The sequence below is a fragment of the Osmerus mordax genome, chromosome 12 (genome assembly GCF_038355195.1).
Source record: "Osmerus mordax isolate fOsmMor3 chromosome 12, fOsmMor3.pri, whole genome shotgun sequence".
NCBI lineage: Eukaryota > Metazoa > Chordata > Actinopteri > Osmeriformes > Osmeridae > Osmerus > Osmerus mordax.
In genome coordinates this window covers 5,027,360-5,077,940 of record NC_090061.1, presented here as the reverse complement: position 1 = coordinate 5,077,940, position 50,581 = coordinate 5,027,360, and the positions used below count along the sequence as shown (strand labels likewise).

At 38.8% G+C, this 50,581-nt stretch overlaps 4 protein-coding genes across 8 annotated transcripts; all 4 read left to right on the top strand.

The window, feature by feature from the left end:
• Positions 1–5,354: 5,354 nt before the first annotated feature.
• lman2 (lectin, mannose-binding 2) lies at positions 5,355–10,025 on the top strand. Of its 2 annotated transcripts, none has more exons than XM_067248002.1 (8): positions 5,355–5,555; positions 6,244–6,362; positions 6,588–6,705; positions 6,812–6,894; positions 7,526–7,687; positions 8,071–8,185; positions 8,326–8,445; positions 8,973–10,025. In XM_067248002.1, the coding sequence occupies exons 1-8, from the start codon at positions 5,363–5,365 to the stop codon at positions 9,131–9,133; spliced, it is 1,071 nt and encodes a 356-aa protein (XP_067104103.1). In that variant the 5' UTR covers positions 5,355–5,362; the 3' UTR covers positions 9,134–10,025. The 2 variants fall into 2 exon arrangements, with proteins under 2 accessions (XP_067104103.1, XP_067104104.1); XM_067248003.1 differs by lacking the exon at positions 6,812–6,894 and adding an exon at positions 6,943–7,022 and having other exon boundaries at positions 5,364–5,555.
• A 400-nt stretch (positions 10,026–10,425) lies between these two features.
• On the top strand, positions 10,426–12,979 carry tmed9 (transmembrane p24 trafficking protein 9). The gene is made up of 5 exons (XM_067248304.1): positions 10,426–10,595; positions 11,038–11,138; positions 11,296–11,421; positions 11,787–11,933; positions 12,626–12,979. Exons 1-5 carry the CDS (start codon positions 10,451–10,453, stop codon positions 12,773–12,775), a joined length of 669 nt encoding a protein of 222 aa, XP_067104405.1. The 5' UTR covers positions 10,426–10,450; the 3' UTR covers positions 12,776–12,979.
• A 1,649-nt stretch (positions 12,980–14,628) lies between these two features.
• b4galt7 (xylosylprotein beta 1,4-galactosyltransferase, polypeptide 7 (galactosyltransferase I)) lies at positions 14,629–18,606 on the top strand. Of its 4 annotated transcripts, none has more exons than XM_067247529.1 (6): positions 14,629–15,182; positions 15,924–16,253; positions 16,428–16,653; positions 17,042–17,125; positions 17,279–17,383; positions 17,507–18,606. In XM_067247529.1, exons 1-6 carry the CDS (start codon positions 15,130–15,132, stop codon positions 17,660–17,662), a joined length of 954 nt encoding a protein of 317 aa, XP_067103630.1. In that variant the 5' UTR covers positions 14,629–15,129; the 3' UTR covers positions 17,663–18,606. The 4 variants fall into 4 exon arrangements, with proteins under 4 accessions (XP_067103630.1, XP_067103631.1, XP_067103629.1 ...); XM_067247530.1 differs by lacking the exon at positions 14,629–15,182 and adding an exon at positions 15,189–15,390; XM_067247528.1 differs by lacking the exon at positions 14,629–15,182 and adding an exon at positions 15,399–15,761 and having other exon boundaries at positions 17,513–18,606.
• Positions 18,607–21,577: 2,971 nt separating this feature from the next.
• On the top strand, positions 21,578–27,832 carry emx3 (empty spiracles homeobox 3). The gene is made up of 3 exons (XM_067248220.1): positions 21,578–21,923; positions 26,865–27,049; positions 27,665–27,832. The coding sequence occupies exons 1-3, from the start codon at positions 21,578–21,580 to the stop codon at positions 27,830–27,832; spliced, it is 699 nt and encodes a 232-aa protein (XP_067104321.1).
• The last annotated feature ends 22,749 nt before the right edge of the window (positions 27,833–50,581 follow it).

Sequence of the window (50,581 nt, the reverse complement as noted above, 5' to 3'; positions counted from 1 at the left end):
CACACACACACGGTGTTGGTCCATAAAAAGATATTTATAGAAAGGTTTAGTACAAGAAATTATATATATTTTCCTACAATAGACAGAGAAATGTACTTGGAGTGCATCAATGCTCTTATTTTCACCTATATGAGATCCTTTCTTGTCGTTTCCACGTTACCTTACTTTCCAACTGTGACCTCTCATAACTGAAGCACGAGCACTTTTTTTACTTTGAAGATTAGTCCATGTCATTTTCAATACATAATGATGATTCTTTTCCCTTCTTTTCCATTTTTAGGATTACTTACTCAACATAGAATCATAAAAATATTCAGTATGATGCCATAAATCAATTTACCTTTTTAATTGTATGTGATTGTATTATTATTTATAGTACAATTACTTAATTCAGTTATGGATTTTAATGATTCGCACAGCTTCTTAGGCCTACATAAGCCATGCAAATTGACATGTTGTGGATGAAACTATCTTGAAACTGAATCAGTCTTTTGGTCTTTTTGGTGCATAAAATATATGTGACGCCTGTTCTCCTAGGATTATAAATCGTACACAATGGTATATTCTTCTGCAACGTTTTTGTAATATGAATCTGTGCCTCTTCAGTGGTCTTAAATGAATAGTTGTATAAACTAATTTATTTTCTTCTAATCTTTTGCCAGCATAACCCCTCCAGCAAAGTATCAAGATGAAGGATGAATGTTTATAAATGATTAAAAATGATAAGTTTCATACTGTAAAGTAGTTACCAGTGCTTCCCTTTCCATATTTATTCCCTTAACTTAGTAAACATACTTTTGCTAGACTTAGATCACACCACCGTGCAACAGTACACATTCCAACTGTCACCTTTACAGCACAATCAAATTTGTAGACAAAACATTTTTTTCAAAGGGTTAAAGTAAATTAGTAAAACTGAAGTTACATCATGTTGCACAAGCACTATACACTTGCAAAATACACACGATACAAAAGCACCTAATACAACACAGCAGCACAATCAACAGTGATTCTTAGAACTAGTTGGGGGGGATTTTCCAATTCTGCATAAACTTAAATCCATGGCATTTCATAGTGGTGAACTACTTGCTCAGTATAATACTGTACAGTACAGCATTCACAGTCTTTCAAGATTTCAGCAAAAATGAATGTTTAAGTTTGAATTCAGTCTAAACTTTGCCTCTTCGACCTTTTTAATAAATTGGATCCTATTGAGTTGTAGTCAGACCATACCTGTCGTTTTGACTTCACCTGGGCTGTCAACCCTGCATTGTTTAATTCTCCTGACACATGAGCTCAGTTTTCAGTGGAAATGTGTAACAATACACAGTATAAATCACAACCCAACAAACCGTTAAAAACGTTTGGGAACTCCTCAGTATTTACTGTATTCTAAAATGAGTAAGATATGCATGCATCTTGTCATGTAAAAAAATGCTTTTTATTCAGGGAGCCATGTGTATTACATTTTATGTTGCTATGTGACAGCTCTGACGAATGAATAAATATAAAGAAATATTTATATGCCTGAGTCTCAGCTTTACTTTGCTATAAACAAATATTTAAATAAAAAATATGTAATGAATCAAGATAGCCAAGTCATTCAAACATGCACAAAGGTTTACGATTCAGATCTTTCTTCTTTTTTTTTACACTTCATGGTCATTCAGTTTTAAAGGCAAAGTCAATTAACGGGAACCAACAAAAGCCAGCATCTCAAGGTCTTGTTGCATATCATTTGGCACACTGTGGCAAAACTTGAATTTTTTACTGTTGAGGTACAGTACAAAAATACTATGACTTGTGGTTACATACAAAAGGAACGGGTCCCACATGTGGAGACCCTCATACCCCCCTGTTCTTGTCGTCATGGTTCAACAATAATGCTGGTCATTGACTGAGACAGCAGGTACTAATTTATCCTCGTACCAACAGGTAAACTGTGTGCGTCACTTCTTAAACCTCTCCCAATTTTATTTACTGTAGACTTGCTCTAGACTTCACTTGAGTAACAGTGTAAACAAACCAGGATGTAGACTAAAGAACCTTCGCCTTACCACATTGTGTTATTTTATATGCTTACAACATTACTGTAGCATGATATAGCTATTCAGTCCATTTATATTCTTGAAGACCTTTGATTCAAGAAACATTATTTCTTACTGAATTCTGGCGACAATGACAGAATAGGCATGATAACAAAACACTAGACAGGATGAATACATTTCTAACCTAACACATTTATACATCATTACATCATAAATGTCCGATTTGATGACAATTCAAAAACAGCTCTCTCATGGAGGTCTTCATGGCACCAGCTGTGTTGTTGTGTGATGAGGGAACTAAATATGTTGACCATCTGGTTCAGTTATGTTGCTTGCAGACAGCTGTATGATAGATATGTTACCACACATCCTGACTCCCAGCTAGACCAAGGCATGACAGACATTATATGAGGGGTGGCCATGTTTAGCTTGAAGGGGACTCTGTGGTATGTTCAGTGACAACATGAAGGTTAAAAGCTTAACTGACTCAAAACACTGAAACAAATCACGACACACCATCTTGGATATTGTCCCTGGTAGATATGTTAACAGTCAGCTTGGGCATGATTAGATTCAGGATGGATCTGTTTCCAATAAGTAATTACCAGTTGGATATAGATTTTCACTAATGCTAGCACTAACACTGATTCTTTTGAACTTAAATGTTTACACTTAATAATTACTTCTGGTATTGATATGAACCCAAAGAGAAAGGGTCATGTATGTGTGATAGAGTAATACAATATATTCCCAAAGATTTCCCAGTTAGGTATGTTCATTCATGTGAGCTGACAGTCACACCTCTGGTTCAGACACAATTCACTCTGGTTACAAAAGCAGACTTCGTGGGACCTGAAATGGTCCTAAGCCTCATATGTAAAATGGGTTGGAAGTTGACATTTCAAGAGATTGTACAACTAAAATAGTCTACCTCTATGGCTCTTCTATTTAGTTCCCAGCTCTACTCTATAGTCCATAATGTCTGGACGTCCTTCCTGTTTCATGATTTAGATAGTCACTCCTTTCTTTGGATGTCCCACAGGGTCTCTCAGGCAGGGCCTGTCCTTCCTATAAGCGACATAGGCAGCCGCCTAGGGCGGCATGAAGAGGGGGGCGGCATTTTCCGAAGTGCATCCATTAATTAACCCTCCCGCACTACCAGCAAATAATGAGCACAGGGAGACTTCACTGTGTTACTCATTGATGTCAAGGTATCACATTCAATATTGGTTTTCAGAAAATTACTGGAATGCATGAACTGAAGAGTGAGAAAGCTCTGATATTGCTTTGACTTTCAGATTTAACTGACTCTCCCTTTGATGTCTCTTCAGAATGAGCACTTATTGTGGTCAACCCCTGAAAAAGCATTGGAAAGCGAGAACATGTTAGATTAAGGTTTAGGTTTTTCTTGTTGTTGATGTCTTCATGACGCAAAAATCATATTTTTTAGAACAATACTGACTATCACATCATTTTTGCAAAATGTCAGAGATCCCCATTTGCCTGCCAGTATAAGCTGACCCTTTCTTATTGTACTGTCTTCGTTTCCTAAATAATTCCACTGGTGTGTCTACTGGGAAATGGTTATAGCAGAGATGTCCTAAAATGTCCCCTGCTGATTTATATCCATGGATGTTTTTACTGATGTGTTCCTTCCCACCTCTATCCTGTTTTATAGACTGAGACAGCCAGAGGAGACAGAGAGGGCAAGGAAGAGAGCCAGAGCTCCAATGGGCTGCTGCTGATGACTGTCGCAGGCCTGAGCCCCAGGCGGTGTGAAACAAATCTGCCAAAGACTATCTGAATCCCTTCTAAAATGGCCACACTCAAACTGTTCGATTTACACAAACGTTCCACAGCACTTACGTGTACTGTGCAGTAAAAACTCAGTTTGGCGACAAGAAATATGTATGATAATAACATACTGAAATGCGTTCAGATTTGGCATAGTTACTGGTGGGGACAAATAGATGGGTTTTTGACATTTGGAGGGAAATGTCCTTACCATCCACCCCTAAATCTACGCCTGTGTAGGCAGCAACAATGAGAGTTGTCTAGACAATTCCAGTGACGATCAGATTAGGGGTATTGGTTGCACATATCATTTTTAAGTGGGTCCCCACCAATGTGGAATGCTGGGGATGCTCCTCTGATTTGGAACTCTGGATATCTGTGTCTATCATTCATTTGCATACTTTTATTTTGATCTCTACTCTTACTGCATAATTGTATTCCGCCTATGGTCTGCACCTCTCTGTGGCCCCGATCGTCTATGGAGGAGGGGATCCCTCACTGAATTGCTCTTCCCAAGGTTTCCTAGTCTTTAAGTGTCTTAGGTTGACTTAGGTGTAGTTCTGTGGGTAGATATTAAGCCATCTGTGACATTGCTTGTAAAAAAAAGGCTATACAAACACATTTATATTTTATTTAGAAGGTATTTATAAATCATATAAAATTAAGCACTATTCCCTTTATGCTTGTACAGTGATAAGAAATACAATAATTAATTGAATGACACCCTGCAGTTTATTCTCTGCATGTCAATAAACCTGTGAATAGTAGTCCATGTAATGCGATTAAATTAATTGATTATTTACAGACAGCATGGGGGTGGTATTATTAAGTACTCTTATAGTATACGTTACATACAACTCCTTAAAATAAAACAGACCGTATGGTACAGAGTTTAGGAAAAACAGTAATCGTGTAACGCCCCCTAGTGGACATTTATTATACTGCCAGAACGCAACATAAGAAACTTTCATTAACACACAGGATTACAAGTGTCACTTTCCAATAAGGGCAGCCGTAATTAAATAAGGAGATACAGTCCCTCATTCTACAATCTCCATTGTATTGTCCAGCAAGACAACAAGTGGCGGCAGAGGGCGAAATCACTTTGTGTCTCCACTCGAATCACCGAACTGTTTGACTGGTTGTCAGTCAAATCGAGTGGTCAACCCACACTTAGAGGGGCGGGTTATATATTAAATCAAATGTAGCCTAAAGACTTACAATATATAATAACAAGTAATATAATTAGTAACACATTTTAACATAAATAAATAATAAGGACTTTACTTAGGCTAACTATTCAACAACATTAATTAAATTATTAATATAGCAGCATCTATGGATGACATTTTATGGTTTGATTTTATCGACTACTCTTTGTCTTATGCCTAGAATATGAAATGAATGGAATGTCAAAATATGTCAAAGTCATACAGTATTATATGTGCCATACAAGACAGGAACTTATGTCAAGTGATTGATGTTTCATATCGGGGAGAAAAGAACGGGGACTTCGAAACATGGTGCTTGAAATGACAAGAATAGTTGAGTCCGCCACTTCTTTACAGAGTGCTTCTAAAATGAAAAGGTTGATAAAATTCCTAAGCACATGCCTACTTGTGTTACCTCATTTGACTTTAGTACATGGGGATATTACAGATGGCAACGCAGAACACTTAAAACGAGAACATTCTCTCATTAAACCGTACCAAGGTAAGCTAGTATAATGTTAGCTAGGCAAGCTAATTAGCTTGCTACAGTGTAATGTCTTGCACGTCCCATTCTCTGCCATATTTATTTCTAGGATGGCTCAAAATATGTTGATGCGTATGTTACTAATTGATAGAAGCTAAACCAAATAGAAAGCTAGAAGAGTATGACTGTGAACAAAACACCTACGAGTATGTGACTGCGACTAGCACTACGTCTCATAACCTTTTATACAGTATGGCATTGAATTAAACGTTCGGGGAATTTTTGTATGGTGTTGCATGAAAAGCTGCTTCACTCAGTGGCACTGGAAGTTTTAGTTTCACCTCATCCAAAGAGTATACGTTATTTGAATCATGTGCAGCTGATGTGTAGCCTGTCGGTACCCTATGTTCAATATGTGATATTCAACTTAGTCACCACCCGATCCGTCCTCCCGGAAGTAGCAAGGTCCTGTTCTGGCTGTCAACGAATGTAAATATTTACCTCGCGCATTTGTAACATATTGTTAAAACATGTGTTATTCTCTTACTCACGGATAAGTTAAAGAATGCGTATGAACAGTGGAAATGCAGTTAAATAAGTCCATGAGCGACATGATTACTGCCCCATAAGCACTGCCAATGCACACTCTTTTTGCTTCGCCATGGTGGGACAATGGAAGTGATTAGCCTATTCATATATTTTCCAGGTATTGGAACCAGCCCGTCCAGTCAGTGGGATTTCTGGGGTAGCACCTTGGTAACCAGCCAATATGTAAGATTAACACCTGATGAAAAAAGCAAACAAGGCTCCATTTGGAACACTGTGGTAAGAACAAACTTTTACAAGCTTTAACAAAAACTCTGGGCCTCAAACTAAACACATTTGCAGGAAGAACAGTTAACACCTAGCAGTTAACCATGTTTCATCTTTAATATTAGTCTGTGTCCCGAGAAACCAGCACCTACTGTTAAAATGCGAGGATGATTCAGAACATGTAAATGGCATTGAATGATCATGTTGTCAGTGTCAAGTCTTATTCTCGATATGCAGCCATGTTTTCAAAAAGACTGGGAAATGCACGTGCAGTTCAAAGTTCATGGTTCAGGGAAGAAGAATCTCCATGGTGATGGCATTGCCATCTGGTACACAAAAGAAAGACTGCATCCAGGTAATGTTGCTGGCAGATTTCACAAAATCTCATTTCATTCCATCCTGCATTGCTTTTTTTATTTTTATTTGTCATTCATGATGTCTTTGCCTCTGCCTCCATTCAGGCCCAGTCTTTGGAAACCAAGATCATTTTGTTGGCCTTGCTTTATTTTTGGATACCTTCCGCAATGACCTCCATGGAATGGATGTAAGTGACTGTGTTAGCTATGTGACTCATGTAATTTTTTTATTGCAGGGCCTGTGTTTAGCAGCAATTCTAATTTCCACGGGCTGGCCATATTTATAGACACATATCCTAATGATGAAGTCTCAGACGTGAGTTTATGGACTGTATCGATTTAATTTACAATCCAGCATGATGTTTTATGTTGTTTTGAACTTATATTGGTGTTTTTACCTTAATAGAAAACAGAATGTGGTTTTATACAGTACTGTGCAGAGGTCTTCGGCACCTAAGTGTTTTTTTACTCAAATATTATATATATATATAATATATTAAGTATTTCATTTTTTGCCTTCTGTATTTGTGCTGCAGTATAAAAGTGCAAGGTTGCTAACATTTGTGTTTAGTCTTAAAAAAAATTCTGCTTAACTTTTTTTGGTGTGCCTAAGACTGGCACAGGATTGTATAATGTTTTTGTCTTCTGTATTCAGCGGAAGTATTAAAGTTAAATATTTTCTTTCCATTTTTGATATACTTTTTAAACATATAAATGGACTTTTCCACAGTACTGTATATGGACGATAAGCTGTTTTGAGTCAACCAACAGTTGATTTACTTTGCCCCTTTTTCTTCTTTTTCTTCCCTTGTATTTCAGCGGTCTTTCCCTTACATCTCAGCAATGGTGAATAATGGTACCCAGCCATACGACCATGGAAAAGATGGACGTAACTCAGAGCTAGGAGGCTGCTCGGCTGAAATAAGGAACAAGGACCATGACACATATCTGGCCATCCGCTACTCCAAAGGCAGACTGACTGTAAGAAGAATTTTGTGGAGCTCAGCTGAACAATGTCTACAGTGATTCCAGACAGATATCTTTGACATGGATTTTACATGGAAAAAGCAGGTGTTCTTATGGTTTGGTACACTTAGTGTACATATTAGCTTTTAATTAAATCCAATGCACTGTTCATCAGTAGTAAGTTTTCAAATAATTTTATTACCATTGGCGTTATATGGCAGTAGTGGTTTGGAATATCTGTATCATACAACGTTGATGTGTATTTCATGGGTTAAAGATTGATCCTGCAACCGCTAATTTGTACTCATTATCTTATTGATGAGCTACAATATCATGTTAAATAAGTCATTGTATCTGACCTGAGTATCTGTGCTTTAATTCATTTGGCATTTTCCTAGGTGATGGTGGATGTTGATGACAAGAATGAGTGGAAAGAATGCATTGACATAGGAGGTGTCCGTCTGCCAACTGGGTATTACTTTGGGGCATCTGCTGCCACCGGGGATCTTTCAGGTAGGTTAAGAGTGACCAGGTTGAGGTTCACCTGGGTAATCCCTGAGGTTGTTTTACTTCAATTCTTTATTTCAAAGCGTATTAAATGAATATATGAAGGGTCCGGATATTGATACTTTGTGTGATATTTTCTCTATCAGACCATCATGACATAATCTCCATGAAGATGTATCAGCTTATGGTAGAACATACTACTGAGGAAGATAGTCTTGACTGGACAAAGATTGAACCCAGTGTGAGCCTGCTGAAGTCCCCCAAAGGTGAGGCAACATGGCACTAATGAACCAATAGAGTGCAGCAAGATCTTTGTCAAATTGTATTTCCATATTTCCACTGTGAATCATTGATTCTTGCATAAAGCCAACACATAGTGTTTAGAGGTTAAAGTAAATACTTTAACCCTTGTGCTGCCTTCGGGTCACATGACCCAAAGCTTCATAACGAACCATCGTTGTGTTTACCAAATTTTACCCAATACAAAAACAAATAAAAATAATTTTCTTTTAACCTTCGCAATGTGGGGGGTCTGAGACAGCCCAACAGTTAAAAGAAAATGCTTCACTTTGTTTTTGTATGCGGTAAAGTTTTCGCAATACGACGGTGGGTCACAATGATTGATGGGTCAGAATGACCCGAAGATAACACAAGGGTTAATACGTTTATGAAAGGAGTTTACTATTAATCTAATTTGTTGCAACTCTGCACATATTTGTAACCACATTAGAGATGAACCAATAGCATTCTTTTAGATAATTGAATAATAGAAATGTCCACCTCTTATTTTCAGACAACATTGATGATCCAACCGGCAACTTTCGAAGCACACCTCTGACAGGCTGGAAGGTCTTCCTGCTTTTGCTATGTGCACTTCTGGGAATTGTAGTTTGTGCTGTTGTCGGAGCTGTTGTTTTTCAGAAGCGACAAGAAAGAAACAAAAGGTTTTACTGAATAAAGAGCTATTCTTTATGTCAATTTGGGAAGAAACCAACTAACTGAGTCAACAGATTCAATGTGAATTTTGTAGATATGTTCAATTGTTTATATCATTGAAGCACTGCGATAAAAACAAATTATAATTATTATGAAAAGACCACCAGTGATTCCTGCTTGTCTTGTAAATGAGGGTCTTTGGAATGGTTTTTTTTTTATTTTTCTATTCACTCACTCAGTTTTTTGGGTTTATCAGAACAGGGCAGTACATCACACAGAACCTTCCTTTAGTTTCGAATACAACTCAAACTACATTCAACAAAATTATTTTTAGACAGATGTAAAAAGATTTTATTACCTCTTAAATTTGACCAGTCTCTGATGAAGTTTGTTTTCTATGTGCTGAATATGCGTTTTCTTTTTAAATTCAAATTTGGGGATTAATCCAGGGTCATTTACTTGTAACTTATGCAGGTTTTGCCTTTTCAGGCTTCAAGCTTCTTTGCCGACTCAAAACAAAGACCCATTTGGGCTTACATGCTGCAGTAGATAGCTGAGAAATATATATAAACATATCAGAAGTTACATAAAGTGTAACTCAGCTTCTACGAAGTGAGATGTTGATGATGGCCAAATTGGACTTTTTCTGTCTAGATTTTTGGTTTAAGCATGGTTGTATTCAGAGTTACCAGGTGATTTGGGGGGATACATTTACTAGACTTGTCTAGATTTCTTCGTGGTGGGACTTCATTATTGTGCATCAGAAGTTGTGCAGTTCTTTTTTTGTAGTAATTTCCGATCCATGATTTTTGAGTGGAATGTGCAAAAATAAATGACCTTCTGTACAGCTGAGTCAACCAACGGAATTGTTTTATTGATTTAAAAAAAATAAACAACTCCACTGCTTTTTCTTATGTGTACTTCTCTGTAAATGGTCATACTTCTAGTACAACTCTACTTTGAGAGTTGGTTCAGGTTTACCTCGGAGTATAAGGTCATGGATGAAAGCTGAGTAGGACACATGACATGAGTGAAATGATTAAACTACATAATACCAATAAACATGCCTCACAAGCATTAAGTCAACCTCTACTGCGTGACGCCTGATTCACAGCTCCTCATCCTGCTGGTCAGTAGAGTAGTGCCTGTCACTAAATGTGCTAAATGGAGATGCAGCCATGTCTTCTACACCCACAGTAAGCTGTAATAGAATGGCCTGTGTTCTGTAAAATAATTCTGAGTGGTGATTGGACGACGGTCATGCATTCTAAGGTTACGTGGCATTAATGAGTTCGCGCAAACTCAGTCAACAACTTCGTGGTTACAGGCAGGGAGATGGCCGTCAAAATGCAGTCTTGTGTGTTGTCACTTTTACTTTTGAACGTTTATTACAGTTTTGTCTCATCTCTCTACTTTCACATCGGGGAGACCGAGAAAAAATGTTTTATAGAAGAAATTCCAGATGAAACAATGATCATTGGTCAGTATAATGCCTTGTGATATGGGCTTTCGGTTGCTAGCAGCTAACAGTTGCTAAAAAGTTAGCTATTCAGCTAGCTAGCTAGAATAGCCTTTTACCAGTAACTTAGCTAGAACTTGCTTGGCCAGCTGAACCACAACGTGGTGGTTGCATGACAAACGTCAAGGAGAGCCAGCATTATGAAATTACCTTGAATACAGAGTTATATGTAGTAACTCCCAACTCAGTCTCACAATTGGCAAGCTAGCTTACTAAAACGTTATCAAGGAAGAGCTACAGGGGAAGTGGCTTACCAGAACATGCTTTAGTTAGGCATTCGTTGCTGTGTAAGACATGCATGTACGTATCTAATAACTGTCTAGGATGTAACATTTACATTTATTTATCTATGTAATTCCTAGTAAGCTGTCCCATAGAAGTCTGTATGCATTTTACCATGCAGGAAACTACCGCACACAGCTGTATGACAAGCAGAAAGAAGAATACCTGCCAGCCACGCAGGGACTGGGCATGTTTGTTGAAGTGAAAGATCCTGACGAGAAGGTGACGTGTCAAATCATTAGACAAATTTGAGAATTTATGAAAATGTTTTTCATTGTTTGCCATTAGCTCTATGGGAATCACCTCACAGAGCAAGTAAGAAACTGTGTTTTCATTATGATGGTTTGTTGTTTTGTGAATATGCTTTTCCTCCCTATAGGTGATCTTGTCGCGGCAGTATGGCTCAGAGGGAAGATTCACATTTACATCTCACACCCCTGGAGAGCATCAGATATGCCTCCACTCCAACTCCTCCAAGTTTGCCCTCTTTGCTGGGGGAATGCTTGTAAGTTGCCCATTTATATGCATCACTCGTTTCTTTGAATAGACGTGACAGTAAACATATATGGTGAGATGGCTGAGCGGTTAGGGAATTGGGCTATTAATCAGAAGGTTGCCGGTTCGATTCCCAGCCATGAAAAATAACGTTGTGTCCTTGGGCAAGGCACTCCACCCTACTTGCCTGGGGTGGAATGTCCTGGTGCTTACTGTAAGTCGCTCTGGTTAAGAGCGTCTGCTAGATGACTATGTAAATATGGCGTCATCGTAATCTTACTGAAATCCATGTGGAAGTTGCATTAAGCCCCCCCCCTCCCCCAAATTGAAAAGTGTCTTTTGTTTTCTTCACTGAGCTAAATGTTGTGTCTTTAGAGGGTTCACTTGGACATTCAAGTTGGGGAGCACACGAACAACTACGCAGAGATAGCAGCCAAGGACAAACTGACTGAGCTGCAGCTGAGAGTGAGGCAGCTGGTGGAGCAGGTGGACCAGATCCAGAAGGAGCAGAACTATCAGAGGGTAAGCCTGAGTCACGTCCTCACTATGCTTTGGACCAAGAGTTTCAATGCAACAAGCTCCGTGTTTGTTACTGAAGAACCATCAGAGGTACGGCAATAGACTGGTTATAGATGCGTGACAAATGAAAGGGAAAACTAACAATGATTTGTTAGTAAGGTGCTGGGCCACTACAAACTTGCCAGAATACCTCTTAAAGTACGTTGGCATGGATTCTAGAAGTCTCTGGAGGGGGATGGCACACCATTCTTTCAAAAGATATTCCCTTGGTGTTTTGATGATTGTGGTGGAGACCGCTGTTCAACACGTTGGTCACATAGGTGTTGAATGAGGTTTAGATGGGTGATGGCGAAGGCAATAGCATATGGTGTACATTATTTTCATACTTGTGAAGCCATTCAGTGACCCCTGAGGCATTTTCATCCTGGAAGAGACAACTCCCATCAGAATAGAAATGTTTTTGCATAGGATGAAGGTTATTGATTTGAACTGTCAAGAATATGGGAAAGGACTACTCTATTGTGTATTGGTCTTTGTAATGAGGAGTTTATGCACTGCAATCCATCCCATAATATGCCTCTATGCAGTTGTCTTGCATTGACATTCTCGGTCACCTGAGGAAGGGTCTTGGTTTAGTTTGTTCTTACATAATTGTGCTAATGCTTGTTTTGTTTTTTGTTGTTTGTCTTGGGCAGTACCGGGAGGAGCGCTTCAGGCAGACCAGCGAAAGCACTAACCAGAGGGTGCTGTGGTGGTCCATTGTTCAGACTCTTATCCTGGTGGCCATTGGTTTCTGGCAGATGAGACATCTCAAGAGCTTCTTTGAGGCTAAGAAACTAGTGTGAGTGTGTCAGAGAGAAGTGTGAAATTGTTTATGTAGTCATGCAAAAAACATCAGTCAGAAGGTGTCATTCTCTCAAAGGTAGCTTATGTTTAAAGACTTGCAAAAATGCCATCCTGAGTGTAAACCAACCTAATGGGTCTTCTTTTTATTTTATTTTATTTTTTTGAGTCTTTTTTTCTTTCTTTTTAGGTACCTAATTTCTGGGAAAGCAGACCAAAATGTATTTATTTCTCACATTTATAACAGGCAGATTCCCCCCCCCACTGAAATCTCACCATCATTGTATATATTTTTACATGCACAGCAGTCCACTCGCATACATACACCCTCAGCCGTCTCAAGAGAACAATTGTTTTCATACTGATTACATTGCTATTTCCTTGAAAAGGGTATGTGTTACTGGCCATTAGAGATCCCAAAATTTCTTTTTAGAAAGAATGTACATTGAGAGATTATTTTTTGGTAATGTGCATACTGATGTATTTTATTATGCTCAATGTGAATGTATATTCAACCTGTGTAAGTGAGTGTATGGACTTCCATAAATCATTGCAATTGAAATTGGTAATCTCCAGTAGATATTCTGTGTAAAATTGTACATTTCTGAGCCGGTATGTGAAAGGGGAAACCTAACATGGTGGTAGTGCCAAGTACCTTGTAGACACTTTGGTTGTAGGTATCTGGTATTTTGTCAAAGAAAAACATTTGTGGATAAACTATGCATTTGTTCTAGAAGGAAATGTGTTTCTACCTGTCATGTTTAAGACAATGGTAGATATGCTAATTGTCTTTCGAATTTGTTCGATTTTGCAAACTTATTTCTCCCTTCATATACAGCAATCAAATGTTTCCTCATTTTGTTTTGTCTGCAAGTTCTCAGGTAGAGTTTCTCTATACAGACACGTCATAGGCCTGCTCCATTTTTAGCTGACTGAAACCTGAATAATCTTGTCTTTAAGTTGTTATTTTGGTTTAGAAATGAGTCAATGCTATACATCAGTGTTATACACTTTTGAACTCATCTGGATAAATTGATCTGTACCTGTCTCATTTGCTCATTTGGTTTGTTTTTATTTGAGGCCTCCAGCCTTCTCATTCAATTGATAAAGACTATTGACTATTGTTTTTTGCATTTCTTGTGACTACATAACTACTGTTTGGTGTGTTATAATCAGTTGGTGAAGGTTTCTATTTTGAGGAGGTGGTGTGTGTGTGTGTGGGGGGGGGGGGGTATATTTTGTCTACATTTGCACTCAAATTAAAGTTTGACACCTTTGGATTGTTTGTCTTTTTAATGTGTTTTCAATTACATATCTGAAACTACCCCACAAATTAAAAGTAAATGAACTGAGGCTTAACCGAAATCAACCACTACCACCTAGTTTGAAACAGATATTCACATTATTTCAGGATTTGCTCTGTTGATTTTATATAAATAGAATGAAAAGAATTTCAGACTTCCTCAACTGTAAAGGAGCATCCTTTATGTTTTTTTTTAATGGCTCAGCATCCCTCATGTACCGGTATAAAAAAATATCTATGTGAACTCTGTGCATTTCTGCTGTGTGGTTGCGTGGCATATGACGCTTTTGTGAATCCGGTATATTTTCAGTGTACGGTGTACCGTTGTCCTATGCTTGGACCAACAGTTTCAATGTAATCTCTATGCACGAGTCCTCTCAACATCATATTTCGTCAAAATGTTTTCATGCGTCCTAACATTGACCCAAAAATGATACAAGTGCATAGTGCAGACAGGCTAACTGATCGATCTGATAAAAAAAGATAGGAACTTTAATTTTGGGAACAGTGTTCCGTCGGTGGAACCTGGATGGACCTCTGACATTAGCGGCAGCCGTATCTAGGCTAGGCTAGGATACAAGTAAAGTTTTCTCGAAAAATAGATCTTTAGTCTCGATCTCTTCAGATCGAGACTAAAATAATTTTGACGGTGTGAGAGCAAGAATCAGATTAACGCATGTCGTAAACGAGATTGACAAAATATGTTTATGAAATGTATTGAGCTCCGTGTGTGTTACTGACTAGTGTTGCTAGCTACACGTTATTGATTCTCGCTATATCTACGTGTAACATACAGAACCAAGCATGCTGCAGACTGTTAACTATCTGACATATTTAGCATTATGTTAAAACATGCAGGGTTATCAAAGCTCAGAACAGCTTAGACGTCAAATCTTTGTGATCGTCAATGATTACAAGGGTATGGAGAAATAAACGAAATGTATTTTGTTGGCTAACATTAGCCAAAGTTTTAAAACAGTATTAGTGTTCCTGCTGTTACACACAGTTGTTAACTTAACTCCAGCATTCTTTAGTTGCATATTACTTTTTAAAATGATGTACTCATCAAGAAGAAAACCAGTCCTATATTTCAAAGAAGACAGGAGGTAAGACATTATTCCTATTAGCCTACTACTCAGTGATGAAGTTATTGCAACTACATAAATTATCCACCCGCCTGCACAGTGCAACACAGGTTGGTGGCTACCTTGCGATGCTTAAGATCACTTGTCATATTTAATCACATTAATACGTCTTGGTACAACCTTCAAGAAATGAGACCAAAAAGGTTCTGCCTCAAGATGAAATAAATAAGTGAGTAGTTAGCTACGTTGAAGTAGGCTACACAGTGTGTGGTTGGCCACAGTTGGTGGCTTGGCATGTTAATGTCAGGTATGGAAAATTGTGATGACTAAGTAACCCTGCATTATTTTGTGTAATAATTTTAGACTTGCACTCGTGTGGGGAGTTTCATGTTGTTCAATTGTAACTTGTTAAACTGCATGCTCTTATGGTTCTTCCCTTTGGCACTTATTTGGTTTTCCACAATGTATGCTTCATGTTTTGGCTGCTCGCAATGTTTGGGGCTATCTCGTTGTTATGATCATCTTTTGTAAAGCTCTCTCTTGGAAGTCGCTTTGGATAAAAGCATCTGCTAAATGTAAATTTAAATGTAGACAAACAAGGTAATCAATTGCATGTAATTCTGCCCTTTTTATTTCCCTTTGATGCATTGTAACTGCCAACACTCCTCTGGGAAGCCTTTCCAAAGGTTGGAACATTTAACGCAGGAATTGCTTTTTCAATTATATACTAATTTCTGAATGAATATTTGTCTGTCTCTTCAGGTTTCTACCAGGGAAGTGGACAGTCTATAAGCTCTTTGGTTTGTGCATGGTTCTTGTGCTGGTATCTCTATTCTGGCTTCAGCTCAGCTGCACTGGAGACATGAATCGCGTAGTAATGGAAGACAGGCATCTCCCTCACCAGCCATGCCCTACAGAAAGACGGGCAGCTGCAGATAATCCCTCATGGGGTCCTCACAAACTAGCCCTCATCATACCCTTTAGAGAGCGCTTTGAGGAGCTACTGGTTTTTGTCCCTTTAATGCACTCCTTTCTTAACAAGAAGAACATACTTCATAAGATCTTAGTTATCAACCAAGTGGATCACTATCGGTAAGAAATGATATGTTACCTTGATTTGTTGTGGTAATGGTGTTGTGCATTCAAATGAAATTTGAGTATGGCAGCATTCCTTGAATCTTACTCGATTGTGGTCATACTTAACGCCAGTGCACATTTTTGTCTCCATAATAATGGGATTTGGCTAACAGTGTGTGCATCACACAGGTTCAACAGAGCATCCCTCATCAACGTTGGTTACATAGAGAGTGGCAATGACACAGATTACATTGCCATGCACGATGTGGACCTGCTGCCCTTGAACGAAGCTCTTGACTATGGCTTCCCTGAAGAAGGGCCTTTCCATGTAGCCTCCCCAGAGCTCCATCCCCTCTACCACTACAAGACATATGTTGGAGGAATTCTGCTTCTTACCAAGCAGCATTACCACATGGTAACAACTTCTACGTTATACAACTGTTGGTTAACATTTTAATAGTTGGTTTCTTCTTTGCATTTGATCTCATATTATTCATATTTTTATGAGCCTTGTCGCTGCCTTTGAGTTGTGGATTTTAGGAACAAACTCTGGTTGGTTAAACCACAACAGTTGTAGTTCCAATCAGCTGTGATGGAAAAGATGCAGACAAGAGAAAATAATTATGTCCTGTTACTTCACTGAATAATCTTCACGTTTGTATTGAACATATTTTCAATATGCGCTCAGTGCACTCGCTACATTCTTTCAATACATCAGTATAGTAGTCGGATCTGTTTGATTTTGTTTTATATTTTGAGTAAAATGCTCATGATGGGTTTCTTAATATTTTCTGCTCTTGCAGTGTAATGGTATGTCCAACCGGTTTTGGGGGTGGGGAAGAGAAGATGACGAGTTCTATAGGAGACTAAGAAAAGCTGGTCTACAGGTAAACCAAGAGGATAACTGCCAAATAATCAAACATCAGAATGATATGTTGTGTTCTCAATGTGTTTAACTTTGTGTTCTCAATGTGTTTAACTTGAGCGATGGAGAGACAACACACAGACACCTATCTATAAATAATTATACATTTTTTAAGCTTTTCAGGCCCAGTGGAATAACTACAGGATATAAGACCTTCCAACACATCCATGACCCTGCCTGGAGAAAGAGAGACCAGAAAAGAGTAGCATCACAGAAGCAGGTAGGAAATTAGGAAATATAAAATTTGGTGCTTTACAAATAATAAATTGATTGATTGAAAATACAACTTCAGAGCCTCATCATGTCCAGCTTTTTTCACACTAAAATGTTTTTCCTTTGCAAGGAGCAGTTCAAGGTGGATTATGAGGGAGGCTTGACTAACCTGCAGTACAAGATTGAGTCTAAACAGGAGCTAAGCATCAGTGGAGCCCCATGCACTGTTCTCAACACCAAGCTGGCATGTGATCAGGACAAGACCCCATGGTGTCTGCCTGGCTAGATGGCCTTCCTCTCTGGGTTGAGGATGTCCATGGATCACCTCACTGCTGCTTGAGAATAACCTGAATCCCTTCTTGTAGTCATACAAACTAATACAAGGGGAATGCAAAGACTTAGACCTGCACATGGTGGAGATTTCACAGACTTATCTTTTCCCTGCATACAACACAATTACATAACTGTGCCGCTTCTCCTTCTCTTTCTGACCAGCTCCCCTCCCCCCAAAGACATGGGGGTCTTTCATGGCCCAGAGAAATTAGCCCAAACTCTGTGAGAATGTATTTTGACGAACAATAATAATTAGAACAGTGCTGCTGTTGTTATATATTCCTCATAGACACTACAGTCTACTACCCTGCCTTACTTGAAAGTTATTTGGTTTTGGCATACTTTTTGTATGTGTGTATTTATTCACAGATCTTTGAGAACCATGTTTTCATTTTTTTTAATCCTGTTGTGGCAGTAAAACCTGTTCATAATTTTTAGTAGAAGTCTCCATGAGGTAAATCATCCTTCTGTTTGTCTGTTTTGGCCTCTTTTGGTCAAGCATTTAAAGCTTTTTGATTGGACAATATAGTCCAATCATTTTATTTAAGATGCATAAATCATTTGTACAATATTGAGTATTTATATAAGACTATGCTTTTCGTCAAATGTGAGGATGTCTTTTCTCATTGTTATAGTTTGCAATGCAAATAAATGTTATAAATTTAGCATGACTTGCATAGGAAATTAGTAATACTGCAGCTTTTCAAAATGCAGCAGCTGTTTTGTTTCTATTTTCAAGTGTTTCTTGAGCCATAATGATCATGGGGACAATGTCAGTAGAAAAAGTATTTACTGAATGTGCTTTCAAACTCAAAATCTTAATTTTATGTAGAGGGTTGTTAAAGGGGTATTTCAGAAAGCTGTTTGTTATTCACCAATTAAACATCGGTCAAAGATGCTCGTTTTTATGATTTCTCTAACCCCCCTCCCCCCCACCAGGCGGTGTTACAGGCCAGCAGGATATCATTCCCTATCTCATGAATGCTTCAGATGATTCATTATTCGTTTTCAATATACAAAGAAGACATATCCATTTCGTAAGACTACAGAAGCTTTTTAAGGGGGAGGGTACCATTGAATCAATTTCGCCATAATTCCAGCGATTTGTACCCACCCGTCACCCTTTGACTCATGATGGTGATTGGTCAATCAATGTCAGCACCTAGGTGAGCCCTGGTAACAATGCCCTCAATCATAATTAAACTTGAAAGTCAAATAAAAAGTGCAACGGAAAAGAAAACGCATTATGTGACCACTTTACTTTAGCTATAGGATGCGTGCTGGTCGACGCATAGTTGATATGACGTAGGCGTAAAAGACGTGCACGATTCAAAGTTACTGGTCAAATGCAAGACTTGGCCGCAATGGAGAAATTCCTGTCAGTAGCAAAAAATGTAAATTTGAAACGTTGATAAAAAATAGACGGCGCTACGACCACGGGAGTTTGACGGTCAGGACACGGGATCATCAGTAAAATAAAGATAGCCTATGCTACGCGTCAATATCTGCGCAGTAGACAAGGTATTTTTTCGTACTTTTTTATGCATTAACTGATTAATGAACGTCTAATGTGTTAAAACGTTTTTGTAGTTGTATCTTAATCAATGCTTTGAAATAAAATGGAAGATAATCTAATCCAACGCGCCTTTACTTGTTCAACTTCACCGTGAAGAGAGTGGAGCCTTTTGGAAATGATCTCAAGCAATATAACTCACATTTAAATTATTTAGTCCTATCGACGAAACCATTTCGCCAGTTAAGCAAGGGGCGACAGAAAGTTGACAAATAGCCTATGCCCATAATTCATCATTCACTTTTAATTTCCTATTTACCATGTATGCTATCTTAAAAGCAGACTGAAAGACATTTAAATGTGAATGTCTTCCAAACGTTCCAGGAAAAATTACAAATAGCCTAAATGTAGGAAGCTAAACTAAATGGTATCAATATTTTGCATATGGCCTGTGACCAAAGCATATGCTACAGAAAATCTAACTCGAACTGCTGAGACCAAATTCATCCACTAGAGGGAATACATTTACCAATGTTTTAGATTACAATTAATTCAACGACATAACACAAACCATGTATGTAACACAAACTATACTACATACTTATGTTCTTTATAACTGCGGGATTGGGTTAGTGGAGTGAGACATTATTACTGCTGCATTGCCCTTCTTGGTCCTTCTTATTTCTCTTTAATGCAATTTACAAAATAATAATACAATTATGTTAACACATAACTGTCTATTGTGGCTGATAATGTGATTCTCCTTTGTGCAGTTGACATACAGGCCTACCTCAAATTATACTAGGTATCAGGGCATTACATTTAATTTAATTATTTCATTCAGTTCTGTAAATAGCAGTTTTTACTATATGAACAGTAGAAAAGACAAATGCTTTCCTTGTGGATTACTAGAGGAACAATATTCTAATTAAATAACACATTTATGTTATCTTATTTTATCGCTGTCTCCACTAACATGTTTACTTAATTACCAGAAACGAATGTATAGATGGTACTGGGAAACTAAGCCAAAAGTGTAAACATTTATAATAAAAGCAATCATTATTTTCTTTTATTTGCAATAACTGTATGCAAAGGGATTGGGGGTACAAAATAACAGGAGACTGAGATACTTTGAGACTCGAAGGGATCTTTGCCCTACGAGGTTCACATGGGTTCCGCAGAGCAGATCATACAAGAGAGAGGCAGGGGGCTTTTGTGGGCTCCCCTAAGCCAACAATTAGTGCCCCTGAATAGAGGTGGCATCTGTCCTGGGTCTCTGACTTTGATCTGGTACTCCCCACCCGTGCTCTCCTAACAACATGTAAAAAATGTAACTGACAAAAAGGGGAGGGGAACCCTGATGTACTGGTGTAATGGTGACTGAAAAATTGAGGACTGTCAATTTGTTGAAATAGGACTCTTTCTTCATTTCGGGTGGTTAAGATGTGTGTCCATGTCCAGGCCCCCTCAATCTTATGTACAGTGATTTAATGGACAGATTTCCTGAAGCCCTCTGACCTCAAGACGTTGACTAAGCCTTTTACTTGACACTGGTGAATAACCTCAAAAGAATAGGTTATGCTTAAAATATTTTTTAATAGGCTAAAAAAAAACAACTCTATTTCTTCAACAGTTAGTATTATTTGTCAATGAATCGTCCTTGTTGTACCTTAGATTTATTCTAGCACATGATATCAAACTGAATTATTAACATCTTCCAAATATAGATAGTGACAGAAAGAACATGCATGTATTCATAAATGTTTTGTTTTAGATGGACAATGTTATTTATTTTAACAATCATTTAGGCCTATCATCTCAACAAAATGCTTGTTTATGAGTAAAGAAAACAGCACTAACCACTTAACAAAATGGCTGAGCATACAGTCATGTCCGCGCATGCTCACCACACCTCTCTTACCGACCGCTGAAAGCAGGTATTGAGTCTGATGAGTGACAAGCTCCTTCTCAAAGACTCACTGATCCGCGATCCTCATACAGAGTCCGAAAATGGTCCTCGGTGATGATGAGAGAAGAGTTACTTTGTCAAAGACCTAAACTAATCATATGCTAAAAGACCATACGCTAGTGTCGCTTTTGATTTATAGGCAACAGCACTTTAGTTAACCAATTAGTTGATATTGGAAACGATTATTTATTGTCTATTGTGCGAAGGGTGATGGTTAATTAGAAATATTGGGAGAAGTTTTTCTTAACAGCTGCAACTTCAAAGTTATGGATTCCCGTCGGACTGCTCAACTACCTTCTAAGAATTAGACACCGTAACCGGATTTCACTGGTTGTTTTCTTTAACTTATTTTGTCATATCCTTCTTGACGCACGGTTGACACTATGTACCAACATAGTAATAAGAAATGTTTTACAATCGAGTCACTGGTTGGAAAAGACGCAAATTGTTCGCCAGCGGTGGACGAACCCATCAGACCGACAGCCTTGAGGTTTACGGAATCAATTCACTCCGCGCCCTTTGGGAGTTGCTTTCAAAACTCCAGCAGGGCTTTGTACAGTAGTCCAGATATGATGTTCCCAGAGCCGGGGACACACACGAACAATTCTGGTTTGCCGCTGCATCCGCTTCAGATCCCATCGCAGCCTTTCTTCAATCCGCACCAGAGAGAAACCTTAAATTTCTATCCGTGGGTTCTACGAAACCGATATCTCGGACACAGGTTCCAAGGTAGGCTATATGCATTAACATGATATATATTTTTTCTCATAAGATTGATAATAGCCTAGCCTACATTACAATAATAAACATTTTATCACGGCTTTATTAATTAATGTTACAGTCAGTATTTCCTGCATATACGTGATGAAAGTCATTATTTTGCATTTGAGACACAAGTGCTTTGAAATTGTGACAATGGTTTATGATGTAGCCTATCAGAAGATGAGATATGCATTCTCATTTTAATTAAAGTTAAGGACATAGCCCACGCCATATTAAGGCCCAAATACATTCAGTAATATAGATAATTTAATATAGGCTACAGGCTTTGTTATAGCCTAATTGTCAATATATATTTTATATGTGAGAAATGTAGGCTATGGGTAAACGGGTTTGTAACAATTTGTAGCATGCGAGTTTTCATATTATTTCATTACTATGTTAAAAGCACATCCCAATTCAGTAGGCCGAAGTAATTGCAAGTAATTGACGAATTTCTCACTGCATAGGAAGATACGAAACCACTTTCTCATCTTACTTATGGAGACCAAAACATCTCAAATGTAAATTGAGAGATGTTTCGGGAAACACATTGTGACAACCATAACCCACTACATATTGCGAACATTATGTGTCAAGACAGATGCAATAAATTATGCTATGCTTACCCTTCATGTTATTTTTGTTTGGAAGTTAGCTCTAAGATTGCAATATTGAAAAAGCTTGCTTGTTCACACCCAGGCAGATATACATTTCTCACATATAGATTACGATTTGCTCAGGTTTTTCTTTTCTTCTTCATCTACATATGTTATTATTATGATTCACTTAAACATTATTCTTAGTTGTGAGTATTGTTAGTCATAAGCTATGTTATTATTGATATGATTGTTGTTACGGTCTTGATTTGACTAAGAACACATCCTGTTTAATTTAGTTTTTTTGATACCACTGTATTTTATCGAAACAAAAGGCCTGAATATCAAGACTGCAGCTTATGTTGACATTGCCAGTCCTCCTCTGCTGAACTTTGTGTCAGGCCATATCATACCCCTTATTCAGAAAGCAGTTGGACAGCTAATCTAGACAATTATCAATCAAATTATCTAATTACAAGTGTTCAAACGAGAAACAAAAGGGCAGGGTGGACAGAAATGACCTACTTTCAAACCATGCCATTCAATATTATTTTCTCCTGTGCTACACAGGTACACTCCACAAAACTCCACCAACAGGTTCAAACCATTTGAAACCCTTTCACTCCATCCTCCATATGGCCAGAACAAATTAGCATGATCAAATAATTTGTAGAGGTGGTGCAGTTCATGATAAGAAGGAAGTGAGTGCACTGGGAGCAAAGCGGGAAGATCCTTTAACGCAACTGCAATTTTGATAGGGGCACAATATTTGCTGCTCTGGAATTTATTGAGTAAAACTGTACACATTCTGTTCAGAACTGTATAACTAATCAAGAATCCCCCAAATACTCTTCATACATGCTATCTAACCCTATCTATATTGCTAGTGTTACTATTTGATACACTGGTAGTAGTGTTAAACTTATATCTCTTAAACATCTTATTACCTTGCTCTGATAGGTTGAAGACTGACCCAGTTGCCTTCTAAATGATTTAGCTCGATAAAGTTCATTTATGGAAACATAATGCATGTTGTGATTGTTTCACAAGGCAAGGGATTACCCATCATGAGTGTCAGAAACATTTGTTTATTTTGGTAATTGTTGTAGTATCCTATTGCCACTTCCTGAGAAAGAAAACCAAAAAGACAGAAAGAAAGAGTGTCGGAGTGTGCAAGAAGGAAACAGAGATGCAGACATAAACAGAGAGGGGTGACAGAAAGAGGTAGTAACACACTCACTCTTCCCTCCCTTTCCTGCCATGGACTGTCCATGCATGACATGCAACTCCACCTCTGGGAAATTGCCCCCCTCTACCTACAAAGTTGAGCCAACAAGACCAAGCTTGTTGGTGATGCCAGGGGACTAGTCTGCCTAGTGAGGCAGCTCTCCTCTCTGTGGTGCCATCTGCTCCACAGCAGCCATGCAGGGGCCATGTTAGCAGAGTAAAGGCCAAGGTCTGTTTGAGCCCCAGGGTATCCCTCTGCTCATCAGGAGGGCTCAGCTTTAGGTGCATGGGGTCAATAGCTGGGGCTCAATTGTGTTAAGTGGCTTCCTCTCCGTCAGGACACATTTGTCAAACCGAGAGTTAGAAGTTTATGGGACTGACAATGAAAACAGGGGAAACATGATTAGTAAAGAACAATAATACTACATTAATAAGAAATTGATTTATTTCTACTATACTACTGAGCTGCATCCAACGTCATAACATCCCTTGTAAGTTTTAGTAGCTTTTGGGAGTCATAGATCTTTTTCCTGTAGAGTTTTCCTACATTCCTCTCTTTTCTGTACATGCATGATGGCTCCCGGACCTTTTCATTGTTTTTGGCCCTTAGATGTTCAAAAGGGTTTCAGCACTGCGAGCTGAGCTTGGTTGTCAATGATAGTCCTGTGGCAGAAAGAATGCACATGGCCGAAGACAGGTTTTCTTTCTGTGTCAGGAAGGAACAGCTGAAGTGTTAACTACACAACTGCAGTAGCAGTAGTTCTGTCGCCACTCTCACCAAATGTATTAGCCCAACCAGTAAACGGTAAAAACAAAAGTTGGATCAAACAAGATATTCATTGAGACAGAAGGTGAGATCCGACAGACTGACAAAGACAATAGACAAAGACAAAGTGGAGATATGTCTTGATTTTGTGCTATAGACAGCTTCATAAAGGTAACTCTCTAGCACACACTGTCAGCCCACCAAAAACTAAGATCTCCACCCCGAGTGCAACATTGGGTGGAAATGTGTTGTTATCTTATCTGTAATATTCAGTAAGGTAATTCCACTTTGTAACAATATCTGAGTGGAACAAATATGACGTTTGTTTACTTTTATAGTGTTTTGTTTCATAGTGTTTGTTTACAACCTCAATTAGAAACATCTGAAATAGATTAAATAGATATATAGTATATAATCCTGAATTAACAAAGAGAAAACATGTTTTTCTTGTTTACGTACAAATCATTTAATGCAGACATGTATTACCCTTAAGTAAATGTACATAACATAGTCATGTTTGGTATGTGGCTAAACATTTCTTGCATATGTAACTTTCTGAAGTATGTAAGCCATCAGTATCACTCAACGTTTGGTGTCTTACTTGTTGCCACTCTTCCATGCTGACGTGTCTTTGAGAATGAAACAGTGGACCTGACTCTGTAATTACTTTGTGACAGTATGGAATACTGTACTCTGCATACTGCACAGTACCTGCATACTTGAGACAAGGCCCCGATCAATAGCAATTTATAAAATAAAGATATCTAAGATATTAAAGGGGGGAGGGGGAAAGAAAGAAAAACCTAAAATATATCTATAATTCAGTCAGTTGAGTAGCCTGATGGCTTAGAGGTAGAAACTGTCTTTGAGTCTGGAGGTGCAATCCCTGATGGTCCCGTACCACCTGCCAGATGTTAATAAATATAATAAAAGAAGAAGATATAAAAATGGAGTTGTCCATATTTAAATTTGAACACATTTGTAACTACATTTACAAATATTTTTACACTGTATGAGCCAAGTGTAATGTAAGAGAAGGTAAGGAGATGCAAGGTAATTCATCTTCTCGAATACAGTGTTTATATCCAAAAGTCAGTGTACACAGAAAGGCTTTTTGCATATGAATATGACTGGACATAGTTAATTTAATTTCTTAGCATTCACCTATGTTTGACAGTCGACCATTGTTCCAAGCTTTCGTGTATCCCACACACTGTCCCCTACAGCCGAGGTCCAACTGACTTTGCGTACACGTGTTTTGAGGTTATTTTTGTGCTGCCTCATCCTTTCAAGAGAGATGAAATCTTTTCATTCAGTGGTCAAATAATCTCAAGATGTATTTGCTTATGTAAAATTTTATGTTTTTTTTGGTGTGATTTTAATAAACGGCTGAAGAGCCTGCAAGACCAGATGCTGTTTGTGGGCTGGAAAAGTCACGAACACAATGAAAGTGAAAAACGGGGGCCTTTAACTTTTGTCTTGTGTTGAATGAAATCAGACATGAACATGAGATTTGATTTGCTTAATTGTACATTGCTACCTTCACAACAAATAGTTTTTGCATTTTTAAAACCTGCAGGATTTACGTATGGCTCACTCTTTCCGATACCCCTTAAATGCTGCACATTGAACTAACTATGCCCCACTAAGGCCCTGCATACAAATGAGGCCAATGCCACTCTTTGAGGAGTGGTTAAGTCACATAACTATTGGTCTTAATGGTGGAATAAACAGCTTTTAAATTAAATGGAAAACTGCTAAAGAATATGGAGGCTGATAGTTTCAATTACTGATACTGCCTGTGAATATCTTTCAGTGGATATATAACTTAAAAGTAAAAGTACCTATGTTTTTTTCTGTACTTGGAACAGCATTGAACAACACTTTGGGCTAGCAGGCTTTTTTAAGTACAGGAAACCCATTATTGACAGAAACAACCATCCTCTGGTGAAGATTGTGACATACAATGGAGTCATCAGGAGTAGAGGCAACACTATTCTGTCAGTTACACAACACTATTTCCTAATATCCAATGACTTATAAACATAACATCATGAATGCTATTGTGTTGTGTCATCATCTCTAAGGGTAAAAAAAAATTACCACTGTATCCGCTGAAACAAGCAAGCATTACCCACACGAACACAAATCTCTTTTTTCAAAGTGACACATGACAGTAAATGGACTGCATTTATATGACAGTGAAAAGCAGCAAAGAGCATTGGAATGAAGTCAATAACAAACAAGAACTTTAAATTGCATGTGAAGCATGCAGGGTAAAGTTGCCTGTTTTAATCCTGTTTTTCTCAATCCTTTTAGGGGAAGACAACAGTCCAGAAAATCTCCTCCTACACGGAGCTTTCTCCCGTAAGCCCAAGCGGATCCGTACCGCATTCTCCCCCTCCCAGCTCTTGCGACTAGAGAGAGCCTTTGAGAAAAACCATTATGTGGTAGGTGCTGAGCGCAAGCAACTTGCCAGCGGCCTGTGCCTAACAGAAACACAGGTGAGTGGGTTGATAAACTAGCTCTAAATACAGTATTTATAAAAGGCCTGAAAGGGGGAGATAACGCAGCCTGGTTACTAGACACAAGACATACTAAAGTTTTCTATCTTTAATGTTTCATCCACTAATAATTTAAATTAGAAAATGTGGTGGGATTATAGCTCCTTTGGCTTGGGCAACTTTATAGTAAAGGGTTGGGTTCATTTATTTTTATGAAATCATCATGCATTTGTAGACATACTGAATTAAAGAGTAATGTTTACAACTAGGAAAGTATCACATTTCCACCATTGATACAATTACAATTGTGGGGACAAATATATGTTTTTCTGTGTTGTCTGTAGACGACCAAAACGTAGACTACAAGTTTATATTAAGTTTAAGATCTAACACTTTTCTGGATTTCCTGAACTTTAAGAATAAGATAGACTTGAAAAGAAACTGTATTCATGACATCCAGAAACACACACAGCTGTTTTCTGAGTTCTAAGCAGACAAATGGTTGGGTGGTTTAGTCGTACAAATGTACATTCAAAAAGTTTGTGATTGGTGCAACATCAATTGATAGCAAGACTGAATGTGATTTTTAAGGGGATGTCTGTCTGTCTGTGGCAGGTGAAGGTCTGGTTCCAGAACAGACGAACCAAGCACAAGCGCCAGAAGCTGGAGGAAGAATCCCCTGAGTCTCAACAGAAGAGAAAAGGCAGTCAGCATGTCAGTCGCTGGAGGGTTGCCACCCAACAGAACAGCACTGAGGACATTGACGTGATCTCAGAAGACTGACCACATGACTTTGTGAGGTCGTCAACATGCTACAGGGTCTCTGCCACCAATCACCTTCTCACATGCAGGTCTCAAATAACAGGGGCCTTAGGCAGAGTTTGGTCCAATCATTTTAAACCAGGGAGCTCTACAAATACTGAAATGTAATGGTCAAAGTGCTGAATGTCAATGTTGGACACCTTTCAGAATCAACATTTAATTTGAATGGAGTTTCGACTCTTACTTTATGGACTATTTCCTGGACTGAGATGCCTAACCCAACACACAGTAGATGGACATCATGAACAGTTGATAACAACTGAATGATATGACATTGTGTGGATGTTGAAGAGACATTGTCAAAGTGTACATCAACTCTTGGACTGAAGCCAGCCTGGACTATGGACACTAGATTTATTTGGCCTGTTGCTATGCAGTGGCATCACAGCCCTACCAAACTTATGAAGAGACTCTTTTACTGCAACATCGATCTACCATGTTATCTATGTACAAGATTCTTCCTTAAGTTGCTTAATCACACAATAGTAACATTGGAAGAGCCACCGAAAATGTATAATTCTGCAAACAACTACAAGTGGGCTGGATAATTTGATCAGACCCACCCAGAAAAGCTAACTGCATATTATTTACATTTACATTTAGTCATTTAGCAGACGCTCTTATCCACAGCGACTTACAGTAAGTACAGGGACATTCCCCCGAGGCAAGTAGGGTGAAGTGCCTTGCCCAAGGACACAACGTCATTTGGCACAGCCAAAAATCGAACCAACGACCTTCTGATTACTAGCCCGATTCCCTAACCGCTCAGCCACCTGACTCCCTGATTATTACTATTATATGTGGTATATTATACTTGGAAACAATTTGACTCTCACTGAATCCTTTTGGCAGTTAAACGTATTATTTATGTAAATTGAGAAAATGTATTCTATGCATCTGATATGTATATATTTTGTTCATGTTTTTTGTTTTGTTTTTGAACAGGTGTTTAAAAGGTCTAAAGCCATGGTCTGTGTGCTCATTTATAATTAGTCTATAGTCTGTTTTGCCTTTGGCATTCATTCCAGCCTCCAGACTATTGCAGAATGTAGAGCCTAGTGAAAAGAAATGACCAGTTACATCACAATGACATGGGGGAAAACAACATTTACCTCTACTGTACATTTATTTCCACAACCATAATCATACCCGGAACATCTTGTTATGTAGCACTTGGTAGTGAAATATTATTTTAGTTTTCTAGATGTTAGAAAAATGCACTATAATTATACTTTATTTTCTTAAACCTTCTGTCTGAAAATGGTTTTGTAATTCTCTCTGTGTTTTTATTTCGGAAATAAAAACATCAACATGAGATGTCTTTTCACAACAATATTTGTGTATTATTGAAACTTTGTATGCAGGTGCTAACATGCACTCTTGGCAATAAGAATAGTCAATGACATGCAATCTTTCAACGTTCTGACATCGGTTGAGAACAGGGCATGCGAAGGCTCGAAAATATTGGTTGCCCATATGGGATTTATGCCCTTATGGTTTCGTTAGAAAATACAAAAATCTACATAACATCTGACACGCATATATAACACAATTATTGTCCTGTATCTTTATGAAGATAGGATAATGACCCTTTGTACAGAGACTGCTTTAATCCATAAATGTATTTTGTATAGCCTACATATTTTTTCCCCCTTCCGTTTACCATGCTTTGTGAAGAAAATGAAAACGGTTCACAAACCTGTAACAAAATTCACTAACGGCATGTATCTCCTCACTAAAACGGTCTTAGCAATTAGGACAACACTTATAAAAACTTATAAATGGATGAAGTCAGCTTGTAAGTAAGCTAAAAACTACTTTTTTTATTTCGCTCTATCCCACCTAATCGTGTACGTCTTATTAGTCATTTGCTATTTATTTAGGTTATTTAATATCTGCTCTTTATTATGGGGCAAGGATCATATAAATAACAACCTGTTTCAAAATGAAAATAACTTTCATTTAAAGCCACCGACGGCAACTGCCTTCTTGTAGCCTTTTTCTTTTCGTTAGGCTGTGCCTACCGTCATCGCAAGCCTGTAGTTGCTGAGGTTGAGTGACTATTTGCCTATACTAAAGCCACGACATGTTAGGCCTTTTGTCAAAAACAATACATTTGAGTTTTAATCACAGGATAATCTATTATCAGGCTATAGTTTTTCGGAAAATTACAGACAGAGCATGCGCTTTCTTTTCTCTCCATAAAAATATTCAACAAACACATAACCTCTCAAACCGTCGCCCTTCAGGGTATAAAATATCTCACACATTTCTCAGATTAAAACTTTTTTTGTCTGATTTAATAGCAACCATTCGTTGTCGCACTCTAGATAATACCTAGGCCTAACCATTCACAATCTGATGAATGCTCCGTAAAGCTAAATAAAGTAAAATTCTAAATTGTTTTACACTGTGAATAAAAATGCTAATTGTTATTGTTCTAGTTCATTCATTAGTCGAAATAGACATGTCACTGAGGGGTTTCGTATACAAGGTTTTGGGCCCACTGTTCCACCAGCTGGAAAATTAATTCATATCACCTAGGCATTGTGATTTAGACCTGTTAATTCTTAAAGCCCTAAGCTATTGAGAGGTGTTAGATTTTCATCATTTTCATCACCTTTTTATAATAGACAGTCTCATTATCGGCAGATATGCTCATAAACTGTGAAGAAAATGTATGAGCAAACTATCCCTATTACTGCTTTTGGTCTTAACATTGTTTGGGATTTAGGTCATTTCTGACATGATACATTTTTAATTTGCATGTTAGTATTTTTGGTATGTTTGCTTCAAGAATGACCCTCTTGGTCGAAATCTATATTTTTTAATTAAGGGAAATGTATGCAATCAAGTCCACACACATACACACAAACACACATACACTATACACACCACACACATTAAACCATACCTATATATATATATATATACTGAGAGACTCAAGTATTAAAATGTCAAAAGCCTAAACTCTCTATGGACCCTATCACTTACAACTCAAACATTTACAAAGCCTATACCTGCTTCTGTGTTGTTGCCATGGAAATGGCTAATTCAGAGGCACTAATAAAATAACAGATGGTAGTTATGCACGTAGGTGCACAAAATGTTCAGCTTTGTGTGCTAAAAAAAAATCATGAGACACAACTTATATGACTACTGTACTGTTTCTGGAAGATTCTGTTAATTTTCCAAGCATTTGTTACTGCATGACCTGCATAGTCTTGCGTTGAAAGTAAACAGAACTGAGGTATGTGCAATTGTGTTTTTGGAATCGGTAAAGGATGGACAGAAGGACTTCCCTACAGCAATATTGTCTTTTGTCTTTCAGTTTATTTCTTAAAATACAAATCCCATGGAGGGTGAGTCAGTATTCACACATTTTATGATGATACACAATGACCCCTTTAAAACAGTATTGTTATTGTATTGACAAGTCACGAATAGGATCAACAGTACAGATACAAACTGTGAAAGATCTATGTAAATACATATCTTGTTGATAGATATAAACAAGTACCAGGCTATGTAATAGAATAACAGTGTGCTTGTTTGATATGCAAATAAAATCTATGAGAGTACATTTGGACATAGACTGGATTATGTTTTAGTTACAGAACACCCACATGACATGGAAATGAGGTCCATGATAGATCCACATGGATATGCAACCAATACATTGCATTCCAATGCATCAGCATCTCACTCTCTGGGCCAACAAATGAAAAGGTATGCATTTTTCAGACCATTGTTCCAGCCCTTGATCGTTTTTTCCCCCATTTTTGTGGACATGCATTGCAGAAACAAACTTAAGCTCAACCCAGTTATAAAGACATTGTTTGTCTTTAACTAGCTTAATTATCCTTGATAAGGAACAGCATATTTCCTTCATTTTCAGTGAAAGTGAAGTGATCCCGTGGCAGTGAAGTGATCCCAGAGTGTGAGGACTTACATACCTGACCATACTTCAAGTGGAGGCTTTCCATTACAATAGGATAATGTGTTAAAATAGTTCAAGTGTTTAAGTATAAGTGCCTTAATCATAGTAAAATACTAATGTGTAGGACTATGAATGATTACACTAATCAGTGTATATACGTGTGTTTGTGTGTGTGTGTGTGTGTGTGTGTGTATTTGTGTGAATGATAAAGAGAGAGGGAAGTGAGAGAGATTGATAAATAGGTCAGCAGTCTTTTAAAGGTTTCAATTAATTATGCTATTGATGAAAACTTAACAAACTAAACCACACTTACTGTTGATGTCTATTTATTGACCTTTCAATCAAGTACATAATTATTAATATGTACCAATTAAGATTAATTAAATGAACCGAGACACTAAGTAATTGCACACTGCACTACATCTGGTTAATGACTGAGTGTTAATGCTGGGATTTGACTGACAAACATAGGATATAGGGATATAATTAAAGGAGAAAAGTATGACTTCTAGCTTATGTTGTGAATTATTCAAAAAGGTTCAAAGGCTCAAAATGAGAAGTAAAAAAATCCTGAATTATAGAATATCTGTCTCAAAAGATTGTTATGTAAAAAAAAAATTACCACAGAATTTGAGCTTTGATTGTTTGAGGATGAAGTTTACATCAATGCACTTTTTTTCATGTTTGAGTTTCTCTCCCAAACATAGAAAAAGAATGACTGTCAAATATTTTGATATTTTCGAATTACCATTTTCACTCTGCTTATGTAGCTGACACTTCTTTAGATTCATGAACTTTGGTTTGGATCATATGGAGATCACACAAGAAACAAGATAAGAGTCAAGTTTACATAATTGCAGTGTCGACACAAATACTGTAGATGGCAACTGATAAACCAAATCCCATAAAATATCAGCGCCAAATCCACTACAACTTGCAAAGAACAAACTTTGCCCACCACATGAAACTTCTTTTTAAACAACCAATCTTCAATTAGTCATAGTTCCTGACCACGGAACACAATTCATCTAGTTTAGAAAGCTTTTCACTGTTAGTGGTTTTCAGATATTCCCCACAATATATAATTTCAAATGGAAGAATGTGTAAGAATAATACCATTTAAGAATAATCAACGAGATCACAGTTGATTGAGGTTATCTGGTGATTTTAATGACAAGAGACGGCTGCACACCAATAAACCGAGGATGCCACGTGGTTCACTGAGGGGAATTCTAACATTGCTGCTTTCTGCTTCTGTGCTGAATGCTTTCTACATGTCTACATCTCTACTCACACCAGGAATGGTGGACATTTCAAGAGAACAATGACAATTACATCTACAGCTCCTAGAATTATATAAACTGTCAAAATGTATTCAATTTACCATCTTTATACCAACACCTTCAATTATATTACAACACTGATTAATTACTGTGACATGGACTAGAATCAATCAAAAGGCATCCGGTTCCAGACATCCTCTGAGTCACCATAGCTAAAGTCTAAAGAAAGGAATATTCACTTGGCTATAGGTTACTTATGCAAGTATCATTCCAAACCACCTCTGTTCCTTACCTCCAGCATAGTCTCTAACCTGAGGTGCTAACTTAGCCATCAATCCAGCCTGTACACTTCAGGCATCACAAGAGCTGCCTGACTTTGTCTGTCTACTAAATGACCAGGTAGATTTGTAGTCTTCCAAAATTGCTGTGGATCTGATTATACCATGACAAGAGCTCAGGCTGATTTACAACTCAAATGACATGCTAATGATAGGTTGGCAAGGTCTCTGGAGCTAGTTAGCTACTTTTATGGACTGGAAAAGCTTGTTTCCTCACACACCACCTGTTTGCTCCACACTGATTGGCTTTAGGGCACTTGAGAAAAGGAAAGCAGCCACTCAATTACAGGGTTCTGCCAGTCGGGTCCGGGACAGTAATAGATTGATTCTTATGACTCAGAGAAAGGCTCTAATCAAGGTATAATGAATGTTGTGAATAAAATGTTGTTTTAAGTTTATTGAATTTTAATTGTTGTTTGGTTACTATGGGGATAGCACAGTATAACCTGAACCATTATTATGTCTAGGAACTCATATACATTACAGATACATGAAAGATGTAAACTATCATCATATGTCCACTCACAAACACAAATTAATACTGACACATACACATGCTGCACATTCACGCTCATACACACTCATATACACACGCACAAACACACACACACACACACACACACACACTGTAGCTTATGCAAACAGACATTTTCAAAAGCAAAGCAAATAGCAAAGAATGTTACTAAACCAGACATGCAAGTGGGCAGTAAAACATAACATAAATTATTGAGATGTTTGGAATACAAACACTTGTTTTTCATAACAACTAATGTCAGTTTACTGTCGTCTAAATAACAAATGAACTGAATAGCAAATGTTTACTCTTTGTAAGACTGAATTGAAAATGCAGTGGTTTCCATGGGGCTTTCAAGGAAAATGTATTAAAGTAAATCATAGAAACAAGGAGCAAAATGTAAGGCTCAATAGAAAAATGGTCCGTGACAATTTTCATAAAAATGACTTTACATTTAAATGACAGAAACTTCCAGGCCCACAAGTAAACATTAGGCTACAGTGTGCTGGATCACTGAGGCACAATAACTCAACTTGTCAGCCGTACTTGTCAGTCCTTAACTGATAGCTGACCGGCTTAAAACCGTCTCCTTTGTTTATACCACCAACAGTTTTGCAATGCATTTATGCAGACCTGATGATATTACTGTAAGTAAAATTGAACCTCTATCCAAAGACCCTTTGTACATTTCCGTTAGTTGTAGGTGTGTAAAAAATACCACAGCTATTACAGTATCATATCTAACTGATGATTAATAAACATTGACAAGACCCCACCCCCTGCCAACAGCTCTCCTCTTCTGACCGGGCTATTAATCTGACAAGCATCCCCCCCTGGCATCTCCTAGGCAGCCAGAACCAACACTTGACAGCAGGTTTCCTACCATTTCATCACACCAACAAGCCCATCTCTCTATCTTTCCCTCTCAAGGATCACACCACTCACACAATTACATTTTTAGCTATGGCATAAAGAATAATTGCAATAAGACTGAGATGACGAGAGACAGAAAAGCTTATTGAGACATGACTGGGCAGCATCTTATCTGGCATAGCGTAATGAATGTGATGTGAGTTCTGGTAACAGGTGATGTGGGTTCTGGAAAGAATAATTTTTGTCATTAATTTACAGTCAGACATACCTTGCAGGAAAGTTACTTATAATTTGCTTAATGCAGAGGTTTGCCTGGCTGCTTTGTGGTCTATCTTTTAAGTATGTTGTCTATTTAGATGGTATGATTGTGATATTAAATGTTCATGAACTCATTTCTGATAATGAAAGTATTTACTTAAACGTAAAAAAAAAGAAGGTTGATCCCAAGTGGGAGACTGAAACTCTTCAGCATAGAGATCTCGTGTGAGAGGGTTATTTAGTATCTTTAACACTTGTTTCACAACACTCACTAATTGCTGCTTGAAGCAGTCAAGTAGAACATTTTAATGTCAAGCCTGGGGTTAAGTTGACATTGAACAGTCTTCCAAGAAACTAAATCCTGGCATAACCCTCTTCTCTTATACACAGTACTTATATCTTAACAACTATTTAAATTACAAATCATGAATTAACTGCAGTGTTATTATTTTATGTTGTCTGGTGAAAAGGAACAATTAAATATGTTTCTTGGGCTAGACTGAAAGGATTGAAACCACTTTGATATTGTATTTTATTGACAGAGGTTTTTCTCCATTGATGTGTACCCAACAAACAGTTGGGTACGACTATTTGGCCAAAAGTATGTGGACTCTGCTCAGTATAAAGACACCTGCTTGTTGAACCTCTCATTCCAAAATTGTGGTTGATTCTCACTTTGTTTCTAAAACCGCCTTCACTTTATGGATAATGCTTTCAAAAATACATTGGAACATTGATGCGGGATTTGCTTCCATGTCTCTAAGGACCTCGCTTGGTGCATTATTGGGGGCAAGCCGAAACAGTTCTGGCATTCCCCAAATTCTTGCCACAAAGTTTAAAGCACAGATTTGTGTCGAATAACATTTATGCTTTCGATTTTCGTATTTCCACCAGCAGTGGCTCTCACAGGGTAGACAGCACGTACCATGTGACCTGAGACCTAACCATAGGGGGCCTGGTTTGATTCCAGTGAAAGCCAGTCCCTGCATGTCCTACCTTACATTTCCTGTCTATCCCCACAGTCATTATCATAATAAGTGATAGTCAGGAGTCCACATACATTGGCCATTTAATGGATTTTAGTGGAGCAATTTCCTAAGCTAATGGTTTGTGAATGATTGAAAAAGTTTCAATGATTAAATCAAATAACGATTTAAAGGAGAGAAAACAGGCAACAAAGCCGAACAAAGTTCAGAATAACTGCTATTTCCTTCTCTGAGAAATGTTCTGAATTTATTTCAGCATTGATAGCTAATTTTCTTTATAAACAGGAGGATTTTATTCAAACGAGCTCATCTGCTCATTAACACACCTGTGCTTTCTTGCCTAATTAAAAATGGAATCCTGTAAATTTCTACATCCGCAGACAGTGGTTCTGTTACCAAATATTGAGCAGGTAGCACTGTGTTAATTAGTGTTATAACAAGGGGAGTATACGCGTTAACATCACTTGATTTCCATGAAACCTGTGCTAAACAAAAACTGCCTGCCAATATTTATATCCTCTTGACTAGTCGGAGGTCTAGCCAGAAAACACCTGTATTGTGGTCTTTTTTGTTGCTTTAAGCCTTTCAGCATTTTGAAACCACTATGATCCCACTTATTGTGGCAAAATAATACAGCAGGAGAGTCTGAAACAATAGCTAATTATAATTGACAAAGTTACACTTTGTTCTGTAAATGAACAAATACATTTTCAAATGTCACTTGTTGTGATTACAGTATTATGTCGTGAACATACTGTTAACACTATAATAATAGTTTCCAGGCAGTCAGAGAGTAGTGCATTGAATAGTGTGGTATACTGGTGAGAAGATCCTTCAGACGCACTAAGTCGAGCACCGTAGTACAATGAGCCTGCTACTGAAGGTGAAGCGCAAAACTCACAGTGAGGCTTTTCTTTGATTATGGAAAAACTGTTTTTGAGAATGTTGGAGAAATGTTAGCATTTAACAGTGATCCTGACAATGGCTCAGTGTAAAGCAAGACGTCGGAACACTGGTCAGAGAATAGAAGTGAAGAGCCTTTATTTGCTTAAGAAGAAAAATGTGTACTTAGCCTCTGGCTATGGCCATTTAAACAATGCAAGCCAGACCTTCTTTTTCAAGCTCCTGATGCCTCTTCAGCGGCGCTCATGCATGCTAAGTAGAAGGAGGATCCCACATCCTGCAAATTAGCAGGACCATTTCCCTCCTGGAGTTTGGACAACAGGGACAACTAAATGCCAGGGCCTTAGGAGATTGGTCGTGGTCATGGTGGCTGAGCAGGGATGGGCGCCCCAGATTCAAAACACAGTAGACAGAGTTATTACAAGAAAAGATTACCCAAATGCTCTCTACACGCTCGTCATTCCTAGTAAAGATCAACGTTCTGTAGCTATCCTAATTTTTTCCCTCTTCTGCTCATACTGTAGTGCGGTTTCTGTGATATTGTTCTTCACGCCAATTCAAATATATTTTAGTCTGGATACAGATATAAAAGCGGTAAGTTGTTACCCTTAAGTTACCCTTAAGTTGTTCCAAGGACAAACTTGTCACTCTACCTTTCTATGTAAATTCCAAAAGGAAAATACTGGAACAACAAGGCAATAAGGATATACGTTATTTACATAAAAGCAGTGAGCCAGAGAATTACTTTAGCCTCGTGTGCCTGGTTTGGTGTTTAATATTGTAAGTGGGTTGACTCCCTAAGAAAGGTTCAGTCACTAAAACCTCCATATAAAACTGCCAGTACATGATACACGAGTAACACTGTAGCATTCAAAAGTTGTAATCATAAGCATATGCACCACAATCTGTTCTGTTATTTGGAGGCATACTAATCACTAAGCAAAGCAAATTTCCATGGTGTTGCCTGTATTAGAACTCCCTTACGAATCTGGAAGGATTTCACAAGTAATAATTCATAGGCACTTGCTTATCTCACTCTAGGAGTCTAATTAACGCATCATTAAAAGCATAATTCAGATAATTATAATTTCTCACTTTTTAAATGAGGACTGGGGAAGGAGAGGATGAGTGTCTGAGGAGCCAATTTGGTGAGCAAAACAAATTCAGGGGTAGAAATGGGTGGGAGGGTAGATGGAGAAAAAAAGCTAGTGTTGTGCTAAAAAGACTAGCAGTAAGAAGGCATCCACTCCAATTTAAGTGCCCACACCATTACCCACTTGGCAGTGGGTCAAATGTTTTGCGCATTTGTTTAGATAGTTGGTATTCTAACCCAAAAAAGTGGGTGTCCAATAATGCACTACACTGCTTGATGATTTGAAATATTATTACCACACTATATTGTACCATGTCATACAGTGGGGTCAGTGACCTTAGGCAAGATACTTCTATTTAGCATTTGTTTTGAACGTAATGAAAAAATATGACATTACACGTCAGAACATTTCTGAATATCTTAGTATTTCGCATGTCTCCCTTTTGCTCTAATGACACTGTGTACTGTAGCTGGCCTGGACTCCATAAGTTAGTGCAAAACCTGATGACCCATGTTATCCCAACATGATATGACAATGTTTCAAACAGCTTCTTGTGGTGTCGCAGAATACTTGACTTTCTTATTCTTCAGTTGACCCAATAAATGTTTCAGACCCCACTGGATGTCTTACTCAATTATTATGCATTTAATTAAGCTATTACTATCTGCAGCTAGTATGATAAAATGTAAAGTAAAAAACATATGGACCCCGCTTAATGGTGAATTATTATGGTTTGCTAGTTGGCATGATTGTCTGGCAAACAGATGTTACACCACCGATGGCAGTAATCCAAATGAATAATTCCACCTTCTACCCTCAACTGTGGATCTCTCATCAAAGGTGTGAAGAAATAAACCTTTCTATCTCCACTATTGTCTATTCTCATCCCTAAAGATGCATCAACACAGCATGTATATAAGGACCCCATAATTCCTGTTGTAGTCATGGGATTCTGGATATTTTGCCTCTCTCATGAAATACAGCGAAACTGAATTCACTCTCATGTAACACATCATGACAAAAGCAAATTCAGCTTCTCTTGTTTTTTTTCTTCTTCCGTAGAGCACTTAAGTTGTGATGCACAGCCACTAATCAAATTATAACTGTTTTTCCTTCAGCCCTCTGTGACACCTATCAGGGTCTTACCATGTGAACAAATCATTATACTTTTCTATTGTTTGTGCATTCGCACCTGGCAGTTTGCTGGAGGTGAGAGCTCTGCCACCTCAGGTGTAGAGGCATCCTCACCTTCCTATCCAAGACAACAAAGAGTATACAGACAAACAAAACTGTGAATCACACACAGTTGAGTTCTACCTGGAGTTTGGATGGTAAAGAAGGAAAAAGAAAAGTTCAATCAGAAACTGTGGAACTGAGAAACTACAAACTGAGTTTTTTGGTTTGGGGATTTAATACATGGTGACTTCTGTTTGGGCAGAAGGAAAACAGCACAATAGGCTATGCCAAGTGTACAGTAATTGTATTGTGCGTTATTCTCTTCGGAAGCAGACACACAGCCGTGAGAAGAATCCTGGCTGCCTCCTCATGGAGTTTGGTTTGGGGATCTGCTCATATGAACTTGGACTGTGGCCTGAGAACATGGTGGAACCATGTGCAAACCTTGGACTCCATCTTTCTTCATTCTCCTCTTGTACACTCCCCTTGTAGCACAGCTGCCTTAGTCTGGATGTGAAAGACGGTGCTCTCCCAGATAAATCCTGGATGTGGAAAGTGCAAGAGGTCTGAGTTCCGATAGTGTAGCGTTCACACAGAAGGTCCAGCATAGATGCCCTGGAGGAACTGCTACTGTGTTCAGATTTCAGCAGATACTCCTCATCATCTAAATCCACACAGCCCTGATTCACCTCTGCAGACCCTAGAGATGTCGGTCTGGAGGCTGCAAGGTCTGCGGGAAAGATAAAAGGAAAAACAGAAAATCAGAGAATAAAAATACTTGTTTGTCTTTCTCCCTGGTGCTCTCTTGGGTTCTGGGTTCTTTTTGTTGTTCAGTTCATCTTCATCCTTCTCTCTAACATGACTGGTTGGGGAAAAAAGAGATGGGTGGTCAGTTTACACACCGTTGCTGATGCTGACATGGTCTGGGCTGGTGGCTGACTCCTGAGGGCCTGCTGGGGCTGCTGCTCTTACAGATGGTGGGCCCAAGTCCAGCTCAGAACCTTCCACACAAGATGTCTTGTTTGGCATCCATTCACCCTCAACCGGCTGCACATACAATGACGAGGGGTAACCATTCAACACACTGTAATCTACTCTCTTCTATTCTTAGAGGATTTTGTACGACTCTACAGCTGTTGGTGTGTAATATCTCACTTATATTTTGAGTTCCCATTTATAGATTGTATTTCTTACATGGCAGTCAGATAACCCATGCCTAAAGATAGCTGATGAAAACATCTTATTTCCTTCAATTTGACAAGATTTTCATCACATTCTAAATGCGCAAAACATTTAATTTTATTTTTTACGATCAGTTTGGTGGTTGCCCAACGGTCCACTGAGCATTTTTTTGTCAGTTGGTAAAGGCAAAAATGATGTAACATTTTTCTAGGCGCTGACCTGAACAGAAGATGGTGAGCTGAGACACTCTCCCTCCCAGCTGATGTGGCTACTCTCCCAGATGGAGGGGGGCTGAGTGTTGGACAGAGACTGGTTGTGGGTGTGGGACCAAGAGAGGTTGGGGAAGAGAGGTTGGATGGTGGTGAGGGATAGAGGCTTCGTTTGGGAAATGCCGTGGCATTGTGAGGGCTGTGTGAGGGTTTGGAATAGTGATGTCTGGGTTTGGGACTGGAAGTCTGTCTCTCCGATCAAACGGAAACATACTTCGACGTGGCCTCGCTTCTTCGGTTTCTTGCTGGGTTTAGAATGGAGCATGAACCATCTGTAAAAAGATTAATATCTCCATGTAAGATCTGTTAATGGAACACATGATTGTTAATCAAGGCAACACCCTTTGTAGAGATTAGTTTTTGTTCACAGGTATGATTTATCACGTGTTCTGTCACTGGATGAACATGCATGGGTGTAAACTCTTTTTGGTACAAGAGCAGGCTCCTAAAATACGTTCTGTTCTGGACGTCTCATATGTGTGTCTTCTAACCAGTTCACATCAGCACGTTCATCAAGCTGAAATAATAGGCCTGATAAATTGTGGGTGTAAGACGTAATCGAATCAATATACAGGAAGAAAAAAAACGGAGAAATCTGTGCACAAGTTAATTCGATTTCTTATTTCTTAATTCCTTATTATCACAACATAGTAGAACATACCACACTCACTCTTTTTGTCCATCATGTTCCTTTGTGATGATGTCAACTAGCTGGAAGGAGACCATTCCCAGGAACTTGTCAGACAGGCCAAATAAGGATGCCCGTCTGTGCATGATGGTGAGAACAAGGACAGCAGTAGTGTCCACTGAGGCGGGTAGAGGGACGGAAAGCTCAGCGTTCCATTGTGGGGCCGGCGTATCGTAAAGAGCCTGTGTGGAGGCTCGATGTGGGCCAAGCTGGAGTAGCACGAAAGGGTTAATGCGATGCTGGTTGGTCTTCGCCCTCAGGCCCGTAGCACGGATGACAGTAACTATTAGGTGGGAGTACACGGCCACACTCTCCACAGGCATGGCCATCCTGGGAGAGAGAAGAGGACAGACAGGATCACTGGATCTATCCTCTAAAAATACAGAAGGGTAGAAGGAGAGATGCTTTGTGAGGTGATTTCAGCAGTGATGGGGCTAGTGTGTATTACCTTTCTATACTGCAGTAGGCCTACTTGACCTGAAAATCTAAACTACATGTAATCCTAGGCTGTAGGCCTTAACATGAGTAATCATTTTGAGCTTTTAAACAAATTCTACTTTAAATACCTGTATCCTATCCCCCATTCATCGGATGACCCATTAGCCTACAAGTCCAGTGAATATTTTAAACATGCATGTGTTGATGATGTCATAAGAGATGTCACAATGATAAGCCCTCAGGGCGTGTGTCCATTTAGCTCTTTTCTCCATCAGAAAAGCGCTGGTGGGTATCTGGGGAGGGCTTCATCAGCTTTTGACTGCAGCTAGTAGAGCAAATACTTTTTTAGTTTACACTCTGATAAATTAAGCTTCTAGTTAATCATTAACGGGCGTTTTTAAACAATCTGCTTGTTCTGTAGCTAGCTAAAGGAGCGACAGTGACGACCCTAACGCCTCACTCAAAAGTTCATAGGCTAGCGGCCTGAAAATAGATGCTTGGAGCGGTGCCTTTTCTATAGGCAGCCGCTTTTGCTCTAACTGGAATAATTGAAAAAAGACGCGATATGGACACTCAGCACAAAGAGACTTAATTTCTGTCCAGATTTTAACAAAATGTTACTGAAGACATGTCGATATGACAACAATCCACGCTGGTAAGTTTGAAAGATTTTGGTGGTTGTCATTTTAAAGGCGGTAGTGGCTATCCAAAACTTCTTGCATTGTCAATTGTCTGCACAGATCGATGCGGCATAGTGCATTATCTCCAAGGGTGACCAATCAGTGGCCTTGAATTAAGCATAGCTTAACACGCACAGAACACTTGCTACGTTCTGACGCTTCAGGTCCTTCCATTTTGTTAACCCTAATCTTTCACATTTAGATTTATAGACAGGTTACAAACTAAACAAACAAAAATCTCTCTCGTAAAAAAAAAGAAGAAAAAAAAGGTCTCAAGGTCTTGTCACAACATCTAATAATGAGAAGTTCTGAATGATCCAGGCTTCTTGTTCTGTCCGTGGCGGTACACACCCTGGCTGTGTCTGCTTTTTTCTTCACCAGTGACAGTCTGGTTTGCACCTGTCTTTTTATAAACAGCTCTGATGGTGTTCTAAAGTAGTGTGTGGGGTGGGGGTAAGATGGTGTCTTGGTATGTTTCACACCCTGCTACTCTAAGAAAGTTTCAAACTCACTTGAATTTAGGTCCATCATCTGTCCATCATCTGTCACAACTTTACAATAAGTTGCAAACAGCCACATTAGTCTCCTATGTTGGGCTGCCATCTGTATGAATCTAGCATACACATCTCATAGAAACATCTAACATCATCATCAGATTATTGACCATCTATGATTTCTTGTATCTTCAGTGCTTCTCTCTCAGCCCCATTTGTAAAAACCATAGCTAAGTCTTTCTGGTGTCTCATTCATGAAGCTCTCTGACATAAAACCTCTCTGGAACCTCCACCTTTCCGGCTCAGAGGACCCGTGTGCGAGACTCCTTCACTTGGTGCTCAGGCCCTCACACCAGAACAGCGTTGTTGTGGTTTGGACGACATACACATTTTTCAGATGAGGAAAAGAAAAAGCAAAAAGAGCGTTTAGCCGCTAGTGTGAATTGCCTTTCGCACCAGACAGATTTTCTGATCCCATTATGGCTCCAGCGAACGTTCTTAGTGCAAATTTCTCTGCGCTTGTGTCGATTGCACATGCTCCGGCGGCCTAATGAGAGAGCATTAGCCAGGGGGAGAAGCGGTAATTAGAGCAAGCGTCAGGGAGGGGGACAGATGGCATGTAAAGGCAAGTCTCTTCTTTTTCTCTTTTAGAGTTATTGTCCCACACTCAGTCACACAGAGAGGTGATAGAGAGAGAGACTTGTCACTTATCATTCTACAGTATGTCATAATCTTTTGATAGATTGAGATGAACGTTTGAGAATGTAAGCTATTGCATGTCCACAATTAGCCTTGCTACTCTCTTGTCTGTCAGTCCTTATCCCTGTGTACACGAAGACAAAAGTCAAATGTTTTTTTTTTACTTTTCTTTTACACAACTTGTTGTAATTGATGTAATGCTTTGCATTCTGTATATTCAATTATCAAATGTTCATGAGTTCCTCACTTCTCATGTAGTGCCAGTGGCTATTTTTGTTTGCTTGTCAGTGAAGGTGATGGGAGAAAGTGATTAAGTTACTGATATCCACCACCAGCTTTGAACGGGCACTTAGCAATTACCCTTATCCATATGGTCGAATAGGTCAAATTGTATTGACTATCTGCATTGACCTGCACCAACACTTTTGGTTTAACATACAATTATCTAAATCCAAATGATAAACCTCAATACAACAGACATTCAATCTGATACACGACAAATCTTTGTAATTGCCAGTTTGTAATTGAGCCCCAAAGGTCACAACAAGAAAGGATCTCTTGTGCTCGGTTGTCCATCTGATAAGGCAGGATCTCTATGTGGCTGAAGGTACTCCTCTCCCAAGCGGAAACATTTATACATAAATCTAATTTATATGTATTAAATGAGAGCTTAATACATTTTTATCATATTTATATTATTCTACAAAAGTTTACTTAATAATGTACACATTTTGTATATACTGTATGTTTGTTAGGTATGCTTTAAGTGTAATATTTTTTCCTTTGGCTGCCTGACCATGGTATTGTGTATGGGCAGAGAGACATTGTTCATGATAGACAGCAGTTTGAACAGCTAACATTTCTCCACTACATCTTTCTCTGAGTCCAGGCAGAGCCCCAGTAGAGAATCCGTCCACCGGACCAGCTATTAGCCATTCGTTGTGACTATTCCTCAAACTACTTTGCCATAACTTGGGAAGGAAGTTTAACTCCTAAATGTTGTAGCTGCTCTGCTTTCAATGCCAAGCCCAACCTTTAAAGACCTTAAGAAGTGGGAGGAAAACTGGCTATGAAAGGAATGCAAGCAACAAACAACAGAAGGACACATAATTAATTGTTATTAATTTGACTTGAGACAAGCCTACAACTAGGTTTCAATCACTAGCAATAGAAAACCACATGAAGACAGAAGAATGCGTTCCTCATTCTGTCTGCAATATGTCAAACTCACTGTCAACTGTCATTGTAATAAACCAACATCATCCAACACTAATGTCACAATTTAAAAAAATACTACTTTTAACAGACATTAAATATGGAAATGTAAGTAATTGTATCTTTAGGCATTCAATAAAATATTTACAGAAACACTGCTTTGTCGGATCATCACTCTGTCGAATCATCCAACTGCTATGATCGCTTCTCAGTGGGGGTGGGTCAGATGGTGTGAAGAGGGGGTTTTAGTTTAATTGTCCCAACTGAAGGAAAATAAAGTATCTCCCCTTGTTAGCATGATGTTGTCAGGGTGCAATTTGCAGAAACAACTGAATATCCCATGACAAGGTTAAGTTAAATCAGGCCTTCATTTACCTTGCAAAAACCATTGATAGTTTTTTTTGTGGTTTTGTACATAAGTAGCCTGCAACCTTGTCACAATTTGTTTTAAATGTGTATTGTTTATGGTAATTTTTGTACATGTATTCAAATATTGCAATGTGTGTGGCTTCACCCGTAGCACATTTTAAGTTAATTAGTCTGTAAGTAGTTGTGTGGAAAAATTTGTTGACAGCCAATCATCATCTCAAGTGTGTGTGTTGGGAGGTGGGATGGGGGTTGTGACAAATGCGATAGTCGGAAAATAACTCCAAATTCCTAACCAAGTCTTTCGATTGCATCATGAACACATTTTTGAGCACTCATACTGATTTTTCAACAGTATGTATTTTGCCCCCAGTCACAGTCAGACGACTGTATAACTTCTGTTTGTATAAAAACCTTCCTTGCAGGCTGACTTGAACCCATATATACATTCATCCACTCAGGTGTCCACTGTCTGGGACAGTATGAGAAGGCTTACATGGTTGTGCAGCTGCACGCACACAAACACAAGCACACACACACACCTACACACACATGCACACACACACACACCTACACACATATGCACACACACACACACATGCACACACACATACACACACACATGCACACACCTAGACACACATGTACATGCACACAAACACGCACACACACATGCACACACACACACACATAGTTTCGCTGGATGCCTGACTGCTCTGCTCCAGGGGGATTTTCTCCCCACTCACAACACCTCCAGTCAGCAGCAGCAAGCGGAAGAATCAGTTCACAGAAAACTTCTTACATTTCTCACCCAGACTAGAGCCCCTGAATCAGCACACTAGTAGGGGCCTTATTGGTCCCGCTATTCCCCCCACCCCCTGAGAGCCCTGGCAGTCATACCACTCCTCTGGCTGTTTTAATGGGGCATTTTAGCCGTGCGTTTTGTTTATTTTTACCATCCTCTTTGTCATTGCTTCCCAAGCTCTGTCTGTCTATTGCACCCATACACACACCTGCAAAGCCTCAGGGCTTGTCCATGGCCCTTGACCCCCCACACACACACACTCTAGTACACGTGTACACATTGAGACACACACTCATAACAGTGCACACTTACACGAACACAAAGCACTGTTTTTTTCTCTAGACTTGACAAGGATGTAACCTTATCCATAGTCTATTAGGAATTAATTCATGTCTTCTGTAAAGTTTACAAACTTTTGACGTGTATCCTTCTCTGTGTTTATATAGCTGTTTCTTTGTCTACAGCAAACAAATATTGCACCAGGTGTGTTTAATATATCTCATATGCATATGCATGTGGACATTTCAACCATGTGAATTGTAAGTGACAGAAATCACTTTGTTTTTGTTACTTGGTGTACCATTATGTTATTTCAACAACATAAAAAACACTGGTATGCTCGTGGGGGAATGGAGACGAAGGTGTGTGTGTGTGTTTGTGAATGTGTGTGCATGTAGTTTGGCAAGAGATGCGCCCACTCCCAGAGTCCTGTGCTACGTGGCGGAAGGAAGCCAAACCCACAGCGCCCATCTGATCACCCACCCGCCCTGTCAGCTTTTGCACCTCAGCTGTGTGGCAGCCTCGCTGATGAAGAGAAGGTGTGGGGCGAAAGCCGATAATGAAGGTACCATCTTGTTGTCACCACAGATTGTTTGCTCTGGGCCTTCCGAAGATCCGTCGTAAGCTCAACAAAAGCTTCACATCTCCACCCTCCTCCACCCTCGGGCAGGCTTGGCACCTCTGTCAGGGACAAGAAGGTATTTTTAGTCTGTACACTTCCATCATCACTCACTCCCTGATCATTCTTGTACGCTTCAAAAGGTAATATTTTGCCTGATGACTGATTCTGCTTCTTTGTTACTTCTGTCTTGTATTGTATTATATGACAACTACTGTACCACAAACACCTACTGTCACCTCTGCACTTCAAATGGGCATTGGTATCGTCCATGTAAGTTTTTCATAAGGTACTTGAGTTTTTTCTGTTACAAAGAGTGGTATTAAGAGACAGAAGACTAGATCTTTGAATCCCAGTTAATTACAAAAGAATGGCTTGGTTGGCAGCGTCTTGTCTGTCCCAGACTGGATCTTAATGAGGGGGCTTTACAGGGCTGCATGTTCCACCCACTTCCTCTTCTCTAATTACTTTATTAATGGGCTGCCTATTCTCCCATATCAGCAGCCGCTCTCTGACAATCTCTCCGCAACACAACCCTCTTTTCCCAAATCAAAGATAGTTGACCTTTAAGGTCCCCCATCACAGTTAGGGAGAGAGAGAGTAGACAGAAGTACTAACAACAACAACAACTTCAAATGCCTATATTCATCCTACTAAATGAAGCAGATCATTTGAAGAAAACCATATGCACTGGCATCTGTTTCCCATGACTCTTTGCGAGTTGCACAGTGTTGTCAGTGGAGTCAGTACTGTAGAAGAACATGGACAAGAGCAGTAGTGTTTTTAAATGGAATAGCCATCTGTCATCTTTTCTTTTCTACAAGAGACTTTCTTGGCACCCAGGAGAGATACCCTCTCTCTGAAGAGAAGTTCATTGCAAATGCTCATCCAACTAGTCCCCGAATGAAGAAGAATGCAATATAAAGGTTCTCACTGGATACAAGAGAACAATGTTACCTGGAAGATCAACAAGATAGGTATGCTTTAGTTCCATCGGATTCTATAGAACCTAAATTTGCAGACATGATATTATAGTAAACATGATCTCAGCCACTTGAACTTATATTGGGTATTAAGTTGGAGCTGGGTTTGACAACCTCAGTAATACCCTGCTAAGCTCTACAGCTCTACCTTTCATCCCCTACTCCACCACACCCATCATTGTCCCTATTACCAAAAAGTAGTATGGGGATTTGAAGATTTGGCAAAGACAAGTTTGGCGGAAATTTGGAGACAGGTTCATCAAAGCTTTCATTTCCTCTTTCTTTTTAGGGCTAGAGTATAAGACTGCTAATGAGCAGCACAGCTCCAGCTTTAGAGAGGGGTGAAGTCTCCTTCACTCCAAAGCCTGCTTCACACTCTCTGGTCATGCAGAATAATACATGGCTCGATGTACAAATACTAAATGCGCATTGGGTTCAATTTAGAATCACTTTTAAGAGTGGATAAACCCTCATAAAAAAAGATGGTTTTATACAGAACCTCCTGTGATGTTCCATAAAGACCACTTTTCAGGTGGAAGAACCATTTAGGGTTCCAAACAGCACCTTACAGAAATTGAAAGGGTTTGATGTAGTATTTTACGGTTGAACATCATGTGAGGCTTCTTAAAGAGAGGTATTCTGTTATTACAAATGCCTCTATATAGAATTTTGTCAGCATTTTGTTGTGCATTATTCAGGTTATCACTTTAAAATTCAAGTTTCTTTGATGAATGTTTGGCATTGATATCCTTGCTAATGACAGTATAAAAGGGACAGAGGAATGGTTATTCACCTATGGGAAAGGAAGTGACCAATGCACTGCATTTACTAACTAATAAATAAAATACCATTTGCCCCCCAGTCACGGAAAGACAAACGATTGATGTGTTTATCAGAGTCAGAGCTGGCTGGGGTCTCCAGCAGGTGCCTATTGTGTCATCTCACCAGGAGAACTTTAGAGAAAGAGGGCCGTTGGTTTGAACATGGCCACTAGAAAAGGAATAGGGCGGGATTAACCAGTTCCCAGCAGTATGGGGCTAGTATGTCGGTAACGTCATTAGGCGGCATTAAAGCGTTTCCCTTTTATTCCTCAAAGTCCTACAATTCTATGGGGATTAGCTGACTAGCAGCTTTAATTGACAGACTAGGGTCTATATTGGTCGCTCCAGTTAACACTATGTTATTCCCTTTGCTTCATTTATATTTGGAACAAGAGAAGGAAAATGGATTAGTTACGCCTAGAAAAAAGGAAAATCTCTGTGTTACATTAATATCCCTGTGTTTTACAATTTTTTGGGGTACTGAATTTCAATTCCAGTACAATTCCTTATGTGTCCCTTAAAATGATTTTGCAGGCTTCAACTGAAATAGTAAAACAATTATGAAATTATCATCTTCCCCTTCATTTTCAACCTCAGGCCTTACTCAGAAGCATTAAGACCCAGTGACTAAAGTCTTCAAACCCTCCTTCCCATCCTGTGTCCTCCATGGCTAGAGAAGGCAGCCATGTCCACCTCCATCTCACAAGTGTCAGCCTGTAATTAAAGTGTGATTAAGAGGCAGGTCCTGATGAATGTGTCTAAGTGCCCCATGCTGAGCTGCTGTTGGGCCCAGCACGGTACTTTTAATTGATTCGGTCTAATCAGTGGGCAGAATTAAAACAGTCACAGTCTGTGGGGGACAGAGGAATAAAATGTGTGTTATTATGGTGGAGAGAACTGGCCAACCAGAAGGCATGTTGTAATGTCCTGCATAAATTAAAGAGGGAGACACAAACACCAGGCTTGATTCAGGTTGCCAGTGATCTGTTGGCCAAGGCATGGTATCGTAGTGAGAACGTTAAATCGTTATATATTCTTGTTTTTGTTCAAGTAGGCTTGTGGACATACAGTACTAGCAATAGATATTTGAAAACTAAAGTCTGAACAAAACTGCTTGGTGTCTTATTAGCTTCATCAATACAGTTTGAATGGATGGACAAGTGGTGTCAATGAATGATTACATCTCCAAAAATATGCATTGGCAGTTATTTGGACTTGGATTAGACTTGACTTAGATGGCAAAATAGTGAAGCTACTGTTTAAATTGGGATCAGCAGTAGTAAAGCAAGCCTGTCACATTGTAGTACCATTCCATTTACAAATCATGCAGTACTGTAGTAAATTGAATGATTATACAGTGTCACGGTGTAATCGTCTATACAATAAGCTTACTTTGCCTCCAAAAAGGCAATACTTGGCATGCAGGTTTGGTGAAATATGTCATGGCAACATTTTCTGCTCTGAGTGGAAGTCAACGCCTCCAGTTCTCACAGACATGTAAACTGCAAATGAATCACAGTGAGACCGAGGCAGTCAGATTTAGACCAATTATACACACAACTTGAGGTTTCTCCATATGGTGTTGCTGACTACCGTAGCTTCTGGTGTCCCTAATGATTACCCTACCAGCTAAATACATGTTGATATAGTTTAGACTTTGTATGTAGGCCTAAGTATTGCACACAAAAGTATAAATAATTTGGTTGGAAATTTTAATTGGAATGGAATTGGATGGATTTTCCATTTTAGTTGATGACAAAGTAAAATAAGGCTAAAGTTACCATACATTCCATATTAGAGTTAAAAT

Coding starts and splice junctions, on each gene's coding strand:
- b4galt7 (XM_067247527.1), top strand. CDS start 15,628: ATGCTTCATGTTTTGGCTGCTCGCAATGTTTGGGGCTATCTCGTTGTT. Junction 16,654..17,041: donor CCAAGCAGCATTACCACATG/GTAACAACTTCT, acceptor CTGCTCTTGCAG/TGTAATGGTATGTCCAACCG. Junction 17,384..17,506: donor GAGTAGCATCACAGAAGCAG/GTAGGAAATTAG, acceptor TTCCTTTGCAAG/GAGCAGTTCAAGGTGGATTA.
- lman2 (XM_067248002.1), top strand. CDS start 5,363: ATGGTGCTTGAAATGACAAGAATAGTTGAGTCCGCCACTTCTTTACAG. Junction 6,895..7,525: donor ATGACCTCCATGGAATGGAT/GTAAGTGACTGT, acceptor CTTGTATTTCAG/CGGTCTTTCCCTTACATCTC. Junction 7,688..8,070: donor ACTCCAAAGGCAGACTGACT/GTAAGAAGAATT, acceptor GCATTTTCCTAG/GTGATGGTGGATGTTGATGA.
- emx3 (XM_067248220.1), top strand. CDS start 21,578: ATGTACCAACATAGTAATAAGAAATGTTTTACAATCGAGTCACTGGTT. Junction 21,924..26,864: donor TCTCGGACACAGGTTCCAAG/GTAGGCTATATG, acceptor CAATCCTTTTAG/GGGAAGACAACAGTCCAGAA. Junction 27,050..27,664: donor TGTGCCTAACAGAAACACAG/GTGAGTGGGTTG, acceptor TGTCTGTGGCAG/GTGAAGGTCTGGTTCCAGAA.
- tmed9 (XM_067248304.1), top strand. CDS start 10,451: ATGGCCGTCAAAATGCAGTCTTGTGTGTTGTCACTTTTACTTTTGAAC. Junction 11,139..11,295: donor TGAAAGATCCTGACGAGAAG/GTGACGTGTCAA, acceptor TCCTCCCTATAG/GTGATCTTGTCGCGGCAGTA. Junction 11,422..11,786: donor TCTTTGCTGGGGGAATGCTT/GTAAGTTGCCCA, acceptor TTGTGTCTTTAG/AGGGTTCACTTGGACATTCA.